The sequence below is a fragment of the Spermophilus citellus genome, assembly GCF_964194105.1.
Source record: "Spermophilus citellus genome assembly, chromosome: 5".
NCBI classification, from domain to species: domain Eukaryota; kingdom Metazoa; phylum Chordata; class Mammalia; order Rodentia; family Sciuridae; genus Spermophilus; species Spermophilus citellus.
In genome coordinates, this window is record NC_138186.1 from 46051876 (window position 1) to 46123964 (window position 72089).

A 72089-nucleotide genomic window follows, 5' to 3' on the forward strand; every position below is an offset into this window, starting at 1 on the left:
TCAACTGAAGAAATAGTAATGTACCAGTGTTGAATAAAAATGAACCTCAAAATACACATCATGTCCCGTAGGAATCTACGAGCACTGATGTGAAACTGGGTCAGTTATTGTAGAAATCTTAGGATTTCTATGCACCATTCACTGAAGTTAGTTTTCAGTACTAGGAAACAAATATGCATTTCAGGTGGATGAATATTTCTGAGAATAATCTTGGGAAAAGTTGATTATAAATCCACATACATGAACATGAATGAATTTAGGGAGTGTATAATAAGACACATATATTTCATATTTTGAAAAATCTGGAGAGTTTGTGTCTGTGTGTGTGTGTGTGTGTGTGTGTGTGTGTATGCACACACACACACACAAAACACACACACAGACATTAAAAAGTAGAAATATATATGCCAATCGAAATTCATCATGAAATATATATCATCCACCGATCCAAAAATATTTATTTTACTGAACATGGATTTATGTATCATGTTGTTCAAGTAGGAAGCTCACCCGTAGCTTGAATTTTCAGTTCCAACAGCGTTTAGGAGGAGTGATCTCTTCTCACAATTTGTATCTGTCAAGTCAGCCACCTCACAAGAATGTACGTGGGATACCAGGTAGGATTCTATATGTGCATGTAAAAATACATGTGCTGAATAGGCTACAGAGAAAGGGAGACAGGAATTCACATATTAACTTTTAAAACACATGGAGAACGATTTCTGTTAAATTGGACTAGATTTAGAACACCTACCCTTTATAATGCAAAAGGCAAGTCCAACTATACACCATGCCTCCTCTGAACTGCTTGTATTTCTATTCTGTCTGGGTTATTTTCCTCCATCATATTAGGATTCGTAGTCAGAGTCTAGTTGGCTGTGGGTCAGTGTCAGGGATTCAGTATTTTGAATGGAAAATAGGAAAATGAATCCAATGTGTAGGCAAGTATGTGCTACACAAAAATCTTCCCACTCTCATCCAGAACAATGGCTTGACATTACCTTCGCCCCAAGTAAGACGCAATTCGAGGAGAAGAGTTAGAAAATCTGTGAATACATATGTGGAATGGAAAATGCTCAGGAGTTCACAACCTTGGAGGTGGTAGAGGAGTTTCCATAAGTAAGGGACAGGGTAAAAACTCCACAAACATGGAGCTCTGCTGGACTAAAGAGTTCGTGAGCAACTGCCTCTGAGGTTGGGCACTTGAAATATATGTTGTTGTCAGGAGCTTTAGTTTCCTTTGTAGTGAGACCATCAAAGCTGGGTCTGCATCTATGTTACCTGGAGGACATGGTTTCTGATTTTCCAATGAACATGCGGCAGAAGTGCTGAATTCTCTCTTTGCAGGTAAACTGTGGCCACTGGGGTCTAAGTGTCTCCCCGTGTGGACTGTGAAGCCTGTTGGTCATCCTCCAATTTTCGTGGTGTTTCTTGCTGCTGCACTCTAGGAGTTTGGTATTTGCTTCACGAAATACAAGGAGTTCAACTGGGACACAGTGCTGGAGGGAGTTCTGTCACGTGTGGTGGGTGAGGGTCCTAGCAGAATGCACCAACCAGGCTTCTATCCCACAGAGCTTGCCCCCTTGACCATAGCAACCTTATTCTGAATATTGCCCTGAAACCTCTCCATATAACAAGATGCCTTTACATAGAAGGTTCTGCTGGCTGCACCATGTCAGTCACAAGCCATTTGGAAGCCAATGGCAGATCCACATGGCCCCACCACAGATGTTCTATCACACACCTGCACACCACTGCTCTAGGCCCACTACTCAGCAGGCCCCAACTCACTGGCATCTCTGTTCTACACCATTTTCATGAAACCCAGTCAATCAAGGCACTGTCTGGTACACTCATGATCAGCAACAGGACATCCAAATGTTCTCCAGTGCCACCAGGTCAGGGGAATTCCAAAAATTCCATGGTATTTATCTAGCCATTTTTAAAGGATGAAGTTGGAGGCACTGTGGATTTCCATTCCTTCAGGAACCATTAAATGGTGAGGAAGCTCATTTCAATGAAAGCTCTGGAGAACTCTCACAAACAAGGCTTCCCAAAGAGTGGCCAAAAGGTCACATGAAGCCAGGCCCATTGAGGTCTACAATGTGAGGTCCACGTGTGTTTTGACTCTCAACTATGGCTGCCAGGACTTTAAGAATAAAATCATGTGATATCCGGGCTGAGATTCCCAGTGCTCTGTGGAAAGCCAACCTGGGCCTAGATCTCAGTTTCCAAGGGCGACTCTCATGTGTGGCCTCCTAATATCCCAACACAATTCATGGTAATACTTCTCTGAGGTCAGTTCCAGAACTCAGTCTCCAAGGGGAATCACACCAGAGTTCAAGCCCAGGTGGACCCAGTCATCTCTTCCATCCGCCAAGCCAATGACCACAATTCAAACCAAAACACTGCCACAAGGCCCTCATCTTCTTCCATATAGACACTCATCATAACCTCTGGCTGGAGGTTTCCATGAGGGGCACAGCCCAAGACAGTGTCCACAATAAGCTCCCTTGCCCCTCATTTGCCTAATGTCAGGGTGGCCTGGACACCCTTCCTGTGAACCAGGAGTGATCAAATAGGCCTGCCGTGAATACTGCTCTGCTTCTCCAATTGGAGGCCTACTGACTGCCGGGTGTAGATTCTTTGTGTGAATTGGAGTCATGAGAAAACCCAAGCACCTATGGGCTAGCCTCTGCAGGGCTGTGAAGAACTCATTTGACCCAAAGGATCCCGATTCTCACTGGATGGAGGTCAGGAACCTTACAGAGGAAGGCGAGAGACTTCATCCACAATGACTGCTTTTTTGCCAATTTGGCTTTGGATGCACACATGGGATCTTTCTTTGGATCCATCCGGTGCTGACAATCTAAGCCACAGCCTCACACAGGGCCAAGAGGCTGATTCAGACACATCCCTTTGCAAAGCAATTAAGCAAAGAGCCACAGGTGATGCCCATTCATTTCCATTTGAAAACTGTTTTCTTCAGGCTTCACAAAGGGGTGCCCTGAGGCAAAGGCCTTCCTGACATTCAGGGCAACAGAACAATAGGTAAGCAAAAGGCCCAACGCAGGGTTTCTCCACTGAGACTTTACTGGTCACACTGATATCTGAGTTTTCTGAGATGCTCACCATTCCTTTCAGCTATCCAGTCCACGGCCATGTCACCGAGCTTGGAGGTGGTACATACCTTGGACACAAAACCATGAGCCTATTCTGGACAGTGGCCAGAATTCAGGAAGAAAACAGGAACTTTGGCATATAGTAGGTGTTGCCCTTCCATAAGGCAAGCCGCAGTCCATTCATAAATTGGGCAGGATGAATGCCGGGAAGCTTTCTACTAGACCGGACCCACATCCATTGATGCCTTCTCTTCTCTAAAGTCTACAACCAGGGACACAGTGGGATACACAAACATAGAAACACTCGCCTCGTCAAAAGATTTACTAGAAACAGTCCACTCCAAACCAAACAAACTGCCTTTCCTACCTATTCTCAGAACATGAGACAAAACCACAAACTCACATCCACACCCACAAAGGCACCTCCTTCTTCCACCTTTGTCTGTGACTACCCAGAGTGTCGTCTGACTGGTGGGCCATACTATGTTCCCCCGAAATGGCCTGTCCTGTCTCAGATCTGGCCTCCTTGGCCAACTCTGTGAAGTTGTCAGGAGCCAGCGGTGAGCCACTACCTGCTTTCTCAGGAAAGGCCCCTCTTCAGAGCTTTCCTGGCATTTGGCCATCCTCACATCAGTAGGTACCAAGAAAGACTGACTCTGTCCTTGGTAAATCCAAACAAGTGAGCCCACTGGGACTGGGACTGGGACTGGCTCTGGGTGCCTGGCTTCCTGGATCCCAAGTTCAGAGAGTTCCATCACCAAGGAAGTGAGGTGAGGTCACTTCCCTCAGGAACTGAATGAGGTCACTGCCTTGGCAACCACTGTGTCCTAACAGTTGCTTCCAAGGGTCCCATGAGATGGAGGCTGCCCCTCCTTCCTGTGACACTTTCACAACTTACAATGGCATATCAACCATAGGCACCAAGGAACAGCTCTCCACACAGGCCTGCTTTGGTCCATTTTGTCTACATTAGGAAGAGAGAGGCTCATTCAGACACATCCCTTCATCCTGACCAGGTTGTTTGCCATGGAAGATGACTTCTGCTCTCTCAGGTCCTGCGTAGCTGCCTACATCTTCTCCAGGGATCATTTCTGCATGGACCTTTGAGGTTCTCAGCAGGTGGAAGGTCCCCTACATGCCTGTATTGTAAGACCAACTCTGTCCCTGCTCTTCTGTAAAGTTAGATTGAGGGAACAGTGTATGGTTAGGGTTAAGATCCTGTTCGATTTGGGTTAGGAATCACTCTGCTGGATGAAGAATGGTATTGGGAACCTGCGATATTTATAATAATATATAGATGAAGTATATGTATGAACACAGAAATCTAAGTAAGATTTGAAGGCCAGAAGGGCATTGGGCCCTTGATTGGGATACTTGGCTTTGAATGACTTTCTGCACAGATGTCTCAGATAAATCGATATACAATGGCATAGGACCTTGTACCTTGGATGATTGAATGTAGAAGAGAACATCTAGTGAAAAAAGGGATATGAGGTAGGATTAGGAAGATAGTCAGTAGGTTTAGGAATAAGAGTGAGTACAATATTTGGACCAAAAGTTCTTTAGCAATAGGGTGTCGGTTAGAGAGTGAATGTAAATGTCAGCACATGTGAAGAGTCAGTCACAATGATGAACTGGGGAAACTATGTAGGAAAGCAGATATCAATAGAGACATCAGGAAATCAGGCACAGTATAAAGTGAGTGATAGGATTAGACATTTTCAACAGGGTTGAGGTCGAATATATAATCTTAGGAAAAGAAACCAATGTGTAGTCACCAATAGGATTGACATTTGAGAGCATTAGGCAGGCTGGACAAGGATGCTTTTAGCAATCCATGCTCACTTTCCAATTAGGCTTTGGTACAATCATAAGTGCGGCCTTGGCATTTTGTGTCCAGAATAGCACTGATGGTAAGATGTATATGTAGATCAGGTGATATGAGTATTTCTTCCACCATTTCTGGGAGCAATATGTTGAAGACGTACAAATTAGCATTTGGGGGTACAAGTAGGTGTACCCTGGGTCTATGAATATAGAGATAATGAATGAATAGACCCTACTGTGAATGAATATTATAACTGGTTCAAATTTAAATAATGGATTGAATTGATATCTGAAAATATATAGGAAATCTTCATATTGATACACAATCATTCATTCCAACCAGTTATACATCTAATGGTGATATTAGGAGTATGGTATACCATGAAGGGTGTGTGAGTTTTGCTTCAAAAGTGATTATGGAAATGGAAAATAATGTGTTTGGAAAGAAGTCTCATGAAAAGACCAGTCCAGAAACATGGAGGAATACATGTGTTCTGAAGCAGGAAGTGATTGAAAGTGAACCAAATGCCTAGAAATTTGTGAACTTGAGGTTGAATTGTATATCCCATGATGTGCATCAACTGAAGAAATAGTAATGTACCAGTGTTGAATAAAAATGAACCTCAAAATACACATCATGTCCCGTAGGAATCTACGAGCACTGATGTGAAACTGGGTCAGTTATTGTAGAAATCTTAGGATTTCTATGCACCATTCACTGAAGTTAGTTTTCAGTACTAGGAAACAAATATGCATTTCAGGTGGATGAATATTTCTGAGAATAATCTTGGGAAAAGTTGATTATAAATCCACATACATGAACATGAATGAATTTAGGGAGTGTATAATAAGACACATATATTTCATATTTTGAAAAATCTAGAGAGTTTGTGTCTGTGTGTGTGTGTGTGTGTGTGTGTGTGTGTATACACACACACACACACACAAAACACACACACAGACATTAAAAAGTAGAAATATATATGCCAATCGAAATTCATCATGAAATATATATCATCCACCGATCCAAAAATATTTATTTTACTGAACATGGATTTATGTATCATGTTGTTCAAGTAGGAAGCTCACCCGTAGCTTGAATTTTCAGTTCCAACAGCGTTTAGGAGGAGTGATCTCTTCTCACAATTTGTATCTGTCAAGTCAGCCACCTCACAAGAATGTACGTGGGATACCAGGTAGGATTTTATATGTGCATGTAAAAATACATGTGCTGAATAGGCTACAGAGAAAGGGAGACAGAAATTCACATATTAACTTTTAAAACACATGGAGAATGATTTCTATTAAATTGGACTAGATTTAGAACACCTACACTTTATAATGCAAAAGGCAAGTCCAACTATACACCATGCCTCCTCTGAACTGCTTGTATTTCTATTCTGTCTGGGTTATTTTCCTCCATCATATTAGGATTCGTAGTCAGAGTCTAGTAGGCTGTGGGTCAGTGTCAGGGATTCAGTATTTTGAATGGAAAATAGGAAAATGAATCCAATGTGTAGGCAAGTATGTGCTACACAAAAATCTTCCCACTCTCATCCAGAACAATGCCTTGACATTACGTTCGCCCCAAGTAAGACGCAATTCGAGGAGAAGAGTTAGAAAATCTGTGAATACATATGTGGAATGGAAAATGCTCAGGAGTTCACAACCTTGGAGGTGGTAGAGGAGTTTCCATAAGTAAGGGACAGGGTAAAAACTCCACAAACATGGAGCTCTGCTGGACTAAAGAGTTCGTGAGCAACTGCCTCTGAGGTTGGGCACTTGAAATATATGTTGTTGTCAGGAGCTTTAGTTTCCTTTGTAGTGAGACCATCAAAGCTGGGTCTGCATCTATGTTACCTGGAGGACATGGTTTCTGATTTTCCAATGAACATGCGGCAGAAGTGCTGAATTCTCTCTTTGCAGGTAAACTGTGGCCACTGGGGTCTAAGTGTCTCCCCGTGTGGACTGTGAAGCCTGTTGGTCATCCTCCAATTTTCGTGGTGTTTCTTGCTGCTGCACTCTAGGAGTTTGGTATTTGCTTCACGAAATACAAGGAGTTCAACTGGGACACAGTGCTGGAGGGAGTTCTGTCACGTGTGGTGGGTGAGGGTCCTAGCAGAGTGCCCCAACCAGGCTTCTATCCCACAGAGCTTGCCCCCTTGACCATAGCAACCTGATTCTGAACATTGCCCTGAAACCTCTCCATATAACAAGATGCCTTTACATAGAAGGGTCTGCTGGCTGCACCATGTCAGTTACAAGCCATTTGGAAGCCAATGGCAGATCCACATGGCCCCACCACAGATGTTCTATCACACACCTGCACACCACTGCTCTAGGCCCACTACTCAGCAGGCCCCAACTCACTGGCATCTCTGTTCTACACCATTTTCATGAAACCCAGTCAATCAAGGCACTGTCTGGTACACTCATGATCAGCAACAGGACATCCAAATGTTCTCCAGTGCCACCAGGTCAGGGGAATTCCAAAATTCCATGGTATTTATCTAGCCATTTTTAAAGGATGAAGTTGGAGGCACTGTGGATTTCCATTCCTTCAGGAAGCATTAAATGGTGAGGAAGCTCATTTCAATGAAAGCTCTGGAGAACTCTCACAAACAAGGCTTCCCAAAGAGTGGCCAAAAGGTCACATGAAGCCAGGCCCATTGAGGTCTACAATGTGAGGTCCACGTGTGTTTTGACTCTCAATTATGGCTGCCAGGTCTTTAAGAATAAAATCATGTGATATCCGGGGTGAGATTCCCAGTGCTCTGTGGAAAGCCACCCTGGGCCTAGATCTCAGTTTCCAAGGGCGACTCTCATGTGTGGCCTCCTAAAATCCCAACACAATTCATGGTAATACTTCTCTGAGGTCAGTTCCAGAACTCAGTCTCCAAGGGGAATCACACCAGAGTTCAAGCCCAGGTGGACCCAGTCATCTCTTCCATCCGCCAAGCCAATGACCACAATTCAAACCAAAACACTGCCACAAGGCCCTCATCTTCTTCCATATAGACACTCATCATAACCTCTGGCTGGAGGTTTCCATGAGGGGCACAGCCCAAGACAGTGTCCACAATAAGCTCCCTTGCCCCTCATTTGCCTAATGTCAGGGTGGCCTGGACACCCTTCCTGTGAACCAGGAGTGATCAAATAGGCCTGCCGTGAATACTGCTCCGCTTCTCCAATTGGAGGCCTACTGACTGCCGGGTGTAGATTCTTTGTGTGAATTGGAGTCATGAGAAAACCCAAGCACCTATGGGCTAGCCTCTGCAGGGCTGTGAAGAACTCATTTGACCCAAAGGATCCCGATTCTCACTGGATGGAGGTGAGGAACCTTACAGAGGAAGGCGAGAGACTTCATCCACAATGACTGCTTTTTTGCCAATTTGGCTTTGGATGCACACATGGGATCTTTCTTTGGATCCATCCGGTGCTGACAATCTAAGCCACAGCCTCACACAGGGCCAAGAGGCTGATTCAGACACATCCCTTTGCAAAGCAATTAAGCAAAGAGCCACAGGTGATGCCCATTCATTTCCATTTGAAAACTGTTTTCTTCAGGCTTCACAAAGGGGTGCCCTGAGGCAAAGGCCTTCCTGACATTCAGGGCAACAGAACAATAGGTAAGCAAAAGGCCCAACGCAGGGTTTCTCCACTGAGACTTTACTGGTCACACTGATATCTGAGTTTTCTGAGATGCTCACCATTCCTTTCAGCTATCCAGTCCACGGCCATGTCACCGAGCTTGGAGGTGGTACATACCTTGGACACAAAACCATGAGCCTATTCTGGACAGTGGCCAGAATTCAGGAAGAAAACAGGAACTTTGGCAGATAGTAGGTGTTGCCCTTCCATAAGGCAAGCCGCAGTCCATTCATAAATTGGGCAGGATGAATGCCGGGAAGCTTTCTACTAGACCGGACCCACATCCATTGATGCCTTCTCTTCTCTAAAGTCTACAACCAGGGACACAGTGGGATACACAAACATAGAAACACTCGCCTCGTCAAAAGATTTACTAGAAACAGTCCACTTCAAACCAAACAAACTGCCTTTCCTACCTATTCTCAGAACATGAGACAAAACCACAAACTCACACCCACACCCACAAAGGCACCTCCTTCTTCCACCTTTGTCTGTGACTACCCAGAGTGTCGTCTGACTGGTGGGCCATACTATGTTCCCCCGAAATGGCCTGTCCTGTCTCAGATCTGGCCTCCTTGGCCAACTCTGTGAAGTTGTCAGGAGCCAGCGGTGAGCCACTACCTGCTTTCTCAGGAAAGGCCCCTCTTCAGAGCTTTCCTGGCATTTGGCCATCCTCACATCAGTAGGTACCAAGAAAGACTGACTCTGTCCTTGGTAAATCCAAACAAGTGAGCCCACTGGGACTGGGACTGGGACTGGCTCTGGGTGCCTGGCTTCCTGGATCCCAAGTTCAGAGAGTTCCATCACCAAGGAAGTGAGGTGAGGTCACTTCCCTCAGGAACTGAATGAGGTCACTGCCTTGGCAACCACTGTGTCCTAACAGTTGCTTCCAAGGGTCCCATGAGATGGAGGCTGCCCCTCCTTCCTGTGACACTTTCACAACTTACAATGGCATATCAACCATAGGCACCAAGGAACAGCTCTCCACACAGGCCTGCTTTGGTCCATTTTGTCTACATTAGGAAGAGAGAGGCTCATTCAGACACATCCCTTCATCCTGACCAGGTTGTTTGCCATGGAAGATGACTTCTGCTCTCTCAGGTCCTGCGTAGCTGCCTACATCTTCTCCAGGGATCATTTCTGCATGGACCGTTGAGGTTCTCAGCAGGTGGAAGGTCCCCTACATGCCTGTATTGTAAGACCAACTCTGTCCCTGCTCTTCTGTAAAGTTAGATTGAGGGAACAGTGTATGGTTAGGGTTAAGATCCTGTTCGATTTGGGTTAGGAATCACTCTGCTGGATGAAGAATGGTATTGGGAACCTCCGATATTTATCATAATATATAGGTGAAGTATATGTATGAAGACAGAAATCTAAGTAAGATTTGAAGGCCAGAAGGGCATTGGGCCCTTGATTGGGATACTTGGCTTTGAATGACTTTCTGCACAGATGTCTCAGATAAATCGATATACAATGATATAGGACCTTGTACCTTGGATGATTGAATGTAGAAGAGAACATCTAGTGAAAAAAGGGATATGAGGTAGGATTAGGAAGATAGTCAGTAGGTTTAGGAATAAGAGTGAGTACAATATTTGGACCAAAAGTTCTTTAGCAATAGGGTGTCGGTTAGAGAGTGAATGTAAATGTCAGCACATGTGAAGAGTCAGTCACAATGATGAACTGGGGAAACTATGTAGGAAAGCAGATATCAATAGAGACATCAGGAAATCAGGCACAGTATAAAGTGAGTGATAGGATTAGACATTTTCAACAGGGTTGAGGTCGAATATATAATCTTAGGAAAAGAAACCATGTGTAGTCACCAATAGGATTGTCATTTGAGAACATTAGGCAGGCTGGACAAGGATGCTTTTAGCAATGCATGCTCACTTTCCAATTAGGCTTTGGTACAATCATAAGTGCGGCCTTGGCATTTTGTGTCCAGAATAGCACTGATGGTAAGATGTATATGTAGATTAGGTGATATGAGTATTTCTTCCACCATTTCTGGGAGCAATATGTTGAAGACGTACAAATAGCATTTGGGAGTACAAGTAGGTGTACCCTGGGTCTACGAATATAGAGATAATGAATGAATAGACCCTACTGTGAATGAATATTATAACTGGTTCCAATTTAAATAATGGATTGAATTGATATCTGAAAATATATAGGAAATCTTATATTGATACACAATCATTCATTCCAACCAGTTATACATCTAATGGTGATATTAGGGTTATGGTTTACCATGAAGGGTGTGTGAGTTTTGCTTCAAAAGTGATTATGGAAATGGAAAATAATGTGTTTGGAAAGAAGTCTCATGAAAAGACCAGTCCAGAAACATGGAGGAATACATGTGTTCTGAAGCAGGAAGTGATTGAAAGTGAACCAAATGCCTAGAAATTTGTGAACTTGAGGTTGAATTGTATATCCCATGATGTGCATCAACTGAAGAAATAGTAATGTAAAAGTGTTGAATAAAAATGAACGTCAAAATACACATCATGTCCCGTAGGAATCTACGAGCACTGATGTGAAACTGGGTCAGTTATTGTAGAAATCTTAGGATTTCTATGCACCATTCACTGAAGTTAGTTTTCAGTACTAGGAAACAAATATGCATTTCAGGTGGATGAATATTTCTGAGAATAATCTTGGGAAAAGTTGATTATAAATCCACATACATGAACATGAATGAATTTAGGGAGTGTATAATAAGACACATATATTTCATATTTTAAAAAATCTAGAGAGTTTGTGTCTGTGTGTGTGTGTGTGTATACACACACACACACACACAAAACACACACACAGACATTAAAAAGTAGAAATATATATGCCAATCGAAATTCATCATGAAATATATATCATCCACCGATCCAAAAATATTTATTTTACTGAACATGGATTTATGTATCATGTTGTTCAAGTAGGAAGCTCACCCGTAGCTTGAATTTTCAGTTCCAACAGCGTTTAGGAGGAGTGATCTCTTCTCACAATTTGTATCTGTCAAGTCAGCCACCTCACAAGAATGTACGTGGGATACCAGGTAGGATTCTATATGTGCATGTAAAAATACATGTGCTGAATAGGCTACAGAGAAAGGGAGACAGGAATTCACATATTAACTTTTAAAACACATGGAGAATGATTTCTATTAAATTGGACTAGATTTAGAACACCTACACTTTATAATGCAAAAGGCAAGTCCAACTATACACCATGCCTCCTCTGAACTGCTTGTATTTCTATTCTGTCTGGGTTATTTTCCTCCATCATATTAGGATTCGTAGTCAGAGTCTAGTAGGCTGTGGGTCAGTGTCAGGGATTCAGTATTTTGAATGGAAAATAGGAAAATGAATCCAATGTGTAGGCAAGTATGTGCTACACAAACATCTTCCCACTCTCATCCAGAACAATGCCTTGACATTACGTTCGCCCCAAGTAAGACGCAATTCGAGGAGAAGAGTTAGAAAATCTGTGAATACATATGTGGAATGGAAAATGCTCAGGAGTTCACAACCTTGGAGGTGGTAGAGGAGTTTCCATAAGTAAGTGACAGGGTAAAAACTCCACAAACATGGAGCTCTGCTGGACTAAAGAGTTCGTGAGAAACTGCCTCTGAGGTTGGGCACTTGAAATATATGTTGTTGTCAGGAGCTTTAGTTTCCTTTGTAGTGAGACCATCAAAGCTGGGTCTGCATCTATGTTACCTGGAGGACATGGTTTCTGATTTTCCAATGAACATGCGGCAGAAGTGCTGAATTCTCTCTTTGCAGGTAAACTGTGGCCACTGGGGTCTAAGTGTCTCCCCGTGTGGACTGTGAAGCCTGTTGGTCATCCTCCAATTTTCGTGGTGTTTCTTGCTGCTGCACTCTAGGAGTTTGGTATTTGCTTCACGAAATACAAGGAGTTCAACTGGGACACAGTGCTGGAGGGAGTTCTGTCACGTGTGGTGGGTGAGGGTCCTAGCAGAGTGCCCCAACCAGGCTTCTATCCCACAGAGCTTGCCCCCTTGACCATAGCAACCTGATTCTGAACATTGCCCTGAAACATCTCCATATAACAAGATGCCTTTACATAGAAGGGTCTGCTGGCTGCACCATGTCAGTCACAAGCCATTTGGAAGCCAATGGCAGATCCACATGGCCCCACCACAGATGTTCTATCACACACCTGCACACCACTGCTCTAGGCCCACTACTCAGCAGGCCCCAACTCACTGGCATCTCTGTTCTACACCATTTTCATGAAACCCAGTCCATCAAGGCACTGTCTGGTACACTCATGATCAGCAACAGGACATCCAAATGTTCTCCAGTGCCACCAGGTCATGGGAATTCCAAAAATTCCATGGTATTTATCTAGCCATTTTTAAAGGATGAAGTTGGAGGCACTGTGGATTTCCATTCCTTCAGGAAGCATTAAATGGTGAGGAAGCTCATTTCAATGAAAGCTCTGGAGAACTCTCACAAACAAGGCTTCCCAAAGAGTGGCCAAAAGGTCACATGAAGCCAGGCCCATTGAGGTCTACAATGTGAGGTCCACGTGTGTTTTGACTCTCAATTATGGCTGCCAGGTCTTTAAGAATAAAATCATGTGATATCCGGGCTGAGATTCCCAGTGCTCTGTGGAAAGCCACCCTGGGCCTAGATCTCAGTTTCCAAGGGCGACTCTCATGTGTGGCCTCCTAAAATCCCAACACAATTCATGGTAATACTTCTCTGAGGTCAGTTCCAGAACTCAGTCTCCAAGGGGAATCACACCAGAGTTCAAGCCCAGGTGGACCCAGTCATCTCTTCCATCCGCCAAGCCAATGACCACAATTCAAACCAAAACACTGCCACAAGGCCCTCATCTTCTTCCATATAGACACTCATCATAACCTCTGGCTGGAGGTTTCCATGAGGGGCACAGCCCAAGACAGTGTCCACAATAAGCTCCCTTGCCCCTCATTTGCCTAATGTCAGGGTGGCCTGGACACCCTTCCTGTGAACCAGGAGTGATCAAATAGGCCTGCCGTGAATACTGCTCCGCTTCTCCAATTGGAGGCCTACTGACTGCCGGGTGTAGATTCTTTGTGTGAATTGGAGTCATGAGAAAACCCAAGCACCTATGGGCTAGCCTCTGCAGGGCTGTGAAGAACTCATTTGACCCAAAGGATCCCGATTCTCACTGGATGGAGGTCAGGAACCTTACAGAGGAAGGCGAGAGACTTCATCCACAATGACTGCTTTTTTGCCAATTTGGCTTTGGATGCACACATGGGATCTTTCTTTGGATCCATCCGGTGCTGACAATCTAAGCCACAGCCTCACACAGGGCCAAGAGGCTGATTCAGACACATCCCTTTGCAAAGCAATTAAGCAAAGAGCCACAGGTGATGCCCATTCATTTCCATTTGGAAACTGTTTTCTTCAGGCTTCACAAAGGGGTGCCCTGAGGCAAAGGCCTTCCTGACATTCAGGGCAACAGAACAATAGGTAAGCAAAAGGCCCAACGCAGGGTTTCTCTACTGAGACTTTACTGGTCACACTGATATCTGAGTTTTCTGAGATGCTCACCATTCCTTTCAGCTATGCAGTCCATGGCCATGTCACCGAGCTTGGAGGTGGTACATACGTTGGACACAAAACCATGAGCCTATTCTGGACAGTGGCCAGAATTCAGGAAGAAAACAGGAACTTTGGCAGATAGTAGGTGTTGCCCAACCATAAGGCAAGCCGCAGTACATTCATAAATTGGGCAGGATGAATGCCGGGAAGCTTTCTACTAGACCGGACCCACATCCATTGATGCCTTCTCTTCTCTAAAGTCTACAACCAGGGACACAGTGGGATACACAAACATAGAAACACTCGCCTCGTCAAAAGACTTACTAGAAACAGTCCACTCCAAACCAAACAAACTGCCTTTCCTACCTATTCTCAGAACATGAGACAAAACCACAAACTCACACCCACACCCACAAAGGCACCTCCTTCTTCCACGTTGGTCTGTGACTACCCAGAGTGTCGTCTGACTGGTGGGCCATACTATGTTCCCCCGAAATGGCCTGTCCTGTCTCAGATCTGGCCTCCTTGGCCAACTCTGTGAAGTTGTCAGGAGCCAGCGGTGAGCCACTACCTGCTTTCTCAGGAAAGGCCCCTCTTCAGAGCTTTCCTGGCATTTGGCCATCCTCACATCAGTAGGTACCAAGAAAGACTGACTCTGTCCTTGGTAAATCCAAACAAGTGAGCCCACTGGGACTGGGACTGGGACTGGCTCTGGGTGCCTGGCTTCCTGGATCCCAAGTTCAGAGAGTTCCATCACCAAGGAAGTGAGGTGAGGTCACTTCCCTCAGGAACTGAATGAGGTCACTGCCTTGGCAACCACTGTGTCCTAACAGTTGCTTCCAAGGGTCCCATGAGATGGAGGCTGCCCCTCCTTCCTGTGACACTTTCACAACTTACAATGGCATATCAACCATAGGCACCAAGGAACAGCTCTCCACACAGGCCTGCTTTGGTCCATTTTGTCTACATTAGGAAGAGAGAGGCTCATTCAGACACATCCCTTCATCCTGACCAGGTTGTTTGCCATGGAAGATGACTTCTGCTCTCTCAGGTCCTGCGTAGCTGCCTACATCTTCTCCAGGGATCATTTCTGCATGGACCTTTGAGGTTCTCAGCAGGTGGAAGGTCCCCTACATGCCTGTATTGTAAGACCAACTCTGTCCCTGCTCTTCTGTAAAGTTAGATTGAGGGAACAGTGTATGGTTAGGGTTAAGATCCTGTTCGATTTGGGTTAGGAATCACTCTGCTGGATGAAGAATGGTATTGGGAACCTGCGATATTTATAATAATATATAGGTGAAGTATATGTATGAAGACAGAAATCTAAGTAAGATTTGAAGGCCAGAAGGGCATTGGGCCCTTGATTGGGATACTTGGCTTTGAATGACTTTCTGCACAGATGTCTCAGATAAATCGATATACAATGGCATAGGACCTTGTACCTTGGATGATTGAATGTAGAAGAGAACATCTAGTGAAAAAAGGGATATGAGGTTGGATTAGGAAGATAGTCAGTAGGTTTAGGAATAAGAGTGAGTACAATATTTGGACCAAAAGTTCTTTAGCAATAGGGTGTCGGTTAGAGAGTGAATGTAAATGTCAGCACATGTGAAGAGTCAGTCACAATGATGAACTGGGGAAACTATGTAGGAAAGCAGATATCAATAGAGACATCAGGAAATCAGGCACAGTATAAAGTGAGTGATAGGATTAGACATTTTCAACAGGGTTGAGGTCGAATATATAATCTTAGGAAAAGAAACCAATGTGTAGTCACCAATAGGATTGACATTTGAGAGCATTAGGCAGGCTGGACAAGGATGCTTTTAGCAATGCATGCTCACTTTCCAATTAGGCTTTGGTACAATCATAAGTGCGGCCTTGGCATTTTGTGTCCAGAATAGCACTGATGGTAAGATGTATATGTAGATTAGGTGATATGAGTATTTCTTCCACCATTTCTGGGAGCAATATGTTGAAGACGTACAAATAGCATTTGGGAGTACAAGTAGGTGTACCCTGGGTCTACGAATATAGAGATAATGAATGAATAGACCCTACTGTGAATGAATATTATAACTGGTTCCAATTTAAATAATGGATTGAATTGATATCTGAAAATATATAGGAAATCTTATATTGATACACAATCATTCATTCCAACCAGTTATACATCTAATGGTGATATTAGGGTTATGGTTTACCATGAAGGGTGTGTGAGTTTTGCTTCAAAAGTGATTATGGAAATGGAAAATAATGTGTTTGGAAAGAAGTCTCATGAAAAGACCAGTCCAGAAACATGGAGGAATACATGTGTTCTGAAGCAGGAAGTGATTGAAAGTGAACCAAATGCCTTAAAATTTGTGAACTTGAGGTTGAATTGTATATCCCATGATGTGCATCAACTGAAGAAATAGTAATGTACCAGTGTTGAATAAAAATGAACCTCAAAATACACATCATGTCCCGTAGGAATCTACGAGCACTGATGTGAAACTGGGTCAGTTATTGTAGAAATCTTAGGATTTCTATGCACCCTTCACTGAAGTTAGTTTTCAGTACTAGGAAACAAATATGCATTTCATGTGGATGAATATTTCTGAGAATAATCTTGGGAAAAGTTGATTATAAATCCACATACATGAACATGAATGCATTTAGGGAGTGTATAATAAGACACATATATTTCATATTTTGAAAAATCTAGAGAGTTTGTGTCTGTGTGTGTGTGTGTGTATACACACACACACACACACAAAACACACACACAGACATTAAAAAGTAGAAATATATATGCCAATCGAAATTCATCATGAAATATATATCATCCACCGATCCAAAAATATTTATATTACTGAACATGGATTTATGTATCATGTTGTTCAAGTAGGAAGCTCACCCGTAGCTTGAATTTTCAGTTCCAACAGCGTTTAGGAGGAGTGATCTCTTCTCACAATTTGTATCTGTCAAGTCAGCCACCTCACAAGAATGTACGTGGGATACCAGGTAGGATTCTATATGTGCATGTAAAAATACATGTGCTGAATAGGCTACAGAGAAAGGGAGACAGGAATTCACATATTAACTTTTAAAACACATGGAGAATGATTTCTATTAAATTGGACTAGATTTAGAACACCTACACTTTATAATGCAAAAGGCAAGTCCAACTATACACCATGCGTCCTCTGAACTGCTTGTATTTCTATTCTGTCTGGGTTATTTTCCTCCATCATATTAGGATTCATAGTCAGAGTCTAGTAGGCTGTGGGTCAGTGTCAGGGATTCAGTATTTTGAATGGAAAATAGGAAAATGAATCCAATGTGTAGGCAAGTATGTGCTACACAAACATCTTCCCACTCTCATCCAGAACAATGCCTTGACATTACGTTCGCCCCAAGTAAGACGCAATTCGAGGAGAAGAGTTAGAAAATCTGTGAATACATATGTGGAATGGAAAATGCTCAGGAGTTCACAACCTTGGAGGTGGTAGAGGAGTTTCTATAAGTAAGGGACAGGGTAAAAACTCCACAAACATGGAGCTCTGCTGGACTAAAGAGTTCGTGAGAAACTGCCTCTGAGGTTGGGCACTTGAAATATATGTTGTTGTCAGGAGCTTTAGTTTCCTTTGTAGTGAGACCATCAAAGCTGGGTCTGCATCTATGTTACCTGGAGGACATGGTTTCTGATTTTCCAATGAACATGCGGCAGAAGTGCTGAATTCTCTCTTTGCAGGTAAACTGTGGCCACTGGGGTCTAAGTGTCTCCCCGTGTGGACTGTGAAGCCTGTTGGTCATCCTCCAATTTTCGTGGTGTTTCTTGCTGCTGCACTCTAGTAGTTTGGTATTTGCTTCACGAAATACAAGGAGTTCAACTGGGACACAGTGCTGGAGGGAGTTCTGTCACGTGTGGTGGGTGAGGGTCCTAGCAGAGTGCCCCAACCAGGCTTCTATCCCACAGAGCTTGCCCCCTTGACCATAGCAACCTGATTCTGAACATTGCCCTGAAACCTCTCCATATAACAAGATGCCTTTACATAGAAGGGTCTGCTGGCTGCACCATGTCAGTCACAAGCCATTTGGAAGCCAATGGCAGATCCACATGGCCCCACCACAGATGTTCTATCACAAACCTGCACACTACTGCTCTAGGCCCACTACTCAGCAGGCCCCAACTCACTGGCATCTCTGTTCTACACCATTTTCATGAAACCCAGTCCATCAAGGCACTGTCGGGTACACTCATGATCAGCAACAGGACATCCAAATGTTCTCCAGTGCCACCAGGTCATGGGAATTCCAAAAATTCCATGGTATTTATCTAGACATTTTTAAAGGATGAAGTTGGAGGCACTGTGGATTTCCATTCCTTCAGGAAGCATTAAATGGTGAGGAAGCTCATCTCAATGAAAGCTCTGGAGAACTCTCACAAACAAGGCTTCCCAAAGAGTGGCCAAAAGGTCACATGAAGCCAGGCCCACTGAGGTCTACTATGTGAGGTCCACGTGTGTTTGACTCTCAACTATGGCTGCCAGGTCTTTAAGAATAAAATCATGTGATATCCGGGCTGAGATTCCCAGTGCTCTGTGGAAAGCCACCCTGGGCCTAGATCTCAGTTTCCAAGGGCGACTCTCATGTGTGGCCTCCTAAAATCCCAACACAATTCATGGTAATACTTCTCTGAGGTCAGTTCCAGAACTCAGTCTCCAAGGGGAATCACACCAGAGTTCAAGCCCAGGTGGACCCAGTCATCTCTTCCATCCGCCAAGCCAATGACCACAATTCAAACCAAAACACTGCCACAAGGCCCTCATCTTCTTCCATATAGACACTCATCATAACCTCTGGCTGGAGGTTTCCATGAGGGGCACAGCCCAAGACAGTGTCCACAATAAGCTCCCTTGCCCCTCATTTGCCTAATGTCAGGGTGGCCTGGACACCCTTCCTGTGAACCAGGAGTGATCAAATAGGCCTGCCGTGAATACTGCTCCGCTTCTCCAATTGGAGGCCTACTGACTGCCGGGTGTAGATTCTTTGTGTGAATTGGAGTCATGAGAAAACCCAAGCACCTATGGGCTAGCCTCTGCAGGGCTGTGAAGAACTCATTTGACCCAAAGGATCCCGATTCTCACTGGATGGAGGTCAGGAACCTTACAGAGGAAGGCGAGAGACTTCATCCACAATGACTGCTTTTTTGCCAATTTGGCTTTGGATGCACACATGGGATCTTTCTTTGGATCCATCCGGTGCTGACAATCTAAGCCACAGCCTCACACAGGGCCAAGAGGCTGATTCAGACACATCCCTTTGCAAAGCAATTAAGCAAAGAGCCACAGGTGATGCCCATTCATTTCCATTTGGAAACTGTTTTCTTCAGGCTTCACAAAGGGGTGCCCTGAGGCAAAGGCCTTCCTGACATTCAGGGCAACAGAACAATAGGTAAGCAAAAGGCCCAACGCAGGGTTTCTCCACCGAGACTTTACTGGTCACACTGATATCTGAGTTTTCTGAGATGCTCACCATTCCTTTCAGCTATCCAGTCCATGGCCATGTCACCGAGCTTGGAGGTGGTACATACGTTGGACACAAAACCATGAGCCTATTCTGGACAGTGGCCAGAATTCAGGAAGAAAACAGGAACTTTGGCAGATAGTAGGTGTTGCCCAACCATAAGGCAAGCCGCAGTACATTCATAAATTGGGCAGGATGAATGCCGGGAAGCTTTCTACTAGACCGGACCCACATCCATTGATGCCTTCTCTTCTCTAAAGTCTACAACCAGGGACACAGTGGGATACACAAACATAGAAACACTCGCCTCGTCAAAAGACTTACTAGAAACAGTCCACTCCAAACCAAACAAACTGCCTTTCCTACCTATTCTCAGAACATGAGACAAAACCACAAACTCACACCCACACCCACAAAGGCACCTCCTTCTTCCACGTTGGTCTGTGACTACCCAGAGTGTCGTCTGACTGGTGGGCCATACTATGTTCCCCCGAAATGGCCTGTCCTGTCTCAGATCTGGCCTCCTTGGCCAACTCTGTGAAGTTGTCAGGAGCCAGCGGTGAGCCACTACCTGCTTTCTCAGGAAAGGCCCCTCTTCAGAGCTTTCCTGGCATTTGGCCATCCTCACATCAGTAGGTACCAAGAAAGACTGACTCTGTCCTTGGTAAATCCAAACAAGTGAGCCCACTGGGACTGGGACTGGGACTGGCTCTGGGTGCCTGGCTTCCTGGATCCCAAGTTCAGAGAGTTCCATCACCAAGGAAGTGAGGTGAGGTCACTTCCCTCAGGAACTGAATGAGGTCACTGCCTTGGCAACCACTGTGTCCTAACAGTTGCTTCCAAGGGTCCCATGAGATGGAGGCTGCCCCTCCTTCCTGTGACACTTTCACAACTTACAATGGCATATCAACCATAGGCACCAAGGAACAGCTCTCCACACAGGCCTGCTTTGGTCCATTTTGTCTACATTAGGAAGAGAGAGGCTCATTCAGACACATCCCTTCATCCTGACCAGGTTGTTTGCCATGGAAGATGACTTCTGCTCTCTCAGGTCCTGCGTAGCTGCCTACATCTTCTCCAGGGATCATTTCTGCATGGACCTTTGAGGTTCTCAGCAGGTGGAAGGTCCCCTACATGCCTGTATTGTAAGACCAACTCTGTCCCTGCTCTTCTGTAAAGTTAGATTGAGGGAACAGTGTATGGTTAGGGTTAAGAACCTGTTCGATTTGGGTTAGGAATCACTCTGCTGGATGAAGAATGGTATTGGGAACCTGCGATATTTATAATAATATATAGGTGAAGTATATGTATGAAGACAGAAATCTAAGTAAGATTTGAAGGCCAGAAGGGCATTGGGCCCTTGATTGGGATACTTGGCTTTGAATGACTTTCTGCACAGATGTCTCAGATAAATCGATATACAATGGCATAGGACCTTGTAGCTTGGATGATTGAATGTAGAAGAGAACATCTAGTGAAAAAAGGGATATGAGGTAGGATTAGGAAGATAGTCAGTAGGTTTAGGAATAAGAGTGAGTACAATATTTGGACCAAAAGTTCTTTAGCAATAGGGTGTCGGTTAGAGAGTGAATGTAAATGTCAGCACATGTGAAGAGCCAGTCACAATGATGAACTGGGGAAACTATGTAGGAAAGCAGATATCAATAGAGACATCAGGAAATCAGGCACAGTATAAAGTGAGTGATAGGATTAGACATTTTCAACAGGGTTGAGGTCGAATATATAATCTTAGGAAAAGAAACCAATGTGTAGTCACCAATAGGATTGACATTTGAGAACATTAGGCAGGCTGGACAAGGATGCTTTTAGCAATCCATGCTCACTTTCAAATTAGGCTTTGGTACAATCATAAGTGTGGCCTTGGCATTTTGTGTCCAGAATAGCACTGATGGTAAGATGTATATGTAGATTAGGTGATATGAGTATTTCTTCCACCATTTCTGGGAGCAATATGTTGAAGACGTACAAATAGCATTTGGGAGTACAAGTAGGTGTACCCTGGGTCTACGAATATAGAGATAATGAATGAATAGACCCTACTGTGAATGAATATTATAACTGGTTCCAATTTAAATAATGGATTGAATTGATATCTGAAAATATATAGGAAATCTTATATTGATACACAATCATTCATTCCAACCAATTATACATCTAATGGTGATATTAGGGTTATGGTTTACCATGAAGGGTGTGTGAGTTTTGCTTCAAAAGTGATTATGGAAATGGAAAATAATGTGTTTGGAAAGAAGTCTCATGAAAAGACCAGTCCAGAAACATGGAGGAATACATGTGTTCTGAAGCAGGAAGTGATTGAAAGTGAACCAAATGCCTAGAAATTTGTGAACTTGAGGTTGAATTGTATATCCCATGATGTGCATCAACTGAAGAAATAGTAATGTACCAGTGTTGAATAAAAATGAACCTCAAAATACACATCATGTCCCGTAGGAATCTACGAGCACTGATGTGAAACTGGGTCAGTTATTGTAGAAATCTTAGGATTTCTATGCACCATTCACTGAAGTTAGTTTTCAGTACTAGGAAACAAATATGCATTTCAGGTGGATGAATATTTCTGAGAATAATCTTGGGAAAAGTTGATTATAAATCCACATACATGAACATGAATAAATTTAGGGAGTGTATAATAAGACACATATATTTCATATTTTGAAAAATCTAGAGAGTTTGTGTCTGTGTGTGTGTGTGTGTATACACACACACACACACACACAAAACACACACACAGACATTAAAAAGTAGAAATATATATGCCAATCGAAATTCATCATGAAATATATATCATCCACCGATCCAAAAATATTTATTTTACTGAACATGGATTTATGTATCATGTTGTTCAAGTAGGAAGCTCACCCGTAGCTTGAATTTTCAGTTCCAACAGCATTTAGGAGGAGTGATCTCTTCTCACAATTTGTATCTGTCAAGTCAGCCACCTCACAAGAATGTACGTGGGATACCTGGTAGGATTCTATATGTGCATGTAAAAATACATGTGCTGAATAGGCTACAGAGAAAGGGAGACAGGAATTCACATATTAACTTTTAAAACACATGGAGAACGATTTCTATTAAATTGGACTAGATTTAGAACACCTACCCTTTATAATGCAAAAGGCAAGTCCAACTATACACCATGCCTTCTCTGAACTGCTTGTATTTCTATTCTGTCTGGGATATTTTCCTCCATCATATTAGGATTCATAGTCAGAGTCTAGTAGGCTGTGGGTCAGTGTCAGGGATTCAGTATTTTGAATGGAAAATAGGAAAATGAATCCAATGTGTAGGCAAGTATGTGCTACACAAACATCTTCCCACTCTCATCCAGAACAATGCCTTGACATTACGTTCGCCCCAAGTAAGACGCAATTCGAGGAGAAGAGTTAGAAAATCTGTGAATACATATGTGGAATGGAAAATTCTCAGGAGTTCACAACCTTGGAGGTGGTAGAGGAGTTTCCATAAGTAAGGGACAGGGTAAAAACTCCACAAACATGGAGCTCTGCTGGACTAAAGAGTTCGTGAGAAACTGCCTCTGAGGTTGGGCACTTGAAATATATGTTGTTGTCAGGAGCTTTAGTTTCCTTTGTAGTGAGACCATCAAAGCTGGGTCTGCATCTATGTTACCTGGAGGACATGGTTTCTGATTTTCCAATGAACATGCGGCAGAAGTGCTGAATTCTCTCTTTGCAGGTAAACTGTGGCCACTGGGGTCTAAGTGTCTCCCCGTGTGGACTGTGAAGCCTGTTGGTCATCCTCCAATTTTCGTGGTGTTTCTTGCTGCTGCACTCTAGGAGTTTGGTATTTGCTTCACGAAATACAAGGAGTTCAACTGGGACACAGTGCTGGAGGGAGTTCTGTCACGTATGGTGGGTGAGGGTCCTAGCAGAGTGCCCCAACCAGGCTTCTATCCCACAGAGCTTGCCCCCTTGACCATAGCAACCTGATTCTGAACATTGCCCTGAAACCTCTCCATATAACAAGATGCCTTTACATAGAAGGGTCTGCTGGCTGCACCATGTCAGTTATAAGCCATTTGGAAGCCAATGGCAGATCCACATGGCCCCACCACAGATGTTCTATCACACACCTGCACACCACTGCTCTAGGCCCACTACTCAGCAGGCCCCAACTCACTGGCATCTCTGTTCTACACCATTTTCATGAAACCCAGTCCATCAAGGCACTGTCTGGTACACTCATGATCAGCAACAGGACATCCAAATGTTCTCCAGTGCCACCAGGTCATGGGAATTCCAAAAATTCCATGGTATTTATCTAGCCATTTTTAAAGGATGAAGTTGGAGGCACTGTGGATTTCCATTCCTTCAGGAAGCATTAAATGGTGAGGAAGCTCATTTCAATGAAAGCTCTGGAGAACTCTCACAAACAAGGCTTCCCAAAGAGTGGCCAAAAGGTCACATGAAGCCAGGCCCATTGAGGTCTACAATGTGAGGTCCACGTGTGCTTGACTCTCAACTATGGCTGCCAGGTCTTTAAGAATAAAATCATGTGATATCCGGGCTGAGATTCCCAGTGCTCTGTGGAAAGCCACCCTGGGCCTAGATCTCAGTTTCCAAGGGCGACTCTCATGTGTGGCCTCCTAAAATCCCAACACAATTCATGGTAATACTTCTCTGAGGTCAGTTCCAGAACTCAGTCTCCAAGGGGAATCACACCAGAGTTCAAGCCCAGGTGGACCCAGTCATCTCTTCCATCCGCCAAGCCAATGACCACAATTCAAACCAAAACACTGCCACAAGGCCCTCATCTTCTTCCATATAGACACTCATCATAACCTCTGGCTGGAGGTTTCCATGAGGGGCACAGCCCAAGACAGTGTCCACAATAAGCTCCCTTGCCCCTCATTTGCCTAATGTCAGGGTGGCCTGGACACCCTTCCTGTGAACCAGGAGTGATCAAATAGGCCTGCCGTGAATACTGCTCCGCTTCTCCAATTGGAGGCCTACTGACTGCCGGGTGTAGATTCTTTGTGTGAATTGGAGTCATGAGAAAACCCAAGCACCTATGGGCTAGCCTCTGCAGGGCTGTGAAGAACTCATTTGACCCAAAGGATCCCGATTCTCACTGGATGGAGGTCAGGAACCTTACAGAGGAAGGCGAGAGACTTCATCCACAATGACTGCTTTTTTGCCAATTTGGCTTTGGATGCACACATGGGATCTTTCTTTGGATCCATCCGGTGCTGACAATCTAAGCCACAGCCTCACACAGGGCCAAGAGGCTGATTCAGACACATCCCTTTGCAAAGCAATTAAGCAAAGAGCCACAGGTGATGCCCATTCATTTCCATTTGGAAACTGTTTTCTTCAGGCTTCACAAAGGGGTGCCCTGAGGCAAAGGCCTTCCTGACATTCAGGGCAACAGAACAATAGGTAAGCAAAAGGCCCAACGCAGGGTTTCTCCACTGAGACTTTACTGGTCACACTGATATCTGAGTTTTCTGAGATGCTCACCATTCCTTTCAGCTATCCAGTCCATGGCCATGTCACCGAGCTTGGAGGTGGTACATACGTTGGACACAAAACCATGAGCCTATTCTGGACAGTGGCCAGAATTCAGGAAGAAAACAGAAACTTTGGCAGATAGTAGGTGTTGCCCATCCATAAGGCAAGCCGCAGTACATTCATAAATTGGGCAGGATGAATGCCGGGAAGCTTTCTACTAGACCGGACCCACATCCATTGATGCCTTCTCTTCTCTAAAGTCTACAACCAGGGACACAGTGGGATACACAAACATAGAAACACTCGCCTCGTCAAAAGACTTACTAGAAACAGTCCACTCCAAACCAAACAAACTGCCTTTCCTACCTATTCTCAGAACATGAGACAAAACCACAAACTCACACCCACACCCACAAAGGCACCTCCTTCTTCCACGTTGGTCTGTGACTACCCAGAGTGTCGTCTGACTGGTGGGCCATACTATGTTCCCCCGAAATGGCCTGTCCTGTCTCAGATCTGGCCTCCTTGGCCAACTCTGTGAAGTTGTCAGGAGCCAGCGGTGAGCCACTACCTGCTTTCTCAGGAAAGGCCCCTCTTCAGAGCTTTCCTGGCATTTGGCCATCCTCACATCAGTAGGTACCAAGAAAGACTGACTCTGTCCTTGGTAAATCCAAACAAGTGAGCCCACTGGGACTGGGACTGGGACTGGCTCTGGGTGCCTGGCTTCCTGGATCCCAAGTTCAGAGAGTTCCATCACCAAGGAAGTGAGGTGAGGTCACTTCCCTCAGGAACTGAATGAGGTCACTGCCTTGGCAACCACTGTGTCCTAACAGTTGCTTCCAAGGGTCCCATGAGATGGAGGCTGCCCCTCCTTCCTGTGACACTTTCACAACTTACAATGGCATATCAACCATAGGCACCAAGGAACAGCTCTCCACACAGGCCTGCTTTGGTCCATTTTGTCTACATTAGGAAGAGGCTCATTCAGACACATCCCTTCATCCTGACCAGGTTGTTTGCCATGGAAGATGACTTCTGCTCTCTCAGGTCCTGCGTAGCTGCCTACATCTTCTCCAGGGATCATTTCTGCATGGACCTTTGAGGTTCTCAGCAGGTGGAAGGTCCCCTACATGCCTGTATTGTAAGACCAACTCTGTCCCTGCTCTTCTGTAAAGTTAGATTGAGGGAACAGTGTATGGTTAGGGTTAAGATCCTGTTCGATTTGGGTTAGGAATCACTCTGCTGGATGAAGAATGGTATTGGGAACCTGCGATATTTATAATAATATATATGTGAAGTATATGTATGAAGACAGAAATCTAAGTAAGATTTGAAGGCCAGAAGGGCATTGGGCCCTTGATTGGGATACTTGGCTGTGAATGACTTTCTGCACAGATGTCTCAGATAAATCGATATACAATGGCATAGGACCTTGTACCTTGGATGATTGAATGTAGAAGAGAACATCTAGTGAAAAAAGGGATATGAGGTAGGATTAGGAAGATAGTCAGTAGGTTTAGGAATAAGAGTGAGTACAATATTTGGACCAAAAGTTCTTTAGCAATAGGGTGTCGGTTAGAGAGTGAATGTAAATGTCAGCACATGTGAAGAGTCAGTCACAATGATGAACTGGGGAAAATATGTAGGAAAGCAGATATCAATAGAGACATCAGGAAATCAGGCACAGTATAAAGTGAGTGATAGGATTAGACATTTTCAACAGGGTTGAGGTCGAATATATAACCTTAGGAAAAGAAACCAATGTGTAGTCACCAATAGGATTGACATTTGAGAGCATTAGGCAGGCTGGACAAGGATGCTTTTAGCAATCCATGCTCACTTTCCAATTAGGCTTTGGTACAATCATAAGTGCGGCCTTGGCATTTTGTGTCCAGAATAGCACTGATGGTAAGATGTATATGTAGATCAGGTGATATGAGTATTTCTTCCACCATTTCTGGGAGCAATATGTTGAAGACGTACAAATTAGCATTTGGGGGTACAAGTAGGTGTACCCTAGGTCTATGAATATAGAGATAATGAATGAATAGACCCTACTGTGAATGAATATTATAACTGGTTCCAATTTAAATAATGGATTGAATTGATATCTGAAAATATATAGGAAATCTTATATTGATACACAATCATTCATTCCAACCAGTTATACATCTAATGGTGATATTAGGGTTATGGTTTACCATGAAGGGTGTGTGAGTTTTGCTTCAAAAGTGATTATGGAAATGGAAAATAATGTGTTTGGAAAGAAGTCTCATGAAAAGACCAGTCCAGAAACATGGAGGAATACATGTGTTCTGAAGCAGGAAGTGATTGAAAGTGAACCAAATGCCTAGAAATTTGTGAACTTGAGGTTGAATTGTATATCCCATGATGTGCATCAACTGAAGAAATAGTAATGTACCAGTGTTGAATAAAAATGAACCTCAAAATACACATCATGTCCCGTAGGAATCTACTAGCACTGATGTGAAACTGGGTCAGTTATTGTAGAAATCTTAGGATTTCTATGCACCCTTCACTGAAGTTAGTTTTCAGTACTAGGAAACAAATATGCATTTCATGTGGATGAATATTTCTGAGAATAATCTTGGGAAAAGTTGATTATAAATCCACATACATGAACATGAATGCATTTAGGGAGTGTATAATAAGACACATATATTTCATATTTTGAAAAATCTGGAGAGATTGTGTCTGTGTGTGTGTGTGTGTATACACACACACACACACACAAAACACACACACAGACATTAAAAAGTAGAAATATATATGCCAATCGAAATTCATCATGAAATATATATCATCCACCGATCCAAAAATATTTATTTTACTGAACATGGATTTATGTATCATGTTGTTCAAGTAGGAAGCTCACCCGTAGCTTGAATTTTCAGTTCCAACAGCGTTTAGGAGGAGTGATCTCTTCTCACAATTTGTATCTGTCAAGTCAGCCACCTCACAAGAATGTACGTGGGATACCAGGTAGGATTCTATATGTGCATGTAAAAATACATGTGCTGAATAGGCTACAGAGAAAGGGAGACAGGAATTCACATATTAACTTTTAAAACACATGGAGAACGATTTCTATTAAATTGGACTAGATTTAGAACACCTACCCTTTATAATGCAAAAGGCAAGTCCAACTATACACCATGCCTTCTCTGAACTGCTTGTATTTCTATTCTGTCTGGGATATTTTCCTCCATCATATTAGGATTCATAGTCAGAGTCTAGTAGGCTGTGGGTCAGTGTCAGGGATTCAGCATTTTGAATGGAAAATAGGAAAATGAATCCAATGTGTAGGCAAGTATGTGCTACACAAAAATCTTCCCACTCTCATCCAGAACAATGCCTTGACATTACGTTCGCCCCAAGTAAGACGCAATTCGAGGAGAAGAGTTAGAAAATCTGTGAATACATATGTGGAATGGAAAATGCTCAGGAGTTCACAACCTTGGAGGTGGTAGAGGAGTTTCCATAAGTAAGGGACAGGGTAAAAACTCCACAAACATGGAGTTCTGCTGGACTAAAGAGTTCGTGAGCAACTGCCTCTGAGGTTGGGCACTTGAAATATATGTTGTTGTCAGGAGCTTTAGTTTCCTTTGTAGTGAGACCATCAAAGCTGGGTCTGCATCTATGTTACCTGGAGGACATGGTTTCTGATTTTCCAATGAACATGCGGCAGAAGTGCTGAATTCTCTCTTTGCAGGTAAACTGTGGCCACTGGGGTCTAAGTGTCTCCCCGTGTGGACTGTGAAGCCTGTTGGTCATCCTCCAATTTTCGTGGTGTTTCTTGCTGCTGCACTCTAGGAGTTTGGTATTTGCTTCACGAAATACAAGGAGTTCAACTGGGACACAGTGCTGGAGGGAGTTCTGTCACGTGTGGTGGGTGAGGGTCCTAGCAGAGTGCCCCAACCAGGCTTCTATCCCACAGAGCTTGCCCCCTTGACCATAGCAACCTGATTCTGAACATTGCCCTGAAACCTCTCTATATAGCAAGATGCCTTTACATAGAAGGGTCTGCTGGCTGCACCATGTCAGTCACAAGCCATTTGGAAGCCAATGGCAGATCCACATGGCCCCACCACAGATGTTCTATCACAAACCTGCACACTACTGCTCTAGGCCCACTACTCAGCAGGCCCCAACTCACTGGCATCTCTGTTCTACACCATTTTCATGAAACCCAGTCCATCAAGGCACTGTCGGGTACACTCATGATCAGCAACAGGACATCCAAAGGTTCTCCAGTGCCACCAGGTCATGGGAATTCCAAAAATTCCATGGTATTTATCTAGACATTTTTAAAGGATGAAGTTGGAGGCACTGTGGATTTCCATTCCTTCAGGAACCATTAAATGGTGAGGAAGCTCATTTCAATGAAAGCTCTGGAGAACTCTCACAAACAAGGCTTCCCAAAGAGTGGCCAAAAGGTCACATGAAGCCAGGCCCATTGAGGTCTACAATGTGAGGTCCACGTGTGCTTGACTCTCAACTATGGCTGCCAGGTCTTTAAGAATAAAATCATGTGATATCCGGGCTGAGATTCCCAGTGCTCTGTGGAAATCCACCCTGGGCCTAGATCTCAGTTTCCAAGGGCGACTCTCATGTGTGGCCTCCTAAAATCCCAACACAATTCATGGTAATACTTCTCTGAGGTCAGTTCCAGAACTCAGTCTCCAAGGGGAATCACATCAGAGTTCAAGCCCAGGTGGACCCAGTCATCTCTTCCATCCGCCAAGCCAATGACCACAATTCAAACCAAAACACTGCCACAAGGCCCTCATCTTCTTCCATATAGACACTCATCATAACCTCTGGCTGGAGGTTTCCATGAGGGGCACAGCCCAAGACAGTGTCCACAATAAGCTCCCTTGCCCCTCATTTGCCTAATGTCAGGGTGGCCTGGACACCCTTCCTGTGAACCAGGAGTGATCAAATAGGCCTGCCGTGAATACTGCTCCGCTTCTCCAATTGGAGGCCTACTGACTGCCGGGTGTAGATTCTTTGTGTGAATTGGAGTCATGAGAAAACCCAAGCACCTATGGGCTAGCCTCTGCAGGGCTGTGAAGAACTCATTTGACCCAAAGGATCCCGATTCTCACTGGATGGAGGTCAGGAACCTTACAGAGGAAGGCGAGAGACTTCATCCACAATGACTGCTTTTTTGCCAATTTGGCTTTGGATGCACACATGGGATCTTTCTTTGGATCCATCCGGTGCTGACAATCTAAGCCACAGCCTCACACAGGGCCAAGAGGCTGATTCAGACACATCCCTTTGCAAAGCAATTAAGCAAAGAGCCACAGGTGATGCCCATTCATTTCCATTTGGAAACTGTTTTCTTCAGGCTTCACAAAGGGGTGCCCTGAGGCAAAGGCCTTCCTGACATTCAGGGCAACAGAACAATAGGTAAGCAAAAGGCCCAACGCAGGGTTTCTCCACCGAGACTTTACTGGTCACACTGATATCTGAGTTTTCTGAGATGCTCACCATTCCTTTCAGCTATCCAGTCCATGGCCATGTCACCGAGCTTGGAGGTGGTACATACGTTGGACACAAAACCATGAGCCTATTCTGGACAGTGGCCAGAATTCAGGAAGAAAACAGAAACTTTGGCAGATAGTAGGTGTTGCCCATCCATAAGGCAAGCCGCAGTACATTCATAAATTGGGCAGGATGAATGCCGGGAAGCTTTCTACTAGACCGGACCCACATCCATTGATGCCTTCTCTTCTCTAAAGTCTACAACCAGGGACACAGTGGGATACACAAACATAGAAACACTCGCCTCGTCAAAAGACTTACTAGAAACAGTCCACTCCAAACCAAACAAACTGCCTTTCCTACCTATTCTCAGAACATGAGACAAAACCACAAACTCACACCCACACCCACAAAGGCACCTCCTTCTTCCACGTTGGTCTGTGACTACCCAGAGTGTCGTCTGACTGGTGGGCCATACTATGTTCCCCCGAAATGGCCTGTCCTGTCTCAGATCTGGCCTCCTTGGCCAACTCTGTGAAGTTGTCAGGAGCCAGCGGTGAGCCACTACCTGCTTTCTCAGGAAAGGCCCCTCTTCAGAGCTTTCCTGGCATTTGGCCATCCTCACATCAGTAGGTACCAAGAAAGACTGACTCTGTCCTTGGTAAATCCAAACAAGTGAGCCCACTGGGACTGGGACTGGGACTGGCTCTGGGTGCCTGGCTTCCTGGATCCCAAGTTCAGAGAGTTCCATCACCAAGGAAGTGAGGTGAGGTCACTTCCCTCAGGAACTGAATGAGGTCACTGCCTTGGCAACCACTGTGTCCTAACAGTTGCTTCCAAGGGTCCCATGAGATGGAGGCTGCCCCTCCTTCCTGTGACACTTTCACAACTTACAATGGCATATCAACCATAGGCACCAAGGAACAGCTCTCCACACAGGCCTGCTTTGGTCCATTTTGTCTACATTAGGAAGAGAGAGGCTCATTCAGACACATCCCTTCATCCTGACCAGGTTGTTTGCCATGGAAGATGACTTCTGCTCTCTCAGGTCCTGCGTAGCTGCCTACATCTTCTCCAGGGATCATTTCTGCATGGACCTTTGAGGTTCTCAGCAGGTGGAAGGTCCCCTACATGCCTGTATTGTAAGACCAACTCTGTCCCTGCTCTTCTGTAAAGTTAGATTGAGGGAACAGTGTATGGTTAGGGTTAAGATCCTGTTCGATTTGGGTTAGGAATCACTCTGCTGGATGAAGAATGGTATTGGGAACCTGCGATATTTATAATAATATATAGGTGAAGTATATGTATGAAGACAGAAATCTAAGTAAGATTTGAAGGCCAGAAGGGCATTGGGCCCTTGATTGGGATACTTGGCTTTGAATGACTTTCTGCACAGATGTCTCAGATAAATCGATATACAATGGCATAGGACCTTGTACCTTGGATGATTGAATGTAGAAGAGAACATCTAGTGAAAAAAGGGATATGAGGTTGGATTAGGAAGATAGTAGGTTTAGGAATAAGAGTGAGTACAATATTTGGACCAAAAGTTCTTTAGCAATAGGGTGTCGGTTAGAGAGTGAATGTAAATGTCAGCACATGTGAAGAGTCAGTCACAATGATGAACTGGGGAAAATATGTAGGAAAGCAGATATCAATAGAGACATCAGGAAATCAGGCACAGTATAAAGTGAGTGATAGGATTAGACATTTTCAACAGGGTTGAGGTCGAATATATAACCTTAGGAAAAGAAACCAATGTGTAGTCACCAATAGGATTGACATTTGAGAGCATTAGGCAGGCTGGACAAGGATGCTTTTAGCAATCCATGCTCACTTTCCAATTAGGCTTTGGTACAATCATAAGTGCGGCCTTGGCATTTTGTGTCCAGAATAGCACTGATGGTAAGATGTATATGTAGATCAGGTGATATGAGTATTTCTTCCACCATTTCTGGGAGCAATATGTTGAAGACGTACAAATTAGCATTTGGGGGTACAAGTAGGTGTACCCTAGGTCTATGAATATAGAGATAATGGATGAATAGACCCTACTGTGAATGAATATTATAACTGGTTCCAATTTAAATAATGGATTGAATTGATATCTGAAAATATATAGGAAATCTTATATTGATACACAATCATTCATTCCAACCAGTTATACATCTAATGGTGATATTAGGAGTATGGTATACCATGAAGGGTGTGTGAGTTTTGCTTCAAAAGTGATTATGGAAATGGAAAATAATGTGTTTGGAAAGAAGTCTCATGAAAAGACCAGTCCAGAAACATGGAGGAATACATGTGTTCTGAAGCAGGAAGTGATTGAAAGTGAACCAAATGCCTAGAAATTTGTGAACTTGAGGTTGAATTGTATATCCCATGATGTGCATCAACTGAAGAAATAGTAATGTACCAGTGTTGAATAAAAATGAACCTCAAAATACACATCATGTCCCGTAGGAATCTACTAGCACTGATGTGAAACTGGGTCAGTTATTGTAGAAATCTTAGGATTTCTATGCACCCTTCACTGAAGTTAGTTTTCAGTACTAGGAAACAAATATGCATTTCATGTGGATGATATTTCTGAGAATAATCTTGGGAAAAGTTGATTATAAATCCCCATACATGAACATGAATGCATTTAGGGAGTGTATAATAAGACACATATATTTCATATTTTGAAAAATCTGGAGAGTTTGTGTCTGTGTGTGTGTGTGTGTGTGTGTGTATACACACACACACACACAAAACACACACACAGACATTAAAAAGCAGAAATATGTATGCCAATCAAAATTCATCATGAAATATATATCATCCTTCGATCCAAAACTATTTATTTTACTGACAATGGATTTATGTATCATGTTGTTCAAGTAGGAAGCTCACCCGTAGCTTGAATTTTCAGTTCCAACAGCGTTTAGGAGGAGTGATCTCTTCTCACAATTTGTATCTGTCAAGTCAGCCACCTCACAAGAATGTACGTGGGATACCAGGTAGGATTCTATATGTGCATGTAAAAATACATGTGCTGAATAGGCTACAGAGAAAGGGAGACAGGAATTCACATATTAACTTTTAAAACACATGGAGAACGATTTCTATTAAATTGGACTAGATTTAGAACACCTACCCTTTATAATGCAAAAGGCAAGTCCAACTATACACCATGCCTCCTCTGAACTGCTTGTATTTCTATTCTGTCTGGGATATTTTCCTCCATCATATTAGGATTCATAGTCAGAGTCTAGTAGGCTGTGGGTCAGTGTCAGGGATTCAGCATTTTGAATGGAAAATAGGAAAATGAATCCAATGTGTAGGCAAGTATGTGCTACACAAAAATCTTCCCACTCTCATCCAGAACAATGCCTTGACATTACGTTCGCCCCAAGTAAGACGCAATTCGAGGAGAAGAGTTAGAAAATCTGTGAATACATATGTGGAATGGAAAATGCTCAGGAGTTCACAACCTTGGAGGTGGTAGAGGAGTTTCCATAAGTAAGGGACAGGGTAAAAACTCCACAAACATGGAGTTCTGCTGGACTAAAGAGTTCGTGAGCAACTGCCTCTGAGGTTGGGCACTTGAAATATATGTTGTTGTCAGGAGCTTTAGTTTCCTTTGTAGTGAGACCATCAAAGCTGGGTCTGCATCTATGTTACCTGGAGGACATGGTTTCTGATTTTCCAATGAACATGCGGCAGAAGTGCTGAATTCTCTCTTTGCAGGTAAACTGTGGCCACTGGGGTCTAAGTGTCTCCCCGTGTGGACTGTGAAGCCTGTTGGTCATCCTCCAATTTTCGTGGTGTTTCTTGCTGCTGCACTCTAGGAGTTTGGTATTTGCTTCACGAAATACAAGGAGTTCAACTGGGACACAGTGCTGGAGGGAGTTCTGTCACGTGAGGTGGGTGAGGGTCCTAGCAGAGTGCCCCAACCAGGCTTCTATCCCACAGAGCTTGCCCCCTTGACCATAGCAACCTGATTCTGAACATTGCCCTGAAACCTCTCCATATAACAAGATGCCTTTACATAGAAGGGTCTGCTGGCTGCACCATGTCAGTCACAAGCCATTTGGAAGCCAATGGCAGATCCACATGGCCCCACCACAGATGTTCTATCACACACCTGCACACCACTGCTCTAGGCCCACTACTCAGCAGGCCCCAACTCACTGGCATCTCTGTTCTACACCATTTTCATGAAACCCAGTCAATCAAGGCACTGTCTGGTACACTCATGATCAGCAACAGGACATCCAAATGTTCTCCAGTGCCACCAGGTCATGGGAATTCCAAAAATTCCATGGTATTTATCTAGCCATTTTTAAAGGATGAAGTTGGAGGCACTGTGGATTTCCATTCCTTCAGGAAGCATTAAATGGTGAGGAAGCTCATTTCAATGAAAGCTCTGGAGAACTCTCACAAACAAGGCTTCCCAAAAAGTGGCCAAAAGGTCACATGAAGCCAGGCCCATTGAGGTCTACAATGTGAGGTCCACGTGTGCTTGACTCTCAACTATGGCTGCCAGGTCTTTAAGAATAAAATCATGTGATATCCGGGCTGAGATTCCCAGTGCTCTGTGGAAAGCCACCCTGGGCCTAGATCTCAGTTTCCAAGGGCGACTCTCATGTGTGGCCTCCTAAAATCCCAACACAATTCATGGTAATACTTCTCTGAGGTCAGTTCCAGAACTCAGTCTCCAAGGGGAATCACATCAGAGTTCAAGCCCAGGTGGACCCAGTCATCTCTTCCATCCGCCAAGCCAATGACCACAATTCAAACCAAAACACTGCCACAAGGCCCTCATCTTCTTCCATATAGACACTCATCATAACCTCTGGCTGGAGGTTTCCATGAGGGGCACAGCCCAAGACAGTGTCCACAATAAGCTCCCTTGCCCCTCATTTGCCTAATGTCAGGGTGGCCTGGACACCCTTCCTGTGAACCAGGAGTGATCAAATAGGCCTGCCGTGAATACTGCTCCGCTTCTCCAATTGGAGGCCTACTGACTGCCGGGTGTAGATTCTTTGTGTGAATTGGAGTCATGAGAAAACCCAAGCACCTATGGGCTAGCCTCTGCAGGGCTGTGAAGAACTCATTTGACCCAAAGGATCCCGATTCTCACTGGATGGAGGTCAGGAACCTTACAGAGGAAGGCGAGAGACTTCATCCACAATGACTGCTTTTTTGCCAATTTGGCTTTGGATGCACACATGGGATCTTTCTTTGGATCCATCCGGTGCTGACAATCTAAGCCACAGCCTCACACAGGGCCAAGAGGCTGATTCAGACACATCCCTTTGCAAAGCAATTAAGCAAAGAGCCACAGGTGATGCCCATTCATTTCCATTTGGAAACTGTTTTCTTCAGGCTTCACAAAGGGGTGCCCTGAGGCAAAGGCCTTCCTGACATTCAGGGCAACAGAACAATAGGTAAGCAAAAGGCCCAACGCAGGGTTTCTCCACCGAGACTTTACTGGTCACACTGATATCTGAGTTTTCTGAGATGCTCACCATTCCTTTCAGCTATCCAGTCCATGGCCATGTCACCGAGCTTGGAGGTGGTACATACGTTGGACACAAAACCATGAGCCTATTCTGGACAGTGGCCAGAATTCAGGAAGAAAACAGAAACTTTGGCAGATAGTAGGTGTTGCCCATCCATAAGGCAAGCCGCAGTACATTCATAAATTGGGCAGGATGAATGCCGGGAAGCTTTCTACTAGACCGGACCCACATCCATTGATGCCTTCTCTTCTCTAAAGTCTACAACCAGGGACACAGTGGGATACACAAACATAGAAACACTCGCCTCGTCAAAAGACTTACTAGAAACAGTCCACTCCAAACCAAACAAACTGCCTTTCCTACCTATTCTCAGAACATGAGACAAAACCACAAACTCACACCCACACCCACAAAGGCACCTCCTTCTTCCACGTTGGTCTGTGACTACCCAGAGTGTCGTCTGACTGGTGGGCCATACTATGTTCCCCCGAAATGGCCTGTCCTGTCTCAGATCTGGCCTCCTTGGCCAACTCTGTGAAGTTGTCAGGAGCCAGCGGTGAGCCACTACCTGCTTTCTCAGGAAAGGCCCCTCTTCAGAGCTTTCCTGGCATTTGGCCATCCTCACATCAGTAGGTACCAAGAAAGACTGACTCTGTCCTTGGTAAATCCAAACAAGTGAGCCCACTGGGACTGGGACTGGGACTGGCTCTGGGTGCCTGGCTTCCTGGATCCCAAGTTCAGAGAGTTCCATCACCAAGGAAGTGAGGTGAGGTCACTTCCCTCAGGAACTGAATGAGGTCACTGCCTTGGCAACCACTGTGTCCTAACAGTTGCTTCCAAGGGTCCCATGAGATGGAGGCTGCCCCTCCTTCCTGTGACACTTTCACAACTTACAATGGCATATCAACCATAGGCACCAAGGAACAGCTCTCCACACAGGCCTGCTTTGGTCCATTTTGTCTACATTAGGAAGAGAGAGGCTCATTCAGACACATCCCTTCATCCTGACCAGGTTGTTTGCCATGGAAGATGACTTCTGCTCTCTCAGGTCCTGCGTAGCTGCCTACATCTTCTCCAGGGATCATTTCTGCATGGACCTTTGAGGTTCTCAGCAGGTGGAAGGTCCCCTACATGCCTGTATTGTAAGACCAACTCTGTCCCTGCTCTTCTGTAAAGTTAGATTGAGGGAACAGTGTATGGTTAGGGTTAAGATCCTGTTCGATTTGGGTTAGGAATCACTCTGCTGGATGAAGAATGGTATTGGGAACCTGCGATATTTATAATAATATATAGGTGAAGTATATGTATGAAGACAGAAATCTAAGTAAGATTTGAAGGCCAGAAGGGCATTGGGCCCTTGATTGGGATACTTGGCTTTGAATGACTTTCTGCACAGATGTCTCAGATAAATCGATATACAATGGCATAGGACCTTGTACCTTGGATGATTGAATGTAGAAGAGAACATCTAGTGAAAAAAGGGATATGAGGTTGGATTAGGAAGATAGTAGGTTTAGGAATAAGAGTGAGTACAATATTTGGACCAAAAGTTCTTTAGCAATAGGGTGTCGGTTAGAGAGTGAATGTAAATGTCAGCACATGTGAAGAGTCAGTCACAATGATGAACTGGGGAAAATATGTAGGAAAGCAGATATCAATAGAGACATCAGGAAATCAGGCACAGTATAAAGTGAGTGATAGGATTAGACATTTTCAACAGGGTTGAGGTCGAATATATAACCTTAGGAAAAGAAACCAATGTGTAGTCACCAATAGGATTGACATTTGAGAGCATTAGGCAGGCTGGACAAGGATGCTTTTAGCAATCCATGCTCACTTTCCAATTAGGCTTTGGTACAATCATAAGTGCGGCCTTGGCATTTTGTGTCCAGAATAGCACTGATGGTAAGATGTATATGTAGATCAGGTGATATGAGTATTTCTTCCACCATTTCTGGGAGCAATATGTTGAAGACGTACAAATTAGCATTTGGGGGTACAAGTAGGTGTACCCTAGGTCTATGAATATAGAGATAATGAATGAATAGACCCTACTGTGAATGAATATTATAACTGGTTCCAATTTAAATAATGGATTGAATTGATATCTGAAAATATATAGGAAATCTTATATTGATACACAATCATTCATTCCAACCAGTTATACATCTAATGGTGATATTAGGAGTATGGTATACCATGAAGGGTGTGTGAGTTTTGCTTCAAAAGTGATTATGGAAATGGAAAATAATGTGTTTGGAAAGAAGTCTCATGAAAAGACCAGTCCAGAAACATGGAGGAATACATGTGTTCTGAAGCAGGAAGTGATTGAAAGTGAACCAAATGCCTAGAAATTTGTGAACTTGAGGTTGAATTGTATATCCCATGATGTGCATCAACTGAAGAAATAGTAATGTACCAGTGTTGAATAAAAATGAACCTCAAAATACACATCATGTCCCGTAGGAATCTACTAGCACTGATGTGAAACTGGGTCAGTTATTGTAGAAATCTTAGGATTTCTATGCACCCTTCACTGAAGTTAGTTTTCAGTACTAGGAAACAAATATGCATTTCATGTGGATGATATTTCTGAGAATAATCTTGGGAAAAGTTGATTATAAATCCCCATACATGAACATGAATGCATTTAGGGAGTGTATAATAAGACACATATATTTCATATTTTGAAAAATCTGGAGAGTTTGTGTCTGTGTGTGTGTGTGTGTGTGTGTGTATACACACACACACACACACAAAACACACACACAGACATTAAAAAGCAGAAATATGTATGCCAATCGAAATTCATCATGAAATATATATCATCCACCGATCCAAAAATATTTATTTTACTGACAATGGATTTATGTATCATGTTGTTCAAGTAGGAAGCTCACCTGTAGCTTGAATTTTCAGTTCCAACAGCGTTTAGGAGGAGTGATCTCTTCTCACAATTTGTATCTGTCAAGTCAGCCACCTCACAAGAATGTACGTGGGATACCTTGTAGGATTCTATATGTGCATGTAAAAATACATGTGCTGAATAGGCTACAGAGAAAGGGAGACAGGAATTCACATATTAACTTTTAAAACACATGGAGAACGATTTCTATTAAATTGGACTAGATTTAGAACACCTACCCTTTATAATGCAAAAGGCAAGTCCAACTATACACCATGCCTTCTCTGAACTGCTTGTATTTCTATTCTGTCTGGGATATTTTCCTCCATCATATTAGGATTCATAGTCAGAGTCTAGTAGGCTGTGGGTCAGTGTCAGGGATTCAGTATTTTGAATGGAAAATAGGAAAATGAATCCAATGTGTAGGCAAGTATGTGCTACACAAAAATCTTCCCACTCTCATCCAGAACAATGCCTTGACATTACCTTCGCCCCAAGTAAGACGCAATTCGAGGAGAAGAGTTAGAAAATCTGTGAATACATATGTGGAATGGAAAATGCTCAGGAGTTCACAACCTTGGAGGTGGTAGAGGAGTTTCTATAAGTAAGGGACAGGGTAAAAACTCCACAAACATGGAGCTCTGCTGGACTAAAGAGTTCGTGAGCAACTGCCTCTGAGGTTGGGCACTTGAAATATATGTTGTTGTCAGGAGCTTTAGTTTCCTTTGTAGTGAGACCATCAAAGCTGGGTCTGCATCTATGTTACCTGGAGGACATGGTTTCTGATTTTCCAATGAACATGCGGCAGAAGTGCTGAATTCTCTCTTTGCAGGTAAACTGTGGCCACTGGGGTCTAAGTGTCTCCCCGTGTGGACTGTGAAGCCTCTTGGTCATCCTCCAATTTTCGTGGTGTTTCTTGCTGCTGCACTCTAGGAGTTTGGTATTTGCTTCACGAAATACAAGGAGTTCAACTGGGACACAGTGCTGGAGGGAGTTCTGTCACGTGTGGTGGGTGAGGGTCCTAGCAGAGTGCCCCAACCAGGCTTCTATCCCACAGAGCTTGCCCCCTTGACCATAGCAACCTGATTCTGAACATTGCCCTGAAACCTCTCTATATAGCAAGATGCCTTTACATAGAAGGGTCTGCTGGCTGCACCATGTCAGTCACAAGCCATTTGGAAGCCAATGGCAGATCCACATGGCCCCACCACAGATGTTCTATCACAAACCTGCACACTACTGCTCTAGGCCCACTACTCAGCAGGCCCCAACTCACTGGCATCTCTGTTCTACACCATTTTCATGAAACCCAGTCCATCAAGGCACTGTCGGGTACACTCATGATCAGCAACAGGACATCCAAAGGTTCTCCAGTGCCACCAGGTCATGGGAATTCCAAAAATTCCATGGTATTTATCTAGACATTTTTAAAGGATGAAGTTGGAGGCACTGTGGATTTCCATTCCTTCAGGAACCATTAAATGGTGAGGAAGCTCATTTCAATGAAAGCTCTGGAGAACTCTCACAAACAAGGCTTCCCAAAGAGTGGCCAAAAGGTCACATGAAGCCAGGCCCATTGAGGTCTACAATGTGAGGTCCACGTGTGCTTGACTCTCAACTATGGCTGCCAGGTCTTTAAGAATAAAATCATGTGATATCCGGGCTGAGATTCCCAGTGCTCTGTGGAAATCCACCCTGGGCCTAGATCTCAGTTTCCAAGGGCGACTCTCATGTGTGGCCTCCTAAAATCCCAACACAATTCATGGTAATACTTCTCTGAGGTCAGTTCCAGAACTCAGTCTCCAAGGGGAATCACATCAGAGTTCAAGCCCAGGTGGACCCAGTCATCTCTTCCATCCGCCAAGCCAATGACCACAATTCAAACCAAAACACTGCCACAAGGCCCTCATCTTCTTCCATATAGACACTCATCATAACCTCTGGCTGGAGGTTTCCATGAGGGGCACAGCCCAAGACAGTGTCCACAATAAGCTCCCTTGCCCCTCATTTGCCTAATGTCAGGGTGGCCTGGACACCCTTCCTGTGAACCAGGAGTGATCAAATAGGCCTGCCGTGAATACTGCTCCGCTTCTCCAATTGGAGGCCTACTGACTGCCGGGTGTAGATTCTTTGTGTGAATTGGAGTCATGAGAAAACCCAAGCACCTATGGGCTAGCCTCTGCAGGGCTGTGAAGAACTCATTTGACCCAAAGGATCCCGATTCTCACTGGATGGAGGTCAGGAACCTTACAGAGGAAGGCGAGAGACTTCATCCACAATGACTGCTTTTTTGCCAATTTGGCTTTGGATGCACACATGGGATCTTTCTTTGGATCCATCCGGTGCTGACAATCTAAGCCACAGCCTCACACAGGGCCAAGAGGCTGATTCAGACACATCCCTTTGCAAAGCAATTAAGCAAAGAGCCACAGGTGATGCCCATTCATTTCCATTTGGAAACTGTTTTCTTCAGGCTTCACAAAGGGGTGCCCTGAGGCAAAGGCCTTCCTGACATTCAGGGCAACAGAACAATAGGTAAGCAAAAGGCCCAACGCAGGGTTTCTCCACCGAGACTTTACTGGTCACACTGATATCTGAGTTTTCTGAGATGCTCACCATTCCTTTCAGCTATCCAGTCCATGGCCATGTCACCGAGCTTGGAGGTGGTACATACGTTGGACACAAAACCATGAGCCTATTCTGGACAGTGGCCAGAATTCAGGAAGAAAACAGAAACTTTGGCAGATAGTAGGTGTTGCCCATCCATAAGGCAAGCCGCAGTACATTCATAAATTGGGCAGGATGAATGCCGGGAAGCTTTCTACTAGACCGGACCCACATCCATTGATGCCTTCTCTTCTCTAAAGTCTACAACCAGGGACACAGTGGGATACACAAACATAGAAACACTCGCCTCGTCAAAAGACTTACTAGAAACAGTCCACTCCAAACCAAACAAACTGCCTTTCCTACCTATTCTCAGAACATGAGACAAAACCACAAACTCACACCCACACCCACAAAGGCACCTCCTTCTTCCACGTTGGTCTGTGACTACCCAGAGTGTCGTCTGACTGGTGGGCCATACTATGTTCCCCCGAAATGGCCTGTCCTGTCTCAGATCTGGCCTCCTTGGCCAACTCTGTGAAGTTGTCAGGAGCCAGCGGTGAGCCACTACCTGCTTTCTCAGGAAAGGCCCCTCTTCAGAGCTTTCCTGGCATTTGGCCATCCTCACATCAGTAGGTACCAAGAAAGACTGACTCTGTCCTTGGTAAATCCAAACAAGTGAGCCCACTGGGACTGGGACTGGGACTGGCTCTGGGTGCCTGGCTTCCTGGATCCCAAGTTCAGAGAGTTCCATCACCAAGGAAGTGAGGTGAGGTCACTTCCCTCAGGAACTGAATGAGGTCACTGCCTTGGCAACCACTGTGTCCTAACAGTTGCTTCCAAGGGTCCCATGAGATGGAGGCTGCCCCTCCTTCCTGTGACACTTTCACAACTTACAATGGCATATCAACCATAGGCACCAAGGAACAGCTCTCCACACAGGCCTGCTTTGGTCCATTTTGTCTACATTAGGAAGAGAGAGGCTCATTCAGACACATCCCTTCATCCTGACCAGGTTGTTTGCCATGGAAGATGACTTCTGCTCTCTCAGGTCCTGCGTAGCTGCCTACATCTTCTCCAGGGATCATTTCTGCATGGACCTTTGAGGTTCTCAGCAGGTGGAAGGTCCCCTACATGCCTGTATTGTAAGACCAACTCTGTCCCTGCTCTTCTGTAAAGTTAGATTGAGGGAACAGTGTATGGTTAGGGTTAAGATCCTGTTCGATTTGGGTTAGGAATCACTCTGCTGGATGAAGAATGGTATTGGGAACCTGCGATATTTATAATAATATATAGGTGAAGTATATGTATGAAGACAGAAATCTAAGTAAGATTTGAAGGCCAGAAGGGCATTGGGCCCTTGATTGGGATACTTGGCTTTGAATGACTTTCTGCACAGATGTCTCAGATAAATCGATATACAATGGCATAGGACCTTGTACCTTGGATGATTGAATGTAGAAGAGAACATCTAGTGAAAAAAGGGATATGAGGTTGGATTAGGAAGATAGTCAGTAGGTTTAGGAATAAGAGTGAGTACAATATTTGGACCAAAAGTTCTTTAGCAATAGGGTGTCGGTTAGAGAGTGAATGTAAATGTCAGCACATGTAAAGAGTCAGTCACAATGATGAACTGGGGAAAATATGTAGGAAAGCAGATATCAATAGAGACATCAGGAAATCAGGCACAGTATAAAGTGAGTGATAGGATTAGACATTTTCAACAGGGTTGAGGTCGAATATATAACCTTAGGAAAAGAAACCAATGTGTAGTCACCAATAGGATTGACATTTGAGAGCATTAGGCAGGCTGGACAAGGATGCTTTTAGCAATCCATGCTCACTTTCCAATTAGGCTTTGGTACAATCATAAGTGCGGCCTTGGCATTTTGTGTCCAGAATAGCACTGATGGTAAGATGTATATGTAGATCAGGTGATATGAGTATTTCTTCCACCATTTCTGGGAGCAATATGTTGAAGACGTACAAATTAGCATTTGGGGGTACAAGTAGGTGTACCCTAGGTCTATGAATATAGAGATAATGAATGAATAGACCCTACTGTGAATGAATATTATAACTGGTTCCAATTTAAATAATGGATTGAATTGATATCTGAAAATATATAGGAAATCTTATATTGATACACAATCATTCATTCCAACCAGTTATACATCTAATGGTGATATTAGGAGTATGGTATACCATGAAGGGTGTGTGAGTTTTGCTTCAAAAGTGATTATGGAAATGGAAAATAATGTGTTTGGAAAGAAGTCTCATGAAAAGACCAGTCCAGAAACATGGAGGAATACATGTGTTCTGAAGCAGGAAGTGATTGAAAGTGAACCAAATGCCTAGAAATTTGTGAACTTGAGGTTGAATTGTATATCCCATGATGTGCATCAACTGAAGAAATAGTAATGTACCAGTGTTGAATAAAAATGAACCTCAAAATACACATCATGTCCCGTAGGAATCTACTAGCACTGATGTGAAACTGGGTCAGTTATTGTAGAAATCTTAGGATTTCTATGCACCCTTCACTGAAGTTAGTTTTCAGTACTAGGAAACAAATACGCATTTCATGTGGATGATATTTCTGAGAATAATCTTGGGAAAAGTTGATTATAAATCCCCATACATGAACATGAATGCATTTAGGGAGTGTATAATAAGACACATATATTTCATATTTTGAAAAATCTGGAGAGTTTGTGTCTGTGTGTGTGTGTGTGTGTGTGTGTATACACACACACACACACAAAACACACACACAGACATTAAAAAGCAGAAATATGTATGCCAATCGAAATTCATCATGAAATATATATCATCCACCGATCCAAAAATATTTATTTTACTGACAATGGATTTATGTATCATGTTGTTCAAGTAGGAAGCTCACCTGTAGCTTGAATTTTCAGTTCCAACAGCGTTTAGGAGGAGTGATCTCTTCTCACAATTTGTATCTGTCAAGTCAGCCACCTCACAAGAATGTACGTGGGATACCTTGTAGGATTCTATATGTGCATGTAAAAATACATGTGCTGAATAGGCTACAGAGAAAGGGAGACAGGAATTCACATATTAACTTTTAAAACACATGGAGAACGATTTCTATTAAATTGGACTAGATTTAGAACACCTACCCTTTATAATGCAAAAGGCAAGTCCAACTATACACCATGCCTTCTCTGAACTGCTTGTATTTCTATTCTGTCTGGGATATTTTCCTCCATCATATTAGGATTCATAGTCAGAGTCTAGTAGGCTGTGGGTCAGTGTCAGGGATTCAGTATTTTGAATGGAAAATAGGAAAATGAATCCAATGTGTAGGCAAGTATGTGCTACACAAAAATCTTCCCACTCTCATCCAGAACAATGCCTTGACATTACCTTCGCCCCAAGTAAGACGCAATTCGAGGAGAAGAGTTAGAAAATCTGTGAATACATATGTGGAATGGAAAATGCTCAGGAGTTCACAACCTTGGAGGTGGTAGAGGAGTTTCCATAAGTAAGGGACAGGGTAAAAACTCCACAAACATGGAGTTCTGCTGGACTAAAGAGTTCGTGAGCAACTGCCTCTGAGGTTGGGCACTTGAAATATATGTTGTTGTCAGGAGCTTTAGTTTCCTTTGTAGTGAGACCATCAAAGCTGGGTCTGCATCTATGTTACCTGGAGGACATGGTTTCTGATTTTCCAATGAACATGCGGCAGAAGTGCTGAATTCTCTCTTTGCAGGTAAACTGTGGCCACTGGGGTCTAAGTGTCTCCCCGTGTGGACTGTGAAGCCTGTTGGTCATCCTCCAATTTTCGTGGTGTTTCTTGCTGCTGCACTCTAGGAGTTTGGTATTTGCTTCACGAAATACAAGGAGTTCAACTGGGACACAGTGCTGGAGGGAGTTCTGTCACGTGTGGTGGGTGAGGGTCCTAGCAGAGTGCCCCAACCAGGCTTCTATCCCACAGAGCTTGCCCCCTTGACCATAGCAACCTGATTCTGAACATTGCCCTGAAACCTCTCTATATAGCAAGATGCCTTTACATAGAAGGGTCTGCTGGCTGCACCATGTCAGTCACAAGCCATTTGGAAGCCAATGGCAGATCCACATGGCCCCACCACAGATGTTCTATCACAAACCTGCACACTACTGCTCTAGGCCCACTACTCAGCAGGCCCCAACTCACTGGCATCTCTGTTCTACACCATTTTCATGAAACCCAGTCCATCAAGGCACTGTCGGGTACACTCATGATCAGCAACAGGACATCCAAAGGTTCTCCAGTGCCACCAGGTCATGGGAATTCCAAAAATTCCATGGTATTTATCTAGACATTTTTAAAGGATGAAGTTGGAGGCACTGTGGATTTCCATTCCTTCAGGAACCATTAAATGGTGAGGAAGCTCATTTCAATGAAAGCTCTGGAGAACTCTCACAAACAAGGCTTCCCAAAGAGTGGCCAAAAGGTCACATGAAGCCAGGCCCATTGAGGTCTACAATGTGAGGTCCACGTGTGCTTGACTCTCAACTATGGCTGCCAGGTCTTTAAGAATAAAATCATGTGATATCCGGGCTGAGATTCCCAGTGCTCTGTGGAAATCCACCCTGGGCCTAGATCTCAGTTTCCAAGGGCGACTCTCATGTGTGGCCTCCTAAAATCCCAACACAATTCATGGTAATACTTCTCTGAGGTCAGTTCCAGAACTCAGTCTCCAAGGGGAATCACATCAGAGTTCAAGCCCAGGTGGACCCAGTCATCTCTTCCATCCGCCAAGCCAATGACCACAATTCAAACCAAAACACTGCCACAAGGCCCTCATCTTCTTCCATATAGACACTCATCATAACCTCTGGCTGGAGGTTTCCATGAGGGGCACAGCCCAAGACAGTGTCCACAATAAGCTCCCTTGCCCCTCATTTGCCTAATGTCAGGGTGGCCTGGACACCCTTCCTGTGAACCAGGAGTGATCAAATAGGCCTGCCGTGAATACTGCTCCGCTTCTCCAATTGGAGGCCTACTGACTGCCGGGTGTAGATTCTTTGTGTGAATTGGAGTCATGAGAAAACCCAAGCACCTATGGGCTAGCCTCTGCAGGGCTGTGAAGAACTCATTTGACCCAAAGGATCCCGATTCTCACTGGATGGAGGTCAGGAACCTTACAGAGGAAGGCGAGAGACTTCATCCACAATGACTGCTTTTTTGCCAATTTGGCTTTGGATGCACACATGGGATCTTTCTTTGGATCCATCCGGTGCTGACAATCTAAGCCACAGCCTCACACAGGGCCAAGAGGCTGATTCAGACACATCCCTTTGCAAAGCAATTAAGCAAAGAGCCACAGGTGATGCCCATTCATTTCCATTTGGAAACTGTTTTCTTCAGGCTTCACAAAGGGGTGCCCTGAGGCAAAGGCCTTCCTGACATTCAGGGCAACAGAACAATAGGTAAGCAAAAGGCCCAACGCAGGGTTTCTCCACCGAGACTTTACTGGTCACACTGATATCTGAGTTTTCTGAGATGCTCACCATTCCTTTCAGCTATCCAGTCCATGGCCATGTCACCGAGCTTGGAGGTGGTACATACGTTGGACACAAAACCATGAGCCTATTCTGGACAGTGGCCAGAATTCAGGAAGAAAACAGAAACTTTGGCAGATAGTAGGTGTTGCCCATCCATAAGGCAAGCCGCAGTACATTCATAAATTGGGCAGGATGAATGCCGGGAAGCTTTCTACTAGACCGGACCCACATCCATTGATGCCTTCTCTTCTCTAAAGTCTACAACCAGGGACACAGTGGGATACACAAACATAGAAACACTCGCCTCGTCAAAAGACTTACTAGAAACAGTCCACTCCAAACCAAACAAACTGCCTTTCCTACCTATTCTCAGAACATGAGACAAAACCACAAACTCACACCCACACCCACAAAGGCACCTCCTTCTTCCACGTTGGTCTGTGACTACCCAGAGTGTCGTCTGACTGGTGGGCCATACTATGTTCCCCCGAAATGGCCTGTCCTGTCTCAGATCTGGCCTCCTTGGCCAACTCTGTGAAGTTGTCAGGAGCCAGCGGTGAGCCACTACCTGCTTTCTCAGGAAAGGCCCCTCTTCAGAGCTTTCCTGGCATTTGGCCATCCTCACATCAGTAGGTACCAAGAAAGACTGACTCTGTCCTTGGTAAATCCAAACAAGTGAGCCCACTGGGACTGGGACTGGGACTGGCTCTGGGTGCCTGGCTTCCTGGATCCCAAGTTCAGAGAGTTCCATCACCAAGGAAGTGAGGTGAGGTCACTTCCCTCAGGAACTGAATGAGGTCACTGCCTTGGCAACCACTGTGTCCTAACAGTTGCTTCCAAGGGTCCCATGAGATGGAGGCTGCCCCTCCTTCCTGTGACACTTTCACAACTTACAATGGCATATCAACCATAGGCACCAAGGAACAGCTCTCCACACAGGCCTGCTTTGGTCCATTTTGTCTACATTAGGAAGAGAGAGGCTCATTCAGACACATCCCTTCATCCTGACCAGGTTGTTTGCCATGGAAGATGACTTCTGCTCTCTCAGGTCCTGCGTAGCTGCCTACATCTTCTCCAGGGATCATTTCTGCATGGACCTTTGAGGTTCTCAGCAGGTGGAAGGTCCCCTACATGCCTGTATTGTAAGACCAACTCTGTCCCTGCTCTTCTGTAAAGTTAGATTGAGGGAACAGTGTATGGTTAGGGTTAAGATCCTGTTCGATTTGGGTTAGGAATCACTCTGCTGGATGAAGAATGGTATTGGGAACCTGCGATATTTATAATAATATATAGGTGAAGTATATGTATGAAGACAGAAATCTAAGTAAGATTTGAAGGCCAGAAGGGCATTGGGCCCTTGATTGGGATACTTGGCTTTGAATGACTTTCTGCACAGATGTCTCAGATAAATCGATATACAATGGCATAGGACCTTGTACCTTGGATGATTGAATGTAGAAGAGAACATCTAGTGAAAAAAGGGATATGAGGTTGGATTAGGAAGATAGTCAGTAGGTTTAGGAATAAGAGTGAGTACAATATTTGGACCAAAAGTTCTTTAGCAATAGGGTGTCGGTTAGAGAGTGAATGTAAATGTCAGCACATGTAAAGAGTCAGTCACAATGATGAACTGGGGAAAATATGTAGGAAAGCAGATATCAATAGAGACATCAGGAAATCAGGCACAGTATAAAGTGAGTGATAGGATTAGACATTTTCAACAGGGTTGAGGTCGAATATATAACCTTAGGAAAAGAAACCAATGTGTAGTCACCAATAGGATTGACATTTGAGAGCATTAGGCAGGCTGGACAAGGATGCTTTTAGCAATCCATGCTCACTTTCCAATTAGGCTTTGGTACAATCATAAGTGCGGCCTTGGCATTTTGTGTCCAGAATAGCACTGATGGTAAGATGTATATGTAGATCAGGTGATATGAGTATTTCTTCCACCATTTCTGGGAGCAATATGTTGAAGACGTACAAATTAGCATTTGGGGGTACAAGTAGGTGTACCCTAGGTCTATGAATATAGAGATAATGAATGAATAGACCCTACTGTGAATGAATATTATAACTGGTTCCAATTTAAATAATGGATTGAATTGATATCTGAAAATATATAGGAAATCTTATATTGATACACAATCATTCATTCCAACCAGTTATACATCTAATGGTGATATTAGGAGTATGGTATACCATGAAGGGTGTGTGAGTTTTGCTTCAAAAGTGATTATGGAAATGGAAAATAATGTGTTTGGAAAGAAGTCTCATGAAAAGACCAGTCCAGAAACATGGAGGAATACATGTGTTCTGAAGCAGGAAGTGATTGAAAGTGAACCAAATGCCTAGAAATTTGTGAACTTGAGGTTGAATTGTATATCCCATGATGTGCATCAACTGAAGAAATAGTAATGTACCAGTGTTGAATAAAAATGAACCTCAAAATACACATCATGTCCCGTAGGAATCTACTAGCACTGATGTGAAACTGGGTCAGTTATTGTAGAAATCTTAGGATTTCTATGCACCCTTCACTGAAGTTAGTTTTCAGTACTAGGAAACAAATATGCATTTCATGTGGATGATATTTCTGAGAATAATCTTGGGAAAAGTTGATTATAAATCCCCATACATGAACATGAATGCATTTAGGGAGTGTATAATAAGACACATATATTTCATATTTTGAAAAATCTGGAGAGTTTGTGTCTGTGTGTGTGTGTGTGTGTGTGTGTATACACACACACACACACAAAACACACACACAGACATTAAAAAGCAGAAATATGTATGCCAATCAAAATTCATCATGAAATATATATCATCCTTCGATCCAAAACTATTTATTTTACTGACAATGGATTTATGTATCATGTTGTTCAAGTAGGAAGCTCACCCGTAGCTTGAATTTTCAGTTCCAACAGCGTTTAGGAGGAGTGATCTCTTCTCACAATTTGTATCTGTCAAGTCAGCCACCTCACAAGAATGTACGTGGGATACCAGGTAGGATTCTATATGTGCATGTAAAAATACATGTGCTGAATAGGCTACAGAGAAAGGGAGACAGGAATTCACATATTAACTTTTAAAACACATGGAGAACGATTTCTATTAAATTGGACTAGATTTAGAACACCTACCCTTTATAATGCAAAAGGCAAGTCCAACTATACACCATGCCTCCTCTGAACTGCTTGTATTTCTATTCTGTCTGGGTTATTTTCCTCCATCATATTAGGATTCATAGTCAGAGTCTAGTAGGCTGTGGGTCAGTGTCAGGGATTCAGCATTTTGAATGGAAAATAGGAAAATGAATCCAATGTGTAGGCAAGTATGTGCTACACAAAAATCTTCCCACTCTCATCCAGAACAATGCCTTGACATTACGTTCGCCCCAAGTAAGACGCAATTCGAGGAGAAGAGTTAGAAAATCTGTGAATACATATGTGGAATGGAAAATGCTCAGGAGTTCACAACCTTGGAGGTGGTAGAGGAGTTTCCATAAGTAAGGGACAGGGTAAAAACTCCACAAACATGGAGCTCTGCTGGACTAAAGAGTTCGTGAGCAACTGCCTCTGAGGTTGGGCACTTGAAATATATGTTGTTGTCAGGAGCTTTAGTTTCCTTTGTAGTGAGACCATCAAAGCTGGGTCTGCATCTATGTTACCTGGAGGACATGGTTTCTGATTTTCCAATGAACATGCGGCAGAAGTGCTGAATTCTCTCTTTGCAGGTAAACTGTGGCCACTGGGGTCTAAGTGTCTCCCCGTGTGGACTGTGAAGCCTGTTGGTCATCCTCCAATTTTCGTGGTGTTTCTTGCTGCTGCACTCTAGGAGTTTGGTATTTGCTTCACGAAATACAAGGAGTTTAACTGGGACACAGTGCTGGAGGGAGTTCTGTCACGTGTGGTGGGTGAGGGTCCTAGCAGAATACACCAACCAGGCTTCTATCCCACAGAGCTTGCCCCCTTGACCATAGCAACCTGATTCTGAACATTGCCCTGAAACCTCTCCATATAACAAGATGCCTTTACATAGAAGGGTCTGCTGGCTGCACCATGTCAGTCACAAGCCATTTGGAAGCCAATGGCAGATCCACATGGCCCCACCACAGATGTTCTATCACACACCTGCACACCACTGCTCTAGGCCCACTACTCAGCAGGCCCCAACTCACTGGCATCTCTGTTCTACACCATTTTCATGAAACCCAGTCAATCAAGGCACTGTCGGGTACACTCATGATCAGCAACAGGACATCCAAATGTTCTCCAGTGCCACCAGGTCATGGGAATTCCAAAAATTCCATGGTATTTATCTAGCCATTTTTAAAGGATGAAGTTGGAGGCACTGTGGATTTCCATTCCTTCAGGAAGCATTAAATGGTGAGGAAGCTCATTTCAATGAAAGCTCTGGAGAACTCTCACAAACAAGGCTTCCCAAAGAGTGGCAAAAAAGTCACATGAAGCCAGGCCCATTGAGGTCTACAATGTGAGGTCCACGTGTGTTTTGACTCTCAACTATGGCTTCCAGGTCTTTAAGAATAAAATCATGTGATATCCAGGCTGAGATTCCCAGTGCTCTGTGGAAAGCCACCCTGGGCCTAGATCTCAGTTTCCAAGGGCGACTCTCATGTGTGGCCTCCTAAAATCCCAACACAATTCATGGTAATACTTCTCTGAGGTCAGTTCCAGAACTCAGTCTCCAAGGGGAATCACACCAGAGTTCAAGCCCAGGTGGACCCAGTCATCTCTTCCATCCGCCAAGCCAATGACCACAATTCAAACAAAACACTGCCACAAGGCCCTCATCTTCTTCCATATAGACACTCATCATAACCTCTGGCTGGAGGTTTCCATGAGGGGCACAGCCCAAGACAGTGTCCACAATAAGCTCCCTTGCCCCTCATTTGCCTAATGTCAGGGTGGCCTGGACACCCTTCCTGTGAACCAGGAGTGATCAAATAGGCCTGCCCTGAATACTGCTCCGCTTCTCCAATTGGAGGCCTACTGACTGCCGGGTGTAGATTCTTTGTGTGAATTGGAGTCATGAGAAAACCCAAGCACCTATGGGCTAGCCTCTGCAGGGCTGTGAAGAACTCATTTGACCCAAAGGATCCCGATTCTCACTGGATGGAGGTCAGGAACCTTACAGAGGAAGGCGAGAGACTTCATCCACAATGACTGCTTTTTTGCCAATTTGGCTTTGGATGCACACATGGGATCTTTCTTTGGATCCATCCGGTGCTGACAATCTAAGCCACAGCCTCACACAGGGCCAAGAGGCTGATTCAGACACATCCCTTTGCAAAGCAATTAAGCAAAGAGCCACAGGTGATGCCCATTCATTTCCATTTGAAAACTGTTTTCTTCAGGCTTCACAAAGGGGTGCCCTGAGGCAAAGGCCTTCCTGACATTCAGGGCAACAGAACAATAGGTAAGCAAAAGGCCCAACGCAGGGTTTCTCCACTGAGACTTTACTGGTCACACTGATATCTGATTTTTCTGAGATGCTCACCATTCCTTTCAGCTATCCAGTCCATGGCCATGTCACTGAGCTTGGAGGTGGTACATACCTTGGACACAAAACCATGAGCCTATTCTGGAGAGTGGCCAGAATTCAATGTGCCCATTCAATGAACAAGTATTCTCTCACCCCTACTCTGAATGCTGAAAAGTGGAGGCTGAGCCTGGGGTTCCCAGGCCGGAGGCAAAATTCTGCAAAGAATAGGCGAAGTTTCTTCTTTGGCCTGACACCCTAGTGACCGTGCTTCCTTCCTACTGGTCCCTGATACTTCCATATTCCTCCTCTGGTCCAAACTCCCCTAGGGCTCCCATCTTACCCAGGGTAAGGGCCAAAGACCTCAGCAGCCTCAAGACTCTGCAAGGTGGACCCTGTTTTTCTCTGACCGCAACATCACTCTCCTTCACTCTGCTCTGGTTTCATTGGCCACCTTGGTACTCTGTCTTCCCAGCTCAAGATCTTGCAGGTGTTGATAATTCTGTCAGGAACACCCTTCCTGAAGAGGTGTATGTCCTCCCTTCCTTCAATGATCTGCTCCAACATTATCCCCTCAGTGAGGCCAAGCTGACCACCACCTCTGGTGAGCCCTTTCCCTGTCTTTCTGACCTTTATTTCTGCCATGGAACTTATTATTTATCTACCTGTCCTCAGACTGGATTGTATTCTCAATGAAAGCATGTGAGTAAGTGCTCAATTTGCATCTGCACGGGGAGGGGAGCCTCAGTGGTGCTCAGTTCGTCCACCACATGATGCCACCCTTAACACACACACACACACACACAGACACACACACAGACACACACACACACAGACACACACACACACACACACACACACACACACACACACAGAGTCCAGGCTGGCCCAAAATGTCTACACCATGCAAGATCTCGAACTGAAAGCTCACAAGATGCAAACATGGCTGCAAAGGGGTGCCAGGCTGAGCAATGGTAGGGGGTGACAAGAGAAGGCAAATCTCACACACACATACACACACACACACACACACACACACAAATCATAGCCTTATTTATTCATATATACTCATGCATTACACTAAACAGACTCACAAAAACAGTTCACACCGATTCACATACAATGTCTGGAAATGCACTTGGACATCTGCAGACAGATGCACATACATTCTCATACTCACACACTGAAGCCCAAACTCCACACATATGCACACCACACACACACACACACACACACACACACACACACACACACACCCATGTGTGCACCCATGCACACTCAGTCCAGACCTGCAGATGCCATCCTTAGCCCCGCCACTATAAATGTTCCCTACCTCTACAGGGACCTCAGAGTTGACTAGGTATAAATCCAGAGGCTAATCTAATCTCCACCATGTCCCAAGGGACAGTAAATGGGCAGCAGGGCCGTAAAAGTCTGTTTGTCATTCTCCTGTGTAAGGTGGTTAAGATGATGGGATGCTGCCTGCCAATGGAGAAGTCCACAGACCTGAGACCCCCAAGAAGTGGTCTCTGTCTCATGGTGGTAGTGGCTCTGGGTACTGTGTATGTGTGCATGCAGGAGGAAGTCTTTTTGTCCCCAAACTGAACCTCTCCTTTGCTGAACGCTGAGCCCTCTTTGGCAGGCCCACTCAACATGGTCCTCCCCAAACAGGCCTACCTGTCCCCAGGAGCTTGTCTCTCCTTTAAGGCCCCCTCACTGAGACCCACACCACTGTTCCTGCACAACAGGGGGTCCCAACCAGACACCTCAAGGTATGCCCCCAACCTGGAGGATCTTCACTCTGCATCCACCCCTGCACACAGCTTAAAGACACCACAGGTACCCCATACCTCCAGCCCCAGAACCCTAAACACATGGGTCACCCCTCCAGCCCTCCAGAGGTAGATGCTCATCCTGGGTGAGCCTGCCTACAATGTGGCAGCTCCTGTCACCAAGGAGCACCACTCCAGGAACCATAGCCCCCACCCAAGGTGGCTGTGCCTTCCCAGATGTGCATCCTGCACCTACCTTCTTCCTCAAGGTCAGCAGCAGCTTCAATACTCTACAGCAGCTTCTGCCTTATGCCAGCTCTTCATCTCTAGGGGACAAGCCGGTGGGCATGGGTGACCACATGGTAGGAGCATCCAGGGCTGTCCACTCCCCAGCCCACCTGGACCTTCCTTACCTGAGGGAGCAGCAGCCATGGCTCTCACAGCGTCCTCTGAACAGAAAGGGATGGGGGACCCTTGGGAATATGTGCCTGGTAAGGGCAGTGTGTTTGGTGTGCTACAACTCAGGTGGGCATGGGGAGAGCCAGGGACTGCCAAGTTCTGAACTCAGAGTCAGGTGCCTCCCACTACAGTTGGACCATTCACTAGGAGGGCACCATCACCTAAGATCAGCTTGGAAAGTGTTGGGAAATTTTCCTGGAGACCAAAGCCTTCCTCAGGATCTGAGGATCTCCTCACCTGATCCACGCTGCCCTCACATGGACTCATACCAGCATCACAGAGCAATGGTGCAGTAGCTTAACCAGAGGCCTCTGCTTCCTGCAGTGTCACTTCAGCGCCCCCTACTGAGGAAGCCGACATCATGCACTGTGTAAATGGGAAATGGTGTAAAAGCCAGCCTATGGTGGAGGAGCAAACACTGAAGGAAGGAAGGAAATAAAATCAGAGCCAACATTAATGAACTTGACAACAAACATAACAACACTAAAGACCAATGAAACAGTTATTTCTTTAAAATGCTAAACAAGATTGATAAGCCCCCATGCTAAAATAACCAAGAAAAAAGCAGAGAAAAGCCAAGTTTATAAAATTAGAGATTAAAAAGGTGAAATCACCATAGATATCACAGAAATCCAGCGGATCATTAGAGACTATTTTGAAAACTTGTACTCCAATACATTGGAAAACCTAGAAGAAATGAATACATTTCTAGATAAATAGGATCTATCAAAACTGAATCAGGAGCAAAAGAAAACCCAAACATACCAATGACTTGTAATGAGATGGAAGGCTTTTCATTACTGTCTCTAACAATGAAAAACTCAGGGCTGGATAGACTCCCAGCTGAGGTCTACCAAAAATCTTTGAAGAAGAAGTGATGCCAAAACTCCTCAAATTACTCCATGAAATACAAAGGGATGGAACACGTTCCAAATTTATAAAGCCAGCGTTGCACACATACCCAAACCAGATAAAGACACATCAAGGAAAAAAACCTACACATCAACATCCCCAAAGAACTTAGATGCACAAATATTGGATGTACGATTTCTATGATACGCAAAAAAATAAAGAACAAAAAGGAAAAGAAATGTGGGAAAGATGAGTAGAGAAAAGGGACCAAGCGGTAGGGGTAGGGGAACTGAGCCATATTGCATCAGTAAAAATATGGGGAAAATGGTAAAGATTTCCAGGAAGTCTTGATACTAACCCCAACAACGGAGACAACCAGTCATTAAGGGAATGGAACAGCTCTCAAAAACTGAGAGGTATCTCATTTCACATAAAACCACTGTTTGCTTGTTTTGGGGGGTGGGGAGAGAGGGGACTTGTCAATTAGCCTACCCTTTAATATAGAAAAAATGCCACAAGATATTTGTTTGATGACATCGGAGGAAGCCCTAAAAGAAACTCCAACACAAGTCTTCACAGGTGTCAGCTTTCTGAGGCAGGCAACATGGCTCTCAGTAAATTAAGTGTCCTGGTAGAAATGTGAAGTGATCCAAATCAAGCTAAAGGAGAGCTGGAATCCTAGAGGTTATGACCCAACCAAGAGCTGCTCCTGGATACTACATTCCCCCATCCCCACTTTGGTAGTAGTTATGACCATTTAATTTTTTCTCATGAAATGTATAAAATAGGTGCAGAATAACCATCTTAGTGTATTCCACTGTGATTAAGTTTTTGTTCACACAGAAAACACTCTACTACCATCCCAATTCCAGAAAGTGGGAAGATGTACTCAGGGGGCACTCTTCCTCTGTCAAAGCAGAATGACACCAATGCCTCAAGAATATGTTACACCCTTGAATTAATTTTTCCCTAGGTTCAAAAAAAGTGAGTTTTCTTTTCTTGTTCTTCCTGGCCCAGGTGTTCTGATGCCAGGCCTGCACTCTCTTTTAAGATATTCATGATGGTGATTGGCCCAAGACTCACAAACTGCACGAAGGATCAAAAAGAAGAGGCCACCTCAGAAAGGGCAAAGTGTGGGCAGTGGGGCCCCTAGTGGATGTGACAGATGATTCAGACCCTTCAAGACCAAGGAAGTGGGTGACAGGTGGCAGCTCATACAGCAAGTGTGAGTCTTCCCTTTACACTTACAGTCGGGGCAAGAGATCAGGGGCCAGCATCCCTTCAAGTCAAGAAATATTTTGAATAGGCCAGAAAAGGGGATGCTTTATTTTGCAAGAATGCATCTATAGGCCAAGGCACATGGTCTCCTTTGGAGTGATGGTTGCATTCCACATCTTTAGGGAGCCCAATCTACTCGGTGGAGAGTTCCACAAAAGCCATGTAGGGCACCAATACATGAGGTGGATCTCTCACCCATTCAGCTTCTCCTGCCAGTAGCCACCTGGCTCCATTACCTACTCCTTTGCCTTTGTCTGGAGTGGTGTCAAATCCTTCTCTTTCTAGAAGAGACATATTTTCTCTTTCCGGCCTTGATTTGTAACATCTCAGTACTCTCCTGGTTAGAAGGGGGAAGTAGGCATTTTCGGTTGAGCATGGCAGCATTCCCCCCTGATCTGAGCCAGTTAGGAGACTGCTGCCAGGTACTTTGAGTGGCTGCCTGAATTTTCCAAGTTAGTCAGTGTCCAGCAGAGGGAGCTCTCTAAACTCCCAGCCATCTACCTGATGATGGAGATCAGAAACTGAGAGCCCAATCTGTAACCAGGTGGAAAGGAATCTGACCTGGATTGAGGGAGGGATAGAAAAGGTCAAGAGGAAGTGTAATTGAACACATGAAAGCTTGGTATGTTCCATCTGGGGCTTGTCTCCTGAACAGACATGTGAGATTTGTAGAGGGGTTGTCAGCTAATCAGGGACTGTGGATTCCCAGGATGAGCAGGACAATCATCTTCTGGTGGTGTCCTTCCTCTTCAGATGTGGTGAATGAGGGTTAGAAATGTGTAAGTGCGTGGTTAGGAGAAATTCATGAGAGCCTGTCCACTTATCCATGAGTTGCTCTTCTGATCTCTGGCTTTTCTGTGTCTTAAGTAGGATTGAGTCTCCTGCCTAGAATGTATGAGAAGGGTCCTGAGAAGAGGGTGTTGTCCCAGAAAAAGGAAATTCCTGCATGGAGGTCAAAATTATTTTCAGCAGCTTTAAAGAATATTGAGTGCTGTTGTCATATTTTCAAAATGGAGAATGCATTCTTCTTAGTGAGGTCTGAATGATCTCATAAGGGTTCAACTGCAGCCCCATTCTGGGGACAGACAGGATGTGTAGCTGGGCAGTAGGTAATATCATTTCCCCTATCAATCTAGTTTCCTGACATAATTAGTCTTCAGTTATTTGGTGACACACACCATGGAATTGACTGCGTTCTTTGCCTTGTTCATCCATTGAAGGAATTTCACAGACACAAATAGTGAAAGTGTGAGGGCAAAGTGTCCGATTATACAAAAGCAATATAAATAAAGCAGAACTCCTGTATGGGTGGGGTCCCAAGAGAGGGTTGCCAATGAGTGGCACTTGTCTCAGGTTTTATAAGGATCTAAGGGTTAAGAAAATAAGCCTCCAGCCCACTCTTGGTAAGGCCTTCAGGGACAATCTGTACTTCATGAGCCATTTCTTCCCCTCATGTTAAGGTCACTGTGTTGAAGTTTATCCCTTTTTAACAGATGTCTCACCCTTTGTTTGAAGCTCAGCCTTGCATCTGTGGTCTTTGTATTCTGTTCCACTGTCGTCTTTCTGTTAGGAGAAACTTGACCTTGGTGAGTGCAAGTCTCCTATCTGCCTACCCAGCTCTTTCCCTACCTACATTTTAGGGTGTGAGTCATATTTTGTGTGTTCCATGTTGATTGAGACTTCAGGCATCACATAGTCTCCAAAGAACTCAAGATTTACTCAACTGGTGAATTACTTTGGAGACAAAGGTGAGAACCTAATTACGTTGAACCAGGGGAAGCTGTCTCCCAGGGGAAGCTGTCTCCCAGGGGAAGCTGTCTCCCAATAGTCACCCTCAAGGTACTTCTGAGCCCCTTTCCATTCAATTTTCTACCAGTCTTGGACATTTAGGTGAAGTTCATTGCCACTATTCAAAACAACATGGCCCTCAAATTGGGCCCACTATTTTTGGCAGCTCTTTCATTTTCAGTCTCTTTTGGACACAGAATTGGCATCTGAGTCACATCTTTTTTCTGTCATAAGCATTCCAATTCCTCAGAAGAGCTGTCTGGATAATTGCATACACATATCTGTTCCAAAATGAGATTTTAAGGGACAAAACCAATGTCCATCAGTGCTCAAGAAAACCTCTTCTAGTGGTAGGCACTTCCCTACCAACTAGAGGAAGAAGTAGAGAAGCAGGACCCACAGACCCTTCTGTCTACATCACACCACAGGAACACCAGAGGCTCCCCACTCTCTTGACAAACAGAGAAATCCACTCCTTCACACTGTGGAACTCAATGCCCAGGGTCAGTCCTCACTAGTCACAGCTAGAGATGCAACAAGGAATAGAGGCAATGGAGTGCATCTGGAGTGAAACTCAACACCACACACCACACCATCCTTAGCCGACTGCCCCAGGAGAAGGCAGATGATAAGAATGGATCCAAAACAAATATGAGACACAACTGGGCATGGCAGTGCCTGCCTTTAATCCCAGAAGATGGGAGGCTGAGGTAGGAGGATTGAAATTTCAAATCCAGCCTCTGTAACATAGTGATGCCCTATTCAAATTAGTGATAGCTTCTCTCAAAATGAAAATGAAAAAAAAAAGGACTGAAGATGTGGCTGGCTCAGTGCTTAAGCTCCTCTGTGTTCCATCCTAGATTAAAAATATATAAATAAATAAATAGCAGAGGCACATCCATCTCATCAGCAGGGCAAATTTAGCACAAATACAAGAAATTTCCCAATACAAGAAAACCTGACACCTCCTACATTCTATAATTTTCTTGGCACTATGCCAAATATTTGAACTTGCCAAACTATGCAAAACGTTAATATTTTAAAAATATCAATGGAATCAGAGAATTCAGCTGAAAGATTGAAGGGGTTTAAAGCAGAACATGAACCCAGAGAGAGAATGTTTGAAAAAGAACCAGACTTAAACAATGAGTCACAATGGCCGCCAGAAGGAACTTTGATTTGAAACGCTCACTGAATTGGCCAATTTTTGTTGCTTTACAGGAAAGTGGGCAAAAACATTCAGGCTTTTTGAGATATGATCCTGTCCTTCCGTCTACTCTCTGCTCTGTCCTCCTCTCTGTTTTATCTGTTTTCCTGATCCAGTCTTCCTTGCTAGGAAAATCCCAAACTCCTTCCCATTGTTCTTCAACCTCTCTTTCCACATCCTCAGAACCACCCTAACTGCTCTCAGCCCTACCTTACCTGTCTTCCCCCTCCCAATACACACCAATCTGCTCCTGCCACCCCTCTTACCCCTCCACCCCTCCTCCTGCCACCACAGATCCTCCTCCCTCGCTCCATACAACTCCCTCTTCTCCTGCAGCCAAGGCTCCTCTGCCCACCTCTTCTACTGACACAACCTTTCCCCTCCCCCTCCATCCCTCTCACCCCCCTCCTCCCTCCACTCCTGAAGCCATGATTACCTCCACCCACTCACCCCTCTTTTCTCCTGTCAGTGCCCACACCCAGTCCCACGAGACAGATAACCCAAAGTTACCAGATAACCCAAAGTTCCTTTGTCCCTTCAGGGAAGTGGCTCATGCTGAAGGGATTGTCCAAGTACATGTCCCATTCTCACTTCAAGATCTTTCCCAGATTGAATAGCACCTTGTGTCCTTCTCTGCTGACATTTCTACTTATATTTCAAAATGCCAATACCTCTCCCAGACTTATGATCTTATCTGGCATGACATCTCTGTTGTTCTGTCCTCCATCCTTACCCCCATGAGTGAGCCCGCATCTAGCAGGCTCAATCAACTTATGATATCAGAAAACAAAGCTCAAACAAGCTGAGGAGGGCCCTCAGAACCCTATCCAATATCTGGTGAAAATGGCCTTTATAAAGTTTATAATGTCCAGGAGGAGTCAGCTGAACTAGCTAGGTACGCTCAATTACAAAAAATTGTAACACTTCAAACCCAGGCCTTACCAGGGCCCTGAGGCCTACAGCTCAAGCAAGAGCTCCATGGAGGTTCCATCATTCCTCTACACCAGGTACTTGCTTCAAATGTGGATGCAAAGGTCACTGAAATCACCAATGCCCAAAGCCACACCCTCCTTCCAAGCCATGCCCTATCTGTAAGCAGACAGAACATTTGAAGAGTGACTGCTCCATGGTTGGCCCTTCCTTGGTGCCTCTACATCAGAGTGTAACCAGCTAGATGGTATCTTCTCTTAAACTATTGGGGTTCACAGAAGACTGAAGAAGCCCACACTTGAGGACCCCCATTACACTCACGGAGCCCAGGATAACAGTTCAGGTAGTGGTTAAGTCCACAACCATCCTTGTGGACACAGGGGCTACCTATTTGGTCTTGCATGCCCACTCTGGGCCTCTGTTTTCTTCCAAGGTCTCAGTTATGGAGATTGAAGGCAAACCCTCCTCCCCAAAATGAACTGCTCAGCTGACCTGTGCCCTGAAGGGACACCCATTCACAGACTCTTTTCTAGTTATTCCATCCTGTCCGATTCCTCTCCTAGGCAGAGATGTTCTCAAATTACTAGGAGCCACGGTCCAAAATACATCCAGAGAATACTACCACCCATGCCCTTCTGCCTCTAATCTTTACCCTCTCTAATAACCAGACAGTATCTACTGTGCTATCATCCCCTGATCTAGTGGATCTCCAGGACTGGGACATCTTCAAGCCAGTCATAGCCTCCCAACACAAGCCAGTACATATTTAGCTGAAACTGCAAACTAAATTTCCTTTATGTCCCCATTTTCCCATCTCCAAAACCTATAGGGAGCAATTTAAACCCATTATAGACTGCTTACTTGCCCAGGGACCCCGCTTTCCTACTGACTCCCCCTGCAACACTCCCATATTGCCAGGATGCAAACCCTCAGGAGCCTATCACTTAGTCCAGAATCTCCGCCTAATGAATGAGACAGTTATTCCCATCCACCTGGTGGTTCCCAACCCTGACACTCTTTTTTCTCATGTACCCCCTTTGAACACTCACTTTACAGTCCTGGATCTTAAAGATGCCTTCTTTATAGTGTCCCTCCATCCTGACTCTTATTAGCTCTTTGCCTTCACATGGGAAGACTCTACATCTTTTAGGTTTTGTCAGCTGACATGGACAGTCCTACCCCAAGGCTTCAGGGCCAGTCCATATCTCTTTGGGCAAGGCTTGGCATGGGATCTAACTGCTTGTGACTTAGGGGGCAGCACACTCTTACAATATGTGAATGACCTTCTATGCGGTTCATCATTCAAGGCTTGTGAACTCACACTGCTCAGCTCCTCAATTTCCTGGGGTCCCTGGACTATTGGGCCTCTCCAGCCAAAGCACAGCTTACTACCTCTTCAGTTAACTATTTAGGTACACTTCTCACTTCAACCTCTAAAAGCCTGACATCAGACAGAATTCAAGCTCTCCATGACCTACAACTACCCAAAACAGTGGAATACATCCTCTCCTTCCTGGGTCTGGCAGACATTGGGTTCCCCACTTTGCACTTCTTACCAACCCCTTATACAAGGCCACTAAGGAGACCCCTCATTGGACCCTCACCTCCCCTAAGCTAGTAGCCAATTCCTTTTACAAGCTCAGGAATGCTCTTACATATTCTTGCACCCTCTCTCTTCCTAACCCTAAACACCCTTTCCACCTCGTTATGGATGAAAGACAGGGTATCATCACCACTGGCCTCCTCACTCAGCCAACTGCACCCTCCTATAAGCCGATGGGATGGGATACCTCTTCAAGCAGCTTCACTCTATGGTTCATGATGACTAAAGAGAAATGTTATAAAATTTTATGTTCTCCTGAGAAGTCAACTTAAATATATTTCTAAAAGACTACAAAGAGAGCCTAACTTATTTAAAGTTTAAAAATGTTTTGCCTCTTTCCCTTAACAGGGAATTAAAAGCTCTCTTACCTAGACTGTTTCATGTTTCATATATAATGATAAATTACGTTCACTAATTAATATTAATTTAAAAATTATGCATAATTTTTTAAAAAATAATATTCAAGTAAAAAATTAAGATTAGTTTCAAAATCAAAACATCTTGCCTAAGATTGAACAAGCAGCCACCATGCCTAAGTTAAAATTCTTTCATCTCATTCCAAGTTAAGACAATTATTCAAGTTTATTGAAAATTAAATTCAGAAGATAGGCTTTTGTTATAAAGATTACTATATCCCTAAAGTAAACAAAAACACTATATATAAATAAGTAAATGTTTCAAATTATAAAAATTATATTCCTTAAATTATAACTATTATAAAATTCAATCTTTTACTCTTATTAGTTTTATATTGTATTATCCTTACAAGTTTTAAAACTATTATCTCGTAAAGCCTTATGCAAGTACAAATTTTCATGTAACAAATGAAGGTAATTTATAATAATAAGGTGATTTCTTATAAGGAAAACAAGTTGTAATACTGTATTTTAGTATCTATACTGGCCCCAGTTTATAATTTTATTGCTTAGCCCATTAGTAGAGACAAAGGGAAATCATAAGACTCATTAAAAAAAAAAAAACCAACAAAAATGTAGGCCTCCTCTTGCTGTGGTGCCCTCTTTAGCTCCACAGCATGGACTTTAACAATCCTCCCTTGCATCACAGGTCACTCTTGCTAATTTTCCTGGCCAAATAAAAATATATATTGTCACTTCTTGCTGCTTAAATACTTGTGAGGTGTTAGGATGCCCAGTGGCCCCAGGGAGTGGAGGCACGGCCAGCTGAGGCCCAGCTGAGGGCAGTGGAGGACTGTTGGGATCTAGGCAGTGTCAGCCCTTAAAGAAGTTAGCATCATCCTATCTGGGTAGGGGGGCTGAAGGTGTTAAAGCCCAAGCGTGTTCTTAGCGCTTTCTCACGCTTCTTGTTTCTCCATGTGGGCTGATGACCATGGCTCCAAAAGCAGAGATCAGATCTGGGAGCCAGTCTGGGCTCCCAGGGCTCATAGATGGATTATGGGTGGACGTCAAAGTAGAGGTTGATTTTGAGGATGTGGTGCCGGTTCCCCCAGGAGAGCTTAAGCCTTTCTGTGTGGGCAGGCTTTGGGGGATGGCAGTAACTGTGGCCACACCAGACGTTGCTTTCCCGGTGGTGTGCCTTGCTTTCTGTCCCTTGGTCCCCATGGTGGTGCTCTGGCTAGGGGCACTGGAGGTGTTCTGTTCTAACTGTGCCCCATGTTGCTGCCTGTTGCTTGGGGTACCTCCTCTTTTGGAGGAGATACACAAGGCCTCAAAAGCTATAATGAGTTCAGGGAGCATGTCATGGCTCCCAGATCCTCTCGATGTCATTGGGACCAAAGGGTAACTAGAGGTATCCTTACTGGCTGTACTGCTTGTCCCGAAAGGTGAGCTTAGGTGTTTCTGGGTGGGCAGGCTTTGAGGGATGGCAGTCAGGGTAGGAACATGAGTGTTTCCTTGCCCCTTTGTTCCCTTTTCTGTGTGTTTCCTCAGTGCCACGGTGGTCCTCTGGCTAGGGGCACTGGAGGTGTTCTGTACCAACTGTGCCCCATGTTGCTGCCTGTTGCTTGGGGTACCTCCTGTTTGGGAGGAGATACACAAGGCCCCAAAAGCTGTAATGGCATGAGAAGTGGGGCCATTGGGAGGTAATCAGATTTCGATGGGCCGGGGTTGGGGGGGGGCATGTCTCCCAAGATGAGATTAGTGTTCTCAGAATTTGAAAAAGAGACCAGGGCTTACTTGCTCTCCACCAAGTGAGAATACAGTGAGAAGCAGCCAGCTATGAGCAAAAAGAGGGCTCTTTCCAAGAATTCAATCTATCAGCACCTTGACCATGAACTTCCCACCCTCCCAAATGGGGAGAAATAAATGTTTCTTAAGTTTAGAGTATTTTGTTGTAGCAGCTAGAACTCACTAGGACAGTCAGTGAAAGGACTTTGTGAATATTCAATGAAATAATGTATGCAAAGTGGTCTATGAATATAAGCTATTGCATTATCACCTTCATCATCATTACCATTTTTCCTAACCAAATGGCATAGGAGCTATTTGTCACACCTAATTCAATTCCAAAAGAAGCCACTGATATTTCTCCAGCAGAAAGAGGTTATGATTGCTCCAGATTAGTTACTACCTAGATTTTTAGGTTGTTTGTGGCCATTTTATGGATCTACATAGACCTTTGGCTGCTCTGTAAATATTTGAGTTTTATGGCCCATCATGAGATTTATGCCCCTGTGCCATCAATACCATCCCCTTTTAGGGTGTCCAATTATGACCAGTCATTTACATCTTGAGCCATTCTGAAATCCATGTGGATTTTCTCTTCCTCAGAGGTCTATAAAAACATGAATGGCAGGTGATGTCACTGAACAACAAAGATGGGAGAGGACAGCTTGAAGAGCCTGGAGAGGAGCCAGGCAATCAGAGAAAAAATAACACCTTATAAGAGTGGAGGAGGCCAACCTCTGTCCAGAGGGCTCTGGGAAGAGCCAGCCTGATTTCCTTCTGGGACCTGCTCACGATGGATCGTGGGTAAGATTTTCGTAAGATAAGGTCAGCCATGAACTGTGTAGAAGTAGGATGCATTGGGGGTAATGATGAAACTAGATTTGTATTTCTGCTTTACAAAATATCTCTGAGTAATTAGGTTGAATTCCCTGAGGTCCACTTTTCTCATCCAGCAAATGAGCCTAGTAAATGAACCTTCTCCACAATGATAAGGTGAAGATGTCATGAGGTTATATTTGCAAAGCAGTTACAAACTATGGAACCAAACTAGGTGCTGTTCAAGAGATGAATTAATAAAGATAATTTAATAGATATACATAATGGAATATTACTCATCCTTTAGAATGAAATTATGGCATTTATTAGTAAATGGATGAAGCTAGAGAATATTATGCTAAGCGAAATAAGCCAATCCCAAAGAACAAAATGCCTAATGTCTTTCTCTGATATGTGGAGGCTAATGCACAATAAGGAAGTGGAGCTAGGAAAAAAAAAAGAGATACTTTGGATTAGACAAAGGGGAGTGAATGGGGAGAGGGGTATGAAAGGAGGAAGAGGAGAAGAATGAATTGCAAATTATTACTCTCTGTGCATATATTGTAAAGGTGACATTGCAATAAATTACTGAGTTGATTTTAAAGCAGGAGATGGAAACTTTATTCACCAGCAGATAGTACAGATCCACCATCCAAGGGATAGGTAGGCTGCAAGTCTATACCCTTCAACCCCCACCTGGGGTGTGAGTACACCTTTTGTAGCCCAAAACCACATTAAAGAATAAGTGGCTGTTTGTATAATTCAAAACCATGAACAAATGTCATGAAATCTAAAATCATAAGCAGAATGAAAAACACATTTTTAGTGACAAAGTAATTTTAAATTCTTTTTATTTATCAATTTAGGAAAACACTTTTAATGTTTAAATATGTTACCCTATAAAATTTAGGAGTCAAGAGTACTTGATGTTATATTTAGCAGTTAACATTTTAACTTTGTAAGCCAATTAAATGTCTCTAACAAACTTATTTAAAATTAATTCTATATATGTTAAATAAAATTCACTAATTTTTAAAATCAAAGATATCAGAGAAGTGCACTGAACAGTATCAGTTTTTTTTTCAGTTGAGGAAAAATCCTAGAAACAATGGATATTAGACATTTTATAGACATTCACATTTTTTCAACAACTGTTTGATGACCTAGAAACAAAACTGCATTGGTAACTTTAAAGACAATGTTACTACTTCTTGTTGTTGTTTGTTCACCCAGCATGGACAAAAATGTCATGTACATGGTATAGAATGGTTACTAATATCTAGATAATCAATCATGACAGAACACACTGTCCAAAAAAAAATGGGAACCAAAAAGAAAACACTTCTACATTGTATAAGAATTGCCATTGTGTGTTGCCAAACATGCTATGCTAAGCAACTGTTGATGGGTAGAGGTGGAGATTTCCCTGGGAGAAGCATTTCTTACATGATGTGGAGTCTCAGGGCAAAATGGAGTCTGATTTGTTATTATCCATATAGCCTGGCCCATTACAATATAATTACATGACCAGAATAATTCTATAGCATGTGCAACCAGAAGAATGAGAATTTGTACTCCATTTACGTATGATGTGTCAAAATGCATTCCACTTTCACATATAACTAATTAGAACAAATAAAAGTAAATGTTCTTGGGCACACTAAAAACAAACAACAACAACAACAACAAAATAACAACTAAAGATATTTTCACAGGATATTTAAGTGACCATGGACTCTATATGCTGTGCCTATGGGCCAGAAGGATTACTTAACCCTCCTTCTAGAGAATCCACTGTCCTGTCTGTACAGGAAGGGGAGGCTTGGTATGCAAGTTGCTAGAGAGATTTTACCTACAGCTGTTAAGCCAAGGGCTGCAAGAAGTGTCTAATCATGCAGAATTGGTAGAATCACTGAAAACTGAGTAAAAACTTGCTGCCAGTGTCTATTCTCTACACCAGTCACTGGTATACACTGTGGTCCATCAGAGTGCCATGTGTGGCACTGATAGTATATATATATATATATATATATATATATATATATATATATATATATATATATAAATAAATAAAATTTCAAAATCACTAAATCAAGAGAGTTAAAATTCTTATTACCTAATTTATTACCTATAATGAAAATGGCAAAATCAGAATGTGTCTCTGATTAATTAAACCTTAGTAAGAACCATTATAAACAGCAGTAGCAGCAATGTACATGCACGGGCACATCCAAAACAAATGGCTAGTTAAACAGGTCGTGTTTTAACTCCAGATTTGCAAACCTGATGTTTTAATTTTGAGGTCTGGAAGGAAAAAAAAATCAAATTTTGGCCTCCTCATGATTGATTCTACTTCAGATAGGCCAACTCTTTCATCAGGTTCTCAGTCAGCATCTCCAGTTCAGCTCTGGCTAGGGTCAGCTCATCTGGCACCTTTTGCAGGACATTGATGTCAGCCAGGTCATTCTTCTATCTGAAATGTAGTTTAGGATTGCAATACACTGATTTGGACAAGGACACTGTCATCTTCAGGGCTATCTGATGCACAAATCTATGTGACTCTTTTCAAATAGCAGCACCGTAGTGTGTGATATGTGTTCTTGCTTGTGTAACTCCCTTCCTTCTCTCCATGCCTTCCTTTTTTCAGTATCATATGATTAATTTTTCAGTTGGAAGGAAGGAAAGAGAAAAATCATGAGATGATGCTTTTTCACCAGCAATGAATCCCACTAGCACTGTGCATCCCAGGAAGGGATTCCACTTTGGCTAGCTGTTGTGGCCTTAAAAATAGCAGCCCCTATATTTGTTCAGTTTCTAATGGTGTCCTAAAAGCAACTGAAAATTAAATAATAGTTATTCTTTTGCTGAATTTTCTTCATGATTTATTCAATTTAAAACATTGGTACTTCTTCATTATATTTTGCCAAGATTTTATAGGTTAAAGGCCATCATCCTTGCAACTTCCTGTGTGAAAATTCTGTAATCCAAAAAGTTTGTATTCCTTATGTCAGGAAGTATGAGATATGGAGGAGGAGATGAAAATATAAAAACAAGTGGATGGATAAAATTTCAGTTGTATGTGTATCAGGAAAACAATTTTTGCACTTAACCCCTTATCAGATACATTATTACTTCATTTAATGCATTGAAAATTAAAGTTTAGGGCATTGGTAGAGTTATGTTGAATTGTAAGTCATTAAAACTATAGTGATCCATAGACTTAAGAGTAATCAACTTATTTTAACAATGTGTAATGTGAATTGTGTTTGAGTCTAAATACTTTTTGGAGTGATCATCCTATTTCCATTTGTACAAACACCAAATATAAGGAGAATGTGAACTTCAGAAGATTCAAAATATGTACTATCAATGGAGGCAGGAAAACAGGGAATAAGAGGACATGGTAGGAAAGGTAAATTATCACCTGCCTATTCCACTCACTTCATTCTGAATCCCATGCAGCCTATTTTGCACTGCCAATCTGCAAGATGAGCTAGGCATTGCCAATCCTGGCAGAAAGGATCTGGCAAAATAAAGGAAGTCATAGATAACAAAATTCTAATATGCTAGTAGTTTACAAATGTATTTTTGACACAAAATTTAAGTGGTAATGTTAAATGCTGTTTCACTAAGAATTACAAAAAAAGAAAAAGGGAAAAAAAAGAAGTGGTGTTAAAACTGTAAGCCAAGGATGCAAAGTAAGGGATTATGGTAAAGCCCTACTTTCATTGTGGGTTCTCAAAACAACCCTTTAAGATAAGTAGTATTATTCTCATTTTATAGAAGAAACTGAGATTCAGAGTATTCACCCAGTTAACATTTGGCAGAAGGAGAGTTCAAAGTCCTGGCTGCATGATGCAAATGGCAGTAACTGAAGAGGCTGTGTACAATCCTAGGTAAGACTTTATTATACTTTAGCTTTTTCAATTAGTCCTTCCCTGCATGCTACTCTATTGGTCAATGTTTCTACCCTTCCTTAATGTTACTTCATTTCTTCCCTTCTATTGATATGTTTTATTTCCTATTGTGGTTTCACACAACTGAATTATGGAAATAAAATGTTAGTTAAATGTTAGTCTAAATTTATCCAGCACCTCTTTTTTTTTTCCCAGTAACTGAACAACCTTAAAATGTTTTAATTCTCTAAACTTTTACTGTGTAAATGTTATTATAGTATTATATATCTATCTTTCTGAGTTTTCTTTGAACACACACATATCAATTTTAAAATAGGACTTTACCTTGTTTTAACATACCCTAGCAGTTACTCATTACTTATGAAATCAAGGCTTACAGTGTATGCCCTATGTATTCATGTAAGCACGTTTGTAATTCAGACACCCTTGATGATAGCTTAGCTGGGAATCAAATTCTACTTTGATTACTTTGGCATGGTTTAAGGATACAATAGAATTTATTCTGGTTTCTACTACTGGTATTGAATAATAAATAATACATTTATGATTTGTTTTTATAAACATATTATTCTTCCAATTGTTGTAAATTTTCTTGTTCCTAGTATTCTTTTTTAAAATGTCTTTTTAAAAATATTTTTAGACACTGATGGACCTTTATTTTATTCATTTTATTTACATGTGGTGCTGAGGATCGAACCAAGTGCCTCACACATGCTAGGCAAGCGTTCTACCACTGAGCCACAACCCCAGCCCCCTAGCATTCTTAAATCTATAATATGCCTAAGTGAAGAATTATTTTCATTGATCTTAGTTAAATTATGATTTTCAAACATCTCAGAGTCTGTTTTTGATTATTATTCCCAACCACATTTTTCCTAAGGAAAATTCTATTTGATATACAGCAAGATTTTATTGTGTCCTATAATTTGCTGAACATTTACTTTCTTCCATTCCATATCTTTAGGGCTCTCAACTAAACCATGGATATTTTCATGTATTTTCTAGTTAAACATGTTCTTTGGGTTTAAACTGCTCTTTGGTACTTCCTCCAATTTTCCTTTATTTTTGTGAAGTTTACCATTGTTAAATATCAAAGTCTAAACTGACCTTTTAATTATGACTTTTATTCCATTAATAATTTTCCCCTTTAAGCATACTTTACTATGGAATGTTTACACCATTTCATTCTGTAAAATTTTTGAATGTCTGATCCTGATGTCATTTGCCTGCTGATTCTCACTCATGGTGGATTATTTCCTTAATTAAAAAATTATAAGTAACTGCTCTGATATATTCATGGATATTAGAGCTGACAGTGTAAGAATAACTCTGTATTTTGTGGCTTATCCAATGCTCATATTACTTTATAATGCATCATTTGTCCGTGCTTTTAAGGAAGAGTGGCGTAAGAGAATCTATTTTTATATTGTCCCTCTTAAAAACAGTAAATCATTTTTAAAAACAGAAAACCTCTTCAGGCTATTCAATAATTAAACATTTTGATAGGGCATAATTCATATTTGATTTGTGTTGACTCCAACCTGGCAACAAACACATAACTTGCTACTTTCATATTCACACTTGAAGGGGCTTTAGGGACACACTAAAATTAACCTTGATTTAGTCACAGACACAAATACTTGATTAAGAAACTTAATCACAATTTCTAAATCCAAATGAAGAGTTCCTGGTCAAGGGTGAGAAACATATAGATCAAATTAGTTGTCAAGGATCAGAAAATCTTTCTAAGTTGAAGTTATTGGAATTAAGTGATTTTGCCAAGGTGAACTGAGAATGTTATAGATTCAGATGCAAAACTAAAACCATCATACTATTGCTTCCTGGTTATCACCATGTCAATCACAGTTCCTGGAGATGGATATCTGTGGGCTCTCTCTCACCCAGTGAGGAGGTCCATGGTACAGGGTAGAGGAGTGTGTGGCTGTACAGTCACTAATCAAGACCTTCAGAGACCAAGCAGGAAGCGGGTCTGATTTTATTGCACAGTTACCATGTATATAAACTTAGGCAATAGCTAAGCAGACTATAGGCAGCCACCAATACAATTTCTGTCCAACTGTCCTGGCAGCGACCAATCAAGGAGGGGCCATGGACCAAGTGCTGGTACTGCAACATATGGCCTTATGCCTAGGGCTGTGCCTATGGGGTGAATGGTATGCTACTCATACACCTAGCACAGGGGAGTGCTTTGCCTCTCAGACACCCTTAAGGTATGCCATGTATGCAGTACTCCATGCACTTATCCTCACAGATTTCCATGTTCATGATTGTTTTTAACAAACAAACAAACAAACAAAAAAAAGCTGGTGTGTATCTGTTTTTTTCACCACAATGAAAGTTAGCTTGATAATTTAAAAATTAGGATGTTTGCTCAATCATCTTAGAATCATTCAGGGTGCTAGAACATCAAACACTTAGAATCTATTTAAAAGCCTGTGGCCAGTAGCCACACACCCATACAGCACCGTTTATAGTCTTAGTTGCATGTACACAAGTAGGGCAATAAAAAGGGAGGAGTCTCTTCTGAGGCACCCATATCCTAGGTGAAGGGACCCT